Raw genomic sequence first — 72,089 nt, forward strand, 5'->3', positions numbered from 1 at the left:
ACAAGACTCAGAGTTCTTGAGGTACGAGTGATGCGTTCCTTGTTCTCAGTCAGAAATTCTGAGGAAATGGTGTTTGTGCACCTGTTTTTATAGTGGACAGTTTCGCTCCAAAACAGGCGGGGCTCATAAACCATAGCCAATATTAGAATATTGGCATTATTATAGAGAGGTTTCAACTAGGTCATATAAGAAGGTATTCCCCATATGCGTTGCTATGCATATCTCGTTCCCTTTGTCTCAGGGAACTGAGGTTACGTACATAACTGAGACGATTTCAATATCAGACAATGTATACACAGCAGTTAGTTTCAGTCCTCGAATCTGACTGGACGAGAGACGTTCCATAAGTCCTGATGGCCTTACACCATCAGCACTCCGACACTTCACTGTGTGTATCACTCCACTTGTGTTTGTGCCAATCTAAACTAAAGTGTAAGAGCAGTAATTGTGATATTACATATTTTAGCCAGCAGGTGGAGGCAAAAGACCATTTTTGTGTGTAAAATGAGCCAGTTGGTGATGTGAAGTGAGTCAGTGTAAGTCAGTGTTTACATACAACAGCACTCCGTGATCACTGGTATTACTACTACACTACTAAAGCTAGTAAATAGCTTTAAACGGCTTTAAATGAACAACTTCAGCATTAAGGCTCATCACAGCTGAGAGACACAACAGACTGATTAATTACACAAACTCAAGGTGCTTACCTCTTACCGGACTTTCCACATTGGAGAGGACGAAATGGAGGAGGAGATTGTGGTTTCTATAGGGAATGACTTTTGCGCATCGGCTTCCGCGGAATAGGGAGGAATACCCCCGCTTGGATAGCTATTTTTCCACTGAGAAAATAGTATGAATTTGACCAAAATGACATTATCTTCAGAAAGCTGACTAACAGACTCAGCATCATCAACAGGTGATCGCACACGCTCCATCTCTCTCTCTCTCTCTCTACACACACACACACACACACACTCTCACACTCACTCACTCACTCACACACACACACACACTTACATCCTTGTTTCTCCATTAACTTGTTAGAAACAGCCTAAGCCTTGATACAATTTCTAAAGTGACATTTTTTAATTACTAACGGAGGCTTGGACACATCATTTGTTTTGAACCAGCAATGGCAGATTCTGATCCATCACATAAGAAAGTAGTTTCATGCACAAATGTGTTTTTTATGACTTACTCAGTTTATCCTAATTTTTTTAAATGTACTTGTTCATTGAACAATGAATTTAAGCAATATCTCACTCACAATCGTGCTATATGGCCCTAAATCAGCACTGCTGTAATTACTTGCAGCCGAATCACAGCAGTGCTGATGTAGGGCCATATCTCACTCTTGCTCGTGTGGTATCGCTATATATATATATATATATATATATATATATATATATATATATATATATATATATATATATATATACACTACCGTTCAAAAGTTTAGGGTCACTTACTCATTCTTTATTTTCTTTTTCTTTTTTTTTCACATTCTAGAATAATAGTAAAGTCATCACAACTATGGAATAATAGAAATGGAAATATGGGAATTATGTTGTGACTAAGAAAATCCAAAATAAATCTAAACTATGTTATATTTTAGCATCTTCAAAGTGGCCACACTTTGCCTAGATTTTGCAGAAATGTACTCTTGACATTTTCTCAACCAACTTCTTGAGGTATCACCCTGGGATGCTTTTAAACAGTATTGAAGGAGTTCCCATCTATATGCTGGGCACTTAGTGGCTGCTTTTCTTAATTATTTGGTCCAAGTCATCCATTTCAAATCCATTCATCCATTTCAAAAATTTTTTTTAATAAAATGTTAGTTTTGTAATTAAATTAATATGTTGCCACAATTATATTTGTGTCTACAAAACTAATTTCAAACATTTAAGCTTATGCCTTCAGATCAAAAGGTTTTTAAGATCATGAGAAACATTTCAGGCAAGTGACCCCAAACTTTTGACCGGTAGTGTGTGTGTGTGTGTATATATATATATATATATATATATATATATATATATATAAAGATCTTTAAACAAATTGCTATATAGACAGTGCTAATACGTCTTAATTGCTCTGTCCTTTGACTCATGACATGCATACATGATACATAATCATAGCTAATTGCTTGTGAATAAAGCACATAATGGCTGTGTTTCATTATCCAAGGCAGCACATTGGTACAGCTATTAGTATTATTCACAAAATCAGAGGATGTAATCCTATGTTTGTCTGTATTATCATAAATTCACATTTTATAACCTCAACAGTACAAGTATGTTTTTCATCATCTCTCTTCTCGGAATTAAATGACATAGTGGTTCATTCTGAAACTCTGAGGCAGTGATGTTCTACATGTGGAGCATGAGAGAGGAACTGCTGATAAAGAGATGCAAGCTGTCTGCTGTGATGTAGATAAACTGTTATCGATGGCAAGGAGGTGACATAGATAATTCTGGATTGTGTTTTTGCACGTGCCCGTTTATGCTTGGTGAGCGTGAGGCTGTTCCTTACATTTCTCAGCCTCAATGTCATTTAACTTCAGTAGCAGGGAGGTTCGGCTTCAGGCACTGACTTCAACAAGACGTTTACCATCTTAACATTTATTTTTTAATGACCGAAAGAAGCCGCTGATAACCAGTATAAATATCTAGTATATACATAGCCAGTGGAATAAAGTTTATAATTTATAATACATTTACCAGATAGCCAAACAGCAAGCCAAATTGTATATTGTAACCAGGAAGGAAAACTAATGAAATTTTTTGCAGAACGTAACCGAAAACCAGAACAAAATGATTTTCAATTGTTCTGGAGTGAAAACTTTATTTTTAAATGCTGGTAACTGGTTATAACCGGTTAATTGTGTTCCGATATTTTTTTAATGAAACTAAAGGCCAAAGGTTTATCAAAGTACATTTTTGGACCTTTTTTAACAATTATGTATAGTTACTACCTATATATGCATGTCTAATCCAGATACAAGGAAAACATTATTAGATGTAAAAAGTAGTTTTCTCAGATGTTTCCAAGTCTTCACTGAATTACTGTTAGCATTAATACAGATTTGATGCTGCCGGGTTTTGACTCAGAAGCAGATCTGTAAATAAAATTATATTTAACTGTTAATTAACTTCTTGTTATGATTTCTATGCTGATAAATCCACCACACAGGGGGAAAAAAAGTGTCCGGGCATCCATCTTACAGCCCGGCCATGCCCTCCTCCTTGTCACATGCTTATTTTCGCTTATTTTGGTGAGGCAAGTGGCATATTTTGGGTTTGTTTTTCCAGACCAGGTTGCTTGTTTCTCTTGCGAGATCTGGCAACATTGGAATTGGTATTTCACCCACCACTTAGCGCAGAGTACTGTCATTTTAAAAGAACATTATTAACCATTCTTTTATTTTGTTCTAACCTTTTGGAAAGGAGGTTTCAGAACTTCTGAACCAGAATGAAAAAATACAGTTTTTGCTTAGAACGAACTGAAATGACAAACATTTCGTTTTTAGTCCCTGATTGTACGTTGCGTTCATTTGTTTTTCGTTTTAAAAGTAAAAAAAATAAATAAATAAATAAATCAATTATGCTTGAATTTTGGTTTTTCATTTCAAATGAAATAGGCGAAAAAATTTAAAAAAAATTAATAAATAGAAATTAGCTAATTTCTCGTGTTTATTGCTCATGGATATAAAATGAATATACAGCTTGAATATTTGAATTGCACATGTGGGTGGGTCTGAAATGTGATTGGTCAACCTACACTGTCATCTGTCCTGCCTCAATCAAACCCATCAGAATAAGAGTTCAACACAATACAGCTCTACTGATGGATTAATCTAATTTTTAATTCAGAATATTAACATTCTTCTAAACGTTAGACAGTTGCATATTTTTTACAACTCTGCTGTCGCTTGTTAAGCAACCAGACAATGGATTTATCCAGCAATTTTGCAATTTACGCGGCAATAACTCATTAAGATGCCGTAGCTGTGAACAACCAGTGGCAGATTCCAAAAATTATGCTCCTGAAAATAAGTGTATTATTATATCGAATGGCAGAAAAAAAAAAAAAAACCTTGCAGAGGGAGATTCAAACTCTGTCATCAATAACATCTGATCAGCACAATACTATAGCACATTATCAATTTGAGCTACTAGAAGAACTTAAAACATGGCAGCCTCTTCGTATTAACAAAGTAGCCCAACAAGTAGCCAAAATTACCCATTGTCAAACCGTTTACTACACAGTCATTTTTAACATTTGATGACATAGTTTGTCATGTTGACATGCATTATGTTAATGTAACCATTTGTACCAGACTGCAGACCATTCAAACTATATTTGTGCAAACTTCAAAAGGAAATGTCAGTGACAGTTTACAACCCCATCAAAAAGGTCTTGCTCAAATAAAGGCAATCAAAAACACCTTGTCATGGTCAGCTATTTTATGGAATAGTTTTGTGTGACATGTAATTTACCACAATCCCCCTGCTGCCTCTTAGCACTGAAAACTATGCAATAGGCAATGTGATAATCTGCTGAAACCATTTTAGTCAAGCTCCTTTACAACAGAACTTTTTTTTTTCTTTTTTTTTTCTGGTTGAACCAACTGAACACACATACAAAAAAGACTGCACACAGATGTGACCCATTTCACTCTGAATGAAGAAGCCTGATTTAAAAACAAAGAAACCAACACCAAGGTGTTTTTGATTGCCTTTATTTAAGCAAGACCTTTTTGATGGGGTTGTAAACTGTCACATTTACATTTACATTTACATTTATTCATTTGGTAGACGCTTTTATCCAAAGCGACTTACAAAAGAGGAAAACATAAGCGAATCATCTTAAGGAGACAGTGGTATGAAAAGTGCCATATTACAAAGTTTCACTAGCATCAGAATAGTATTCAAAACAGAATAAAGTGCAACAGGAATTTTTATTTTATTTTTATTTTTTAATGACTGGTTAAGTGCTCATGGAAAAGATGTGTTTTTAGTCGTTTTTTGAAGACAGAGAGTGAGTCAGCTTCACGGGTGGAGTTGGGAAGGTCGTTCCACCAACGTGGTATGATGAAGCTGAAAGTCCGGGAAAGTGTTTTGGTGCCTCTGTGTTAGTACAACAACGCGACGTTCCTTAGCCGACCGCAGGCTTCTAGTGGGCGCGTAGCTCTGCATAAATTATTTTAGGTATGCTGGAGCAGACCCAATGACTGTTCTGTATGCCAGCATCAGAGCCTTGAATTTGATACGTACATCAACCGGCAGCCAGTGGAGAGAGACAAGGAGTGGTGTAACATGCGCTCTCTTTCATGAAAGACCAGACGTGCTGCTGCATTCTGGATCATTTGCAGGGGTCTAATTGTACATGCAGGGAGGCCTGCGATGAGAGCGTTACAGTAGTCCAGTCTAGTTATGACAAGTGACTGGACAAGCAGTTGTGTGGCATGTTCAGAAAGGAAGGGTCTTCCTGATATTGTAGAGTGTAAATCTACATGATCTTGCTGTCTTTGAGATGTGGTCTGAAATTTAGTCTATTGTCGATGGCTACCCCTAGATTCTAACTGATTTGGAAGGCGTTACTGTAGTTGCACCCAGCTGCACGGTGATGTTGTGTTCAACAGCAGGGTTGGCTGGAAAGACAAGGAGTTCAGTCTTGGCTGGGTTGCGTTGCAGGTGGTGCTCCTTCATCCAGGCCGAGATGTCTGCCAGGCAGGCAGAAATTCGAACAGTCACTGTGGTGTCATTGGGCTGAGAGATAGGAGTTAAACCAGTCAAGCACAGTTCCTGTGATGCCCAGCGAGGAGAGGGTAGAGAGTAAGATCTGATGGTTGACTGTGTCAAAGGCTGCAGAAAGGTCCAGCAGAATCAGGACGGATGATCTGGATACAGCTTTCGCCCATCTCAGTGACTCAGTGACAGACAGCAGGGCAGTCTCAGTGGAGTGTCCACTTTTGAAACCTGACTGATTGTCATCCAGCAGCTTGTTCTTATTAGTAAAAAATGTGGCGAAGACATCTGCTTTCAGTGATGTGTCAGGTGGTGGAGGGGGAGGGCAATGTTGAATGTTCTAAACAAGCTGCGAGTGTCTGTGGTGCTGTTGATCTTGTTCTGGTAATAGGAGGTTTTTGCAGTGGTGGCTCAGCGGTTAAGGCTCTGGGTTACTGATCAGAAGGTCGGGGGTTCAAGCCCCAGCACCGCCAAGATGCCACTGTTGGGCCCTTGAGCAAGGCCCTTGACCCTATCTGCTCCAGGGGTGCTGTATCATGGCTGACCCTGCACTCTGACCCCAGCTTAGTTGGGATATGTGAAAAAAAAGAATTTCACTGTATATGTGCAAATGTATGTGTGATAAATAAATATAATTATTATTATAATTATAAATTATTATGATATTTACCTAGATCTGCTGGATCTTTAGATTTCCACCATCTCCTCTTAGCTGCCCTGAGGTCAGTCTGATGTTCACGAAGGACATCAAACAGCCAGGGGCTGGGTGGTGTAGCACGTGCTGGCCTAGAGGAGATAGGACAGATGTTGTCTAGACAGGTGGAGACTGTTTTACTGTAGATGGGAGAGTCATGTTGAATTGAACAAAGTAGTGATCATAGACATGTAAAGGAGTAACAAGAATATTTGAGTTGGTACAGTTACGTGTAAAAATGAGGTCCAGCTGGTTGCCTGATCTGTGAGTTGCTGTGGTGTGTAGTCTTTCCAAGTCAAATGAGGCCAGGAGAGTATTCAGTTCAGTGGCCTGGGGCTTGTCTTGGTGTATGTTGAAATCACCAAGAACCACAAGTGGCCTACCATCAGGACATCCAACTCCTCAAGAAAGTTTGTCAGCTGACCTGGAGGGCGATAGATGACAACAACATGTATTTTTGTGGGTTGCATCGTAGTAATATCATGGAATTCAAAACTAGTATTGTTACATAGTGAAGAGTGTGGTGAACAATTCCAGTTGTCATGAATGAGCAAACCTGTTCCCCCACCCCTACTGGTGTGTCGAGGGGTGTGAGAGAAGGAGAAGTTGTTGGAGAGAGCAGCAGGTGTTGCTGTATCCTCAGGACGTATCCATGTTTCTGTCAGTGCCAGTCACTAACATCTCTTTTTGAAGTTTGCACAAATTAAGTCTGAATGGTCTGCAGTCTGGTACAAATGGTTACACTATTAGACACATTAACATAATGCATGTCAGCATGACAAAAAATGTCATCAAATTTTAAAAATGACTGTATTAGACTGTTTGACAGTGGGTAATTCTGACCACTTGTTTTTCTGATCTTATGATAATGACCTACATTAATGTCACTATTGAGACCCAAGCCTACTGAGCATGTTTGCACTAATAAACAAACTCAGTATGGCTTTATGAATGTCGGCAGTTTGTTTATTCAGTTACTGATTGGTTAATTATGTTGCATAATATTTGTGTTTCGTCGAGAAAATGGCGTTCATATTTCATACATTAATCGGACAAGACCATAATATTGTGAATGTGAGGCACAGGTTAACATGGACACATTGCTGGATAATGTGCACAATCTCACACCGAACACACACTAATTTGAATACAAAGAGGCTGCTGTGTCTTAACATCATCTAATAGCTCAAATTGATAATGTGCTATAGTATTGCGCTGATCAGATGTTATTAATGACAGAGTTCGAATCTCCTTCCTCTGTGAGTTTTAAAAAATAAAATCTTACGTACTTCTGCCGTTCAATCTAATAACACCACTTATTTTAATCTGTACAATGATGCCAGCAACATTTAGTAAGTTTACACTGAATGGAGAGCAAAATTTTGAGTCAGGAGCATGATTTTCGGACTCAAAGAATCGGTCGTTCACATTTGGTGTAAAACAGAACAAGGTCACCAGTTAACATGAAAACCAGTTGAACCGTAACACTGGTTTTAAAAGGCAGGGTGTAGATTGCTATAAAAATGCTGTGATGCAAATAACCAAACATAACCACAAATTCACACATTTCTATACATTATAAATAACTAGACTTCCATTAGTGAGTTAATAGCCTACTGGTTAATGCTGTTTTTAAAATTTGTGCACTCGCTCGGTTGTTTTCTGCTCACTGAAAAGCAGCTGAAATTGTAAAATATGATAGCTAATGGAATTGCTCCTAACACAATACAGATGTGGCCTTTGAGAATGCTTGCCCCCCCCCCCCCAAAAAAACATGTTGCATCACATGATATTAGGCAGCAAAAAACAGACATGAGGGGTCAGTAATATTTCATTCTTTGAACACAGATTGCTAATGGTTAGTGAGTCCATGCATATACCATCTAAAATAGTCATGTTGTCAGCGGAAAATTGTAGTGAGAACAAAAATCACGAAAAGCTAGCGATATTGATAGTAAGCGATAATAAGCCAAATCAGCAATGGCTACACAACTGTTAGCTATAAGTATACTTTCTCAGAACTGTAATGCAGAGGCATTCAGTTAGTCCATTGTTTGGCTGCTTTATGTGCGAGAGCAGAGTTGTAATAAATATGCAACTGTCTAATGTTTGGAAGAATGTTAATGTTCTGAATTCAAAATGAAATTAATCCATCAGTAGAGCTGTATTGTGTTGAACTCTTTTTCTGATGGGTTTGATTGAGGCAGGACAGATGACAGTGCAGGCTGACCAATCGTGTTTCATACCCACCCACATGTGCAAATCAAATATTCAAGCTGTACATTCATTTTATATCCATGAGCAATAAACATGAGAAATTAGCTAATTTCTTGCTTTTTTATTTTTTAAACAAAACGAATAATCAAAAAACAAGCATTTTTTCCATTTTTTTTCCTATCGCTTTTGAAATGAAAAAACAAAATTCAAAGCATAATTAATTTTTTTGTTTTTTAATTTCGAAACGAAAAGAATGAACGCAATGTACACAGACCCTGATTGTAACTATTTAAATTTTTTTGTAACAACTTGGCACATTAATACAGAATGTTCAGAGGCATGCGTATTAATGCATAAATTGTGTGTTACAGTGATTTTACCATGGGTAAGAAGTGTTTTTAGGCACAACGTGTAGCAGAGTGGCTTATTGCTTTTATAAAATTGCAGCAACAGCAATATGAAGACGGAAGTGTTTAATAAACTGTTACATTTATTATGAATACATTTTTATATAAATAGAACAAAATAAATTTTCCTATCAGTTGGCTTTTTGTGGTTGCCAAGCAATGTAGCAACTTGGTGCATTAACCTCCTGAGACCCAAACGTAAGCTGCTGTGTGAATTTTCCATTTCCTCTTTTGATTTGTAACTAGTAGCACCTAATAAACATGCAAAAAAAATAAATAAAATAAAAATCTTGAGCAAATAATTTTCCTAAAAATGTATGGCAACATAATGTTTCAAGGAATGTAAGCGCAGCATAGTTCTAACGGGACGACTAGCAGCTGTACATCATCGCACTATTAGCTATGTAACTCCTAGCCAATCACATGTAAGCCAGTGCTTTATAAGTCTGCTCAAAATCTATCACATTGCTGTTTCAGTGTGCTAACACGGCAAACTCCACCACCCCACCACCACCACCACCAGTTTAGTGCTGGGGTAGGCTCCTCGCCCCTGCCTCCTATCTCCGGCAGGATATGACGTTTCAGAGTACAACTTCTTTGGACTGCCAGACGGAGACATTACATTTCTGTTTTATATTCATCAAATAATTGTCATCTTTTTTTATTTATTTTTTTTATTTTGTTTTTGGATTTTTTCCCCTTTTTCTTCCAATTTGGAATGCCCAATTTCCAATGTGCTTTTAAGTCCTCGTGGTCACTTAGTGATTCGCCTCAGTCCAGGTGGCGGAGGACAAATCCCAATTGCCTCCACGTCTGAGACCGCCAACCCGCGCATCTTATCACGTGGCTTGTTGAGCGCGTTGCCACGGAGACATAGCGCATGTGGAGGCTTCACGCCATCCACCGCGCTCAACTCACCACGCGCCGAGAACGAACCACATTATAACGACCACGAGGAGGTTACCCCATGTGACTCTACCCTCCCTAGCAATCAGGCCAATTTTGGTTGGCTGGAGTCACTCAGCACGCCCTGGGATTCGAACTAGCGAACTAGTGAACTGGGTAGCTAGTGTATTTTACCACTGAGCTACCTAGGCCCCCAAATAAATGTCATCTTAAATTTCACTCAAGTCTGCGAGTCTTCCTGATAGAAGTGTTATTCATGTTTTTCAGACTTTACAGACATTACATCAGAAATTAGCATAATTAATTCTGATTCAGAGTAATGGCCAGCATCATCCAATCACTGCCAACCATGTTAAAATAAAATTTTGCATGTTTTGTCAAACATGTTGAGTTGCCCAAACATCATCTGCAGCCTGAAACTGAACTTTTGGTCTGATTTTATGAGTGAATGCACCTAGCTGCATAGTGAACTATAAGGAGGCTCCCTTGCTCCCTATTTAGTGAATGACTTAACCTCCAGTGTGCTGTCTGTATGCACTCAGAGCAGTTTGAAATGCACCTTTTTTCATCCTAGCTCTATATAAAGCCTCTGAAAGTAAAATTTTTCAGCTTTTGGATGAACCCATTGATTCTCAATTTGATTATGCACTGGGTTTCTATAATATAGGATTTCTAAGAAAAAAATGCGCTTAAGTATACATTAGTGTACACTGTGTTTAGCAGCCTGGCATTTTGCGATAAATAGCTCAGATTTTTTAAATGGCATATTGGATTAAACTGGAGACTAATCTTTTGACTCAAACAGGTTTCAATGTAAAAACTTAATAAGGTTTCTTACCAGATGTAGTTTTGTTGGCTTTTCTCCCAAAGACAAACTCCGCTGTGGTCGGCTCCATGTTGTTTTGTCACATGACTCTCACATGAAGTTGAGCCCTTTACTAACAGCACAGAGTCTACTGAATGGAGATCAATTGGTTTAAATTAATTTAAATTATGCTTTGCGTATAGCGAAGCCAAAATACAACGTCCATGCATGTGTACAGGGGGTTGCACAAGGTTAATATAAAATGTGCGGTCGAAGGTGTGTGTGTTGTAATTTTACATTGGCTTTAAATGCAACTTATCCATTCAGAATTAAGAGTCAGAATGTGGCAGCGGGGGCGTGGTCAAGCATCTTTCCGGAGAGAGAGAAAGCGGTAAGGGCGCTTACACCTGAGCTAAATTATGTCTAACACCTGTCTCTAATTTCAGTGAGCACGGGGAGAGCGGCATAAATAGAGCGACACAGCACTTAGTGGGGAGAGAGACTGGATACAACAGAACCGAGCCAGAGCAAGGATTTTTTAGTGGTGAAAGTTGATTTGTGAAAGCAGTGTGTGTTAGTGTTTAGTTGAGTGCTTAAAGGTAAACTGTAAAGTGGTGTCACGAAGAGGGAAAAATAAAGCCTCACCGTAAGAAGGAAAACTGCTTCTCGCTTCATCTTTTACACTGGTGCCGAAACCCGGGAATTGAAGTTTGGGTCGAAGATGGATGGAGGTCGTCCCGTAGAGTCCTCCCAGTTGGCGGAGATCCTCCAAGCCCTCGCCAGCCTACATCAGGGCCACCAACAGACGCTGCTTGAGCTCCGACAAGATCAAGACCGCCGGTTTGTCGAGCTCCTGCATGCTCAAGCCGAGGACCCTTTGAGATCACACGACGAGTGGGAGATCTTGATTATGAGGTTAAACGAACCGATAGAGGGGACGCTCGTCAAATATACCACCTCAATCTCCTGAAATTGTGGAGGGAGGCGGTTCCCGTGACGTTGGCCACGGTAGTTCCCGAGAAGGCGGAGCTCGGACCGGAGGTGAGTTCAAAACATAAACAGTTCACCCCAGTCATTTGCGTAGACCACCTCTCACCGAGCCAACTCGCGGAGGTTGCTAGGTTGCAACAGGAGTTTGCGGATGTGTTCTCCCCTCTACCGGGACACACAAACCTCATCCATCACCACATCGAGACCAAGCCGGGGGTGGTGGTACGTAGCCGCCCCTATCGATTACCCGAACACAAAAAGAAAATTGTTCAGGAAGAATTGGATGCGATGCTTGATATGGGGGTAATTGAAGAATCCCACCGTGATTGGTCCAGCCCAGTTGTTCTAGTGCCTAAGAGCAACGGGTCTGTACGGTTCTGTGTGGATTATAGGAAAATCAACGCGGTGTCTAAATTTGATGCATATCCAATGCCTCGCGTTGATGAGTTGCTCGATCGGTTGGGCGCTGCTCGATTTTATTCGACATTGGATTTGACAAAGGGTTATTGGCAGATCCCCTTGACACCAATTTCCTGTGAGAAAACCGCCTTCTCCACACCGTTTGGATTACACCAATTTGTGACACTTCCGTTCGGTTTGTTTGGAGCCCCGGCTACGTTTCAGCGTCTCATGGACCGAATCCTCAGACCGCATTCAACCTATGCCGCTGCCTATTTAGATGACATCATCATTTATAGCAATGATTGGCAGCGGCATATGCAACATCTGAGGGCAGTTCTGAGATCGCTGCGCCGAGCGGGACTCACAGCGAATCCGAAGAAGTGCGCGATTGGATGGGTGGAGGTACGGTATCTGGGGTTCCACTTGGGCCACGGGCAGGTGCGTCCCCAAATTGACAAGACAGCAGCGATTGCGACCTTCCCGAGACCCAAGACCAAAAAGGGGGTGAGACAGTTCCTGGGGCTGGCTGGCTATTATAGAAGGTTCGTACCCAATTATTCGGATGTCACCAGCCCGCTGACTGATCTCACTAAAAAGGGAGCTCCAGATCCGGTCCAGTGGACGGAGCAGTGCCAACAGGCGTTTATGCAAGTTAAAGCTGCACTTTGCGGGGGGCCACTTTTACATTCACCTGACTTCTCTCTCCCTTTTATTTTACAGACAGTTGCTTCAGACAGCGGGCTGGGGGCCGTACTCTCGCAGGTGGTGGAGGGGGGGAGCGCCCGGTGCTGTACATTAGCTGTAAGCTCTCGTTAAGGGAAACTAAGTACAGCACCGTGGAAAAGGAGTGTCTCGCCATCAAGTGGGCGGTCCTCACACTCCGATACTACCTGCTGGGGCGGGCCTTCACCCTCTGCTCGGATCACGCCCCACTCCAGTGGCTCCACCGCATGAAAGATACTAACGCCCGGATCACCCGTTGGTATCTGGCTCTTCAGCCGTTTAAGTTCAAGGTGGTCCACAGACCGGGGGCGCAGATGGCTGTCGCCGACTTCCTTTCCAGGAATGGGGGGGGAGTGGTAGGCAGGCCGGATGCCGCCCCGGCCTGAGTCGGGCGGTGGGGATATGTGGCAGCGGGGGCGTGGTCAAGCATCTCTCCGGAGAGAGAGAAAGCGGTAAGGGCGCTTACACCTGAGCTAAATTATGTCTAACACCTGTCTCTAATTTCAGTGAGCACGGGGAGAGCGGCATAAATAGAGCGACACAGCACTTAGTGGGGAGAGAGACTGGATACAACAGAACCGAGCCAGAGCAAGGATTTTTTAGTGGTGAAAGTTGATTGTGAAAGCAGTGTGTGTTAGTGTTTAGTTGAGTGCTTAAAGGTAAACTGTAAAGTGGTGTCGCGAAGAGGGAAAAATAAAGCCTCACCGTAAGAAGGAAAACTGCTTCTCGCTTCATCTTTTACACAGAACTATGCATTTTATAGAATACATTTGTTAAAACAAACTTGTAGTTTAGCAATTGGTTGCAAATTATGAACTGAACATTTAAACTTCTTCGATATACATTTTATATTATATCTTACAAATTATGTTGGTCTGCATGATAAACACTTTTAATTTATTTATAAGCTTTTTGTTGTTTGAAATGTCTGAAGTTATCCTAGTTCAGACATTTAGATTTCAGCTCTGAATATGCATTGCATTTAATGGACTCCTCACATTGAGCCAGCACAAGTGGAATGTGCTAAATAGGCCTCTGTGACTCCAAGCTGAACCGCTGGTTAAAAAGTCACTTCAGCCAGTCTATGTCAGCTGACAGGAAATGTCATGCTGGAGGAAGCTGATCCAGGATCTGATCTACAGCATTTTTCTATCTCATCCAACCCCCCTCCCTTGCCCCCTCACACACTCCCACAACATCTTAACTGCATGGATTTGCTGCTGAAGTTTGAGCAGTTTGAAATTAAAATATATTGCTCATTCTCAATGTATTGATTCACACATTGCTGTGTCAATATTAACTGCAGCTAGTTTTCCAATAAGAAGTAAAGAACTGCGGGGCGGGCAGAGTCACACACTCTCTCTCTCTCTCTTTCTCGCTCTCATTTTTTTCTGTTTCTCTCTCTCTTGTTTTTTGTCAGTTTCTTTATCTATTAGATCAGAGTAGGGCTGGGCGATATGTCTTAAAAAATATCTCGATATGTTTCAGCCTATTGACAATATTTGATATATATCATTATGTATTTGCTCTAAAATGGCTCAAAAGTGTTTTTTTATATATATATATATATATATATATATATATATATATATATATATATATATATATATATATATATATATCAGAGGAACCATCATTTCATCCAAACAGCATTGTAGCCAAGTAGATAAAATATTTTAAAGACATTAAATACAAATCTAATAATTAGTTTTTCATTAAAAAAACAATAAAGGGAGAATGAACTTCAATCATTTTCATTGATATGCACTTTATATTTATATTTCAAACACAATGATACATAGTAGCTTAATAAAAAGCATTATTTACCTACAAATGTTTTTACTGTGCAAAGCTACTTCACTGACTTATTTTTGAAACCCCAGCTGAACATTGCATAATACTAAATTATTACTGTGGGACACGTCAGGTGATTATTACAATATAATGCTGAATTATCATATTATTCTGATTATTAGATTTGTGTTATATTTAAGTAATACATTTCTGTCCGGTTTACTTTATCGTCACCGGTGGGCTTTTATTTTGACACCAAAAGTGGTGTCGTATTTACTTCAACTTCACAAGGAGCTTTTATTGTGACACAGAAAAGGCAATGTGTATTTGACAGTTTATAATGTTCTGCATTTCCTGAAATGCTATAATCTCATTTTCTGTTATTTTGTATAATAACTTGTAACTGTTACTAATGTTTGGAAATGCGTGAATGCTTGAACCTGCATTACTTTGATTTCACAGTGCACATGAATTGATCTGAGAGTGCCGCCCGTGCACACAGATCAGCGCATCACTGGTTTGTTCTGAATCACATACCATGTTTATCTGTCGTTAAATTGCAGCCTTTTGTGGATTAATAATCACATATTCTTCTTCATAAAATCTTGCCATTATGATGTTAGTTTGTTTAATTGTGCAGCCCTGAAGGATTGTGAAATTAGTCTACTGATGCGCTTTTTATGAAACTTAATGGCCAAATGAAAGCACATTAAAATTATCGTGATATTCCCGATATTGGTTGATTTTACATCATCAGTAAAATTATCTCAATTATATCGTTAATATTCGATATATTGCCCAGCCCTAGATCAGAGTTTAGTTGTCACCTGTTTTGAAACACATTAAACTCCAAAATTGTATCAGCAACTGATGGCTATTTTATTAAAAAAATTTAAGTCACCAACCAATTTTTTTTTTATTAAAATGTGCTAAACTTGGCAAATTAGTTCAGTGTGTGATCATCAAATAAAGGGTTTGCTTATGTGACTATGTTTTTTTAATTATTATTTATTTCTCCTTGTAGAAATTCAAGATTACCTAATTAGGAAATAGGTCAGAGAGAAGATATAAAAAAATGTCTGTGAATCAACCAAACAAACAATTTCCCAAAAGTATGAATATGCATTATATTCTTTTAAGGGCCTTGCTTTTCTGAAAACATCAACCAGCAAGATGAAGTTTATGATGAAGCAGCCTCTCTCTCTTTTTCTATCTCTTACCTCACTGCAGTGGCCCTGTCAGCCTAATCCTATTCCTCCTCTCATTGTCAATACCCATCTAATTCTACTTTAACAACAGTAATTGTCTGGTAGAGTAGAGGCTATAGATTTGCTTTCCTGATGACTCCTTGACTTTTTTTTTTCCATTGGTAATACTAATAGAATTCCAAATCCTCACCACAGTGATCGTGTCATGAGTAGGTCAACAGTTATGTCAAGGTCCTATTGGAAACGACACATCTAACATCTTAATTTAGATTTAGCCATCCACCACCCCCCCCCCCCCCCCCCATGATCTCTACTATCCCTTTCTTGTTCCATCTTTCTTCTTAAACTAGTCATGTATGAGAAATTGCGTGCAGCACTCAAGCTAAGGCATTCATTCCATTATTACAGAATTCATTTAATTCTGTGACATTCAATTCTTGCATGTGAATTATTTGGCCTGCTCCATTATTGGATGCGTTCCTGTCAGCAGTTGAAGGATTATAGATTTGATTTCCATACAGCTGGCACCTTCTGGGAGGGACGGGGTGACTACCGCTCATTTATTTTTATTTATAGACTTTTGAATTGAATTTCTGATCAATGAGGGAGGACGTATTGTGCTCACACACTAAGTTTCAACTGAAACAAAGAGCGGAGAAGAGAACTTAGAGGGAACACAGAATTGATTGTGTCTTCGTGTGGGGCCAGGTTTCGGAGTACGCTGTACCGTCCCAATATAGCAGAGCCACAGCTAGACTCATGAGAGTGCAGTTACCTTGTGAGGACTCTGAAGGGCATTAGGCCGTCTGTTTGGTGCTGAAGGTGTTCACATTGTGTACTGAAAACAACTTCCTCTGGGAAACAGAATAAGTCTGTTTAAACAAATTGCCCAAAAATACCCTTGTCCGATTTGTTCCATGTTATACATATTTAATCTCTGGTCAATCACTTCTAGGTGTCTTAGTTTTTTTGCACAAAGTTTTGAAAAAATGAAAATAAAATTGAAATTAATTCAAATATTAAATTTTTTATGTATAATGTGTGGACTAAAGATTCAAAGGAAGAGGTTAACTCCAATCAAGAAAACTACCCAGATTTTATTTATTTATTTTTTTGCTCAGAGGTTGACTCAAACTCGTGATATTCAAAGGGGTTCTCAGTAGGTCTGCACGATTTTGACAAAAAGTCATATTGGGATTATTTTGAAAAATATTTAAGTGAATACTTTTGACAGAAATTAGGCTGCCTATTAAAAGACTTGGGCTCCTCTTTATGGGTTCACACTTGAGTCCTCTTAAAAACAGCAAAACAAAGAAAAAATGTCTACCTTCTTACCTGTCCACTGTGTAACTTTTTTTGTCCACTTTGTTATTGGGTCTCAGCCCACTTTTCATAATTATATTTTGAAACCCAGTCAACTTAAATTATATCATTGTAATATAATATTAATTATTATTAGTAGTAGTAGTAGCAGTAGTAGTAGTAGTATTATACAATAGTTATATTGTATAGTATATTTCTAAAATAAAGTCTTAACTTGCATGGGGCATTGCTATGCGGTCCAGTTAAACCAAGGAGTTCTAAACCGGCAAGCTTTTATTTTGGCGGAACTTCTGGTTGTAGCACGTTCACAACAGCTGTATTATGTGCTTCTCATTTTAACATCTTCTCCTCCTCTGTTCACAATTACCTGGTGCCATGAGGTGTATTATTTGGATTTTTATATGAACTTATAATATTTTTGGAATTATGGAAAAGTGAAATTAAAGTAAATCTGGAGTGATTTAAATATACTGTGCTCAGGACATGGTAGCAATCCGAACCGAACTCGGATCTGTTATTCTGAGCATGAGATGGAATTGTGGAGCATGCACAGAACCACTCTGAAAACACTGTGAACAGAGTGCGCAGATGCCCAAGGTCGTATCATGATTTCAGTTTTTAATGTCATTATTTTTACAGCCCTAGTTCTCAGTTACAGTACCGTATGTTTCTTTTAAGTATCAGATTTGTGTTAGATGTTTCTTCTAAAATGCTGTTGGAGAAATAAGAATATACACAAAGTATAGAGCTATAAAATGTATGTGTATATGTAACAAGAGCCAGCTGGTACATGATAGCTCTGTAGTATGTGTAAATCTCACTCCCCGTTCGGAGCGGGTCGAGCAGGACCGGTGACAGTGGTGCCGTGACCCAGATGTGAGTGAGGTTAAGGGGGGTGAGTGTAACAGGAGCCAGCTGGTACGTGATAGCTGTGCTGTATGTGTAAATCTCACTCACTTGGCCTCAAGTGGCGCACTGGCCATTGATGCTAGAGGCTGTAGCCTTTAGCCTCCTTGTTAGTGTGCCCGCCTCCCATGCCAGAGACGCCGGTTCGAATCCCGTTCAGAGCAGGTCGAGCAAGAGAAAAATCTGAGATCACATATTTATTGAAATCATAATAAATGACAGACTTTGTTATCTTGGCAAATCTGAGCACAATTTTTTGACATTGTTGAGATCTCTTATGAAACTCTAGAGGAGACAAATGTGAGATTATTGGGATCTTTCTCTCAAGAGAGAAATCTGTGAAGCTGCAGACTAAACAAAAAGTCTCAATTTACTCTCTATTCAATCTCACAATCTCTTGGAAAATCAATTGAGATATTGAAGAGGTCTCATTTGTGATGATTAACTGCAGAAGTTCACATTGATGCATTGTCCTTTGTTAGTTGGCCGATGAAGGCTTTTGTTAGCAAATAATTGAAAGTCTATGTATTCCATTTTAAGAGTGTAGTCCATCATTAGACCAAAGGTGATGTAGGCAGAGATCAGTGAGGTGCATTGCAGTTCAACCAGCAGATCATTTCGCTGAGGTCTATCCTAAGTCCAAGGTTCAGGCAGTGGCATATGAAGTATCCCATGTCTTATGGTTGGAGTTGGCATCAGTTCATCCCCTGAAGTCCATTGTAATAGACTGAAGTGATGTCTGGCTGGCACCGGCTGCATTTAGTCATCATCACTCAGAGACACATAGCAGTGGAGTCCGACACCAAACAGGAACGGAGATGGATCTGGGATATGAATACCGAGGGTAAGACAGGGACACAAATAAAATAATATTAGCATAGATGCCATTCAATTTTTTGCAGAGTTATGGAGCATGATAAATGTTTCTGGTTCAGGCAGACCTAACTAAAGCAGCCTAATTGTGAGTTGATGGATAAATTAGGTGTACGCCTGGCTAAATAGATGAGTCTTTAGTCTTGACTTAAACTGAGTGAGTGTGTCTGCATCCTGAACGGTGTTAGGGAGACTATTCCATAGTTTAGGAGCCAAATAGGAAAATGATCTACCTCCTTTTGTGGATTTTGATATTCTAGGATCTATTAACAGGCCAGAATTTTACGATCTTAATGAACGTGATGGAATATAGCATGGTAGAAGGTCACTTAAGTACTGTGGAGCTAGACCATTCAAAGCTTTTTGCGTAGTTAACACATTTTTAAAATGAATATGAAATTTAACAGGTAGCCAATGTAACAATGATAAAATGGGGCTAATATGATCATATTTCTTGGTTCTAGTCAGCACTCTGGCTGCTGCATTTTGAACCAATTTAAGTTTTTTTATTGAACTTGCAGGACATCCTCCCAGTAATGGATTACAATAATCTAGCCTTGAGGTCATAGTTTTTCGGCATCAGCAACAGAGAGCAGTAGCACCTCAAACTTTCATGTTCACCAGCCATCAGCCAGCTCATATTATGATACATCTACTCCTGCATAGGCCCACCACCTCAACACAAGGCCAAACCAAATCATGTATGATAACAAGGTCAGTAATGAGAACAGGCTCCACAGACTGGGATTAATTTCCCTTTTTACAGTTGTCTTTTATGGTTCCCTGTCTTTTGTTTCATGTGCTCTAGCAGTGCGGAGCTGTTCTAAGTAGGCAGCACTTCATTAGGTCAGCCTGCAGGCGTGAAGGTTCCACTCATTACGGCACCCTGTACCTTCAGAGCCCCTGCACTGATGTAGCTTAATGGGATTGAGTATGGACTTAAGGACCTGATTGAGGCCATTTTCCAATTCCTCAATAATTAATATAGTCAGACATTTTGAAAATATTATTGGTTTTGAGTCAGTGGGCTTAAGGAGGAACTTCTGCTGACCAAGCAATCGCTTTCTCCATCTTTGTCGACTTCTGTCTGTTAGTATGTCCATTTGTCTCTATATCACACACTCAATTTTTTTCACCTTTCTCCTAGCTTACCAGCTTTGGGAAGAAGAGAGGGGGAAGAACATATACTCAAACAGGGTGAAAAGGTAAATTAGGTTGTCATGCTAATTTAGCGTCAGGTGACTGTGTAATTGAATGCATAAGGGAGGCAGTGGAGGCAGGCTGAACTTGACCCAGCTAAAATGAGCTGACCTTGAACTTCCCTCCCCCTTCCGCTACTCCTCGCAGACCCACTTGCACCAGCGACTGCCTATTTGCACTCCCGCTGCCCTCAAGATCCACGAGCTAGAGGTCAGCAAATTAAGCCAATAAACCTCTCTGCCTCTCTTCGGCTGTAGACATCACTTACATAAAAAAGGGATGCAAATTTTGACTCTTATCTAAAGGTAAATGCAGCATGAATTTATGAGAGATTGCTTTAAACGTTATGGTCCCACTTTATACTAGGTGTCTTTAACTACCAGTGGCGATATCTCAGGGCCAGCAAAGCCTTCTCTGCTGGCGTAACATGCCTAATAAATAAATATTTTTTCATCCTTTCATTCTCATTGACCTTTTTGTCTATGTATTTTCAATCGCTTTCCACTCCTAATTCATCTACAAACAAATAGCCAAAAACTAAAAGTTTATCCAATCAGAATTTATTCCTCGATGCTTACAAGCAAAGTGTGACAACTGTTTCACTGTTTCAAGCCATGCTCCTTAGCCGAAGCAGTGCGTGAGTCCGAGCTCCACCCCATCAGGCCTTCAGAATTTCCTCAGAATCCCTCAACACTGCAGTGAATATGCATCTAAAGTCAGACTGTCAGATTCATCAGCCAATCAGATTGATTTATTTGTTCTTGGTGGGTGTGATCTTTAGGATATGTCCCAGTCCAGGCCTTCTAGCTGGCCTTGAGTGACTCAATCACACTTTAAGTGATGTACGTAATTTGAAAGCGAGGAGCGTGAGATCTTGCTGACGAGTCGGCTGTGATCACTGCCTCATCACCATTGAGACAGAGATCCTTATGGAATTAAAAACCTGAGATATTCTGCATGATCGTGCGATTGATTAATTAAACAGGAAAGGAGGGCTGATTTTCACTTCAAGCAAATTGGTAAGTGCTTTTTGCATTGTTATAGCAACATCAGGAGTTTTCTAAGTGTAAATTAGGCTGCTTGAGCATTCAATGTTGGATCAAGTTTTGAAAAGTAACCAGGTACCCCGACAAAACAATTTATTGCAAGCAAAATTTAAATTGCAAGTATTATTAGAGAGCTTTTTCTTGGTGTTAGACCTCTTTGGTTCTGGCTTTCGTGCGTGGACATGTTTTTAAAATGTCAATTGGTATTATTAGGTGCTGCAACGTAATGGATGATAGGCATATGGTGTATTATTCATTGTGAAAGTGTGTTTCCTTAATGACATGAATCATACTGAAGGCCTAGACTTAAAATGCACAGGCCACGGCTGTTAACTACAGTGTACTTGCATTAAAAAAAATAAGCATTTGATGTAATGCACTTATTGTGTATACATATGTGTTTGCGAAAGATTTGAATTTGCTGCTACCAATGTTAGGGGATGGGTATTGTTAGGTTTAGGGATAGGTTTAGGGTTAGGCTACAGCTATAATTACTAGGGATGGGTGATACCACTTAATTTCTTATCGATTCCCATACCAAGTACTATCAAGGCCATTATTGCTGTTATCGATACCAATACCGGTACCTCTAATGTTTTAAAAAAACATTTATAGGCCTAAACTGAAAATGATTAAACTTCTATTTTTGTTTATCATTTATTAACAGCAATTACAGAACACTATCAATGTTTTAGCTACTTTTAATTTAAATAAACTTGTGTTTTTCAGCATTTCTGTGTGTTTTGATGAGCGGAAGGAGAGCTAGATTCAATCCTATGCTACTGTTTGCTAATATAATTTTTTTCCACTTCAAAGCTTATGATATGCATTCATTTTCATGGTATATAAATAAAATCACTATTTAAAAAAAAAAAGAAAAAAAATACATCAAATGAAATCGATTTTTTTTTTTTTTTTATGAGGATTGGATAAACAAATTAATGGTAATTTAGGATCGATCCACCCATCTCTAGTAATTACATTCTGGCGCTTTAAATGTAAGTACAAAGTAACAAGTTTTTACCCAATAAGTATATCGAATCAAATTCTTTAACTTTTTTAAATAGTACATAGTAGTTAAAGACACAAAGTAGGTCTTATTTTACGGTAAACAGTATGTTACGTATAACTTTTGAGTGTGTTGTTTCACTGCGGTTTTTTTTTTCATGTCATTTTCAGTGACATTGTTCATGAATTGTCCATGCTTGTGTACTGTGTTTTGCACATGGCATACAAACAGTTTTTTGATCGAAGTGGAATGAAAATCTTTTTTCTAAAGCTCTTGTCTTGTTTGCTTTAGTGCTTGCGCTGGAACAGATCCCTCCCGCCGCTTCTCGGAATGTCTTTTAAATAATTCACAACACAATCACACCTGTTTTCCCCCGATCAAAAGATGGATATCACAGGTCATCCATTCTTCCCGATAAAGGTGACCTCTCTTTTCTCCTTTCAAAAGACAGCTGTGATCGCTCCTTAGTTCAGCTTTCCTAAAGGACCTTTGCTCTTAGGAAAAGTCAACTTTTACCTTGTGTACTCTCTCATTATGTTTTGCATCCAGGCCTGGTGACCTTCTCCTAACTGTGCGGGAGATTTATTGCTTTAAACACAGCTTCTAAGCATGGGGAAACAGTGTACTGCTCATGTCATTAGGAGAAAGAGAAGAGGAGGAGTGTGTGCAAGGTGTGTGTGGGGGTGTTGAGGTATAGGATTTAATCAGAGACACAATGAGGGGATGGAAAGAAGGAGAGAACATCTAAGGGATAAGGGCACAATGAGATGCCAGAGATTGAAAGTAGCATAGAGTTTTCTGGCATGTGGGCTTACGTGGGAGTGAGCGTGTATGTGTGTGACACGGAAACAGAGCGCACAGAATTCATTAGCATGGGGGAAAGGCAAGAGAGGAGGATTTGAAGGACAGCCGTGATCTGTCTGTCCGTGTGTGAACTTTATGAAAGTGATGTCAATTAAAAGCTCCCTTTAAGACAGCAATGTCCATAGGAGTGGGAATCTGCAAAGACTTGGCAATATCGATATCAGGGCCATGAGACAATAAGTGTGTTTTTCTTCAAAACTGTGATATATAAGTGCCCCACATGGTCTTCTGCTATCAGAGCCCATCTGCCTCATGGTTGTGCATTTTAAGATGCTGTTCTGCTCAGTACAATTGTACAGAGTGGTTATCTGAGTTACTGTAGCATTTCTGTCAGCTCAAACCAGACTGGCCATTCTCCGTTGACCTCTCTTATCAACCAGGTGTTCTCATCCGCAGAACTGCTGCTCACTGGATGTTTTTTTGTTTTTGGCACCATTCTAAGTAAACTCTAGAGACTGTTTGCATGAAAATCCCAGGAGATCAGCAGTTAGAAAAATACTCAAACCAGCCCGTCTGCCATCAACAATCATGCCACGGTCCAAATCACTGAGATCACATTTTTCCTCATTCTGATGGTTGATGTGAACATTAACTGAAGCTCCTGACCCATATCTGTGTGATTTTATGCAATGCACTGCTGCCACATGATTGGCTATTTAGATAATCGCATGAACAAGTAGGTGTACGAGTGTTCTTTATAAAAAGTGCTTAGTGATATATTTCAATTTGATTTACTCACTTTGTTTCTCATTCATATTCAATGTTTTTTTTTTTTTTTGCGCAATGAGTACTTAGTTGCAGTTTACTTCATCATAGAGCCATCAAAATAACATGGAGCATAGGCATGTCAGTGTCACTAAAAAAACATAAGGAAATAGTGAACATTTGTTCCAGTGCCTTTATCATAGCATCAAAACCCTTGCAAACTATGTTGCTGAACAGCAGAAATCCGAAAGTGATAGACTTCTAAAGTGATAAAAATCTAGTTTTTCTCCCAAAAATCTTGAACGTGAAAACTGAACTACAAATATTGATTATTAGGATATTGATATCATATTGTGAGGTAAAATATCACAGTACTTTGAAATATTGATGATTTCCCCCCACCTCTAATTAATTGTGTATTTCATGATACATTTTGGTCTTAATATTAGATTTTTGCCAAACAGGTCTTATCCAATAATTCTAAAAGACTCCATTCTAATAATTCTAAAACAAACATTATAATAATAATAATAATAATAATAATAATAATTCCTTACATTTATATAGCGCTTTTCTAGGCACTCAAAGCGCTTTACATAGTATAGGGGGACTCTCCTCAACCACCACCAGTGTGCAGCATCCACCTGGATGATGCGATGGCAGCCACAGTGCGCTGGTACGCTCACCACACACTAGATATTGGTGGAGAGGAGAGAGTAGAGTGATACAGCCAATTAATGGATGGGGATTATTAGGAGGCCATGACTGAGAAGGGCCTATGGGGGAAATGTATGCCTGTATAATGCCTAAGCATCTTTAGATAATCATCACATTCAGTGAGGGAGTCATGCCCTATAGTGAATGTGCTCATTTCCAAATGGGAATCAATGGGAATATTAAGTAAGATTCATTGCTTTTTCTTCAGTTTTAGCCATATGTCACAGCTACTGTAGACATTTCAGTCCAAACATGGCAATATGGATTGTGCTGTTTTAGAGATGATGGTTCCTAAGAGTGGTTCGGTGCTTGTAATAAAAGGCAGTCCATTTCTACCCCTCACTGGCGGCTTTGTTCAGCTGCGGCACAGTTTGGAGATGGATGGAGCCATGTGGGTAAAGCCGCTTCACTTTCCCACTGCTGGTGCCTGCCTGTCACACCAACTCTCACTAGGCCAATTAATTATGATGGCCTACTTATGATGTTTAATTGTGATGATTTATAGAGTAAATAAATATATTTGCGAGGACAACATCTGCTCTGTCGGGATGAAAAGGTCTTAATTTCTGCTTCTGTTATTTTTGTTTCATTGTTTATTACAAAGAAAAACAGGACATAAAATAAACAAATAAAATAAAATTAAGCATGCTCATTAGGTGCTGCAAAGGGAGGGAGGTAGAAATTTGAAATAAATTATTTTAAGGTTTACAGATTAGTGGCTAGAGATGTCATCTGCAATGAAACTTTGCTGGTGTCATCAGTTGCAGAATGGAAGGTGAAACCATATAGCGATAAATTTGACTACACTGTGTGAATTGTAAATGAACTATAAATGTTGTTTTGTAATAATATAACCTAAACATTTTACTTTATGTGGAAATATGTAAATTTACTGGCTTTATTGAAGTCAAATATATCGTTTAAATATCACTGAATCAACCTGATGATATTGTGTTACACCAATGAAAGTATTTTTTAAGCATCAGATCATGAAATATACAAGGTCCTGACTTAGGTCTAAGCAACTGCACTTATTCGCTTTTTACACTAAATGGCTGCCTTAACTGCTTCATTAATGCTTTATATTCAGTGCAGGTCTAGTTATCCAGCCCACAAAAGGACTCATCTCATGTTAAGGTTGCAATGGTGCCATTGTTTCCTGAAGAAGTTACTTTCACATTTAGCTGTTCATCACATATCTTCAATTAAATAATTAATTTAGAGCTTCAGCTAAACGAAAATATATCTGTTTTGGGTTGAATTGTTAGTCTTGGCAATGCTTGTGTCTCTATTTTAAAAAATGCGAGTCCTTGTGTGTGCGTGTATGTTCAGAGGTTCACACATGCATGAAGCGAGCAGCCCCCTGGTTAGCGGGACTGGCCGGGACAAGGGCTTGACCCTTTCTCTGACCCCTCATCATTTCCGCCGGCAGGTGACGCTGGCAATTACAGCCCCGACTACTGGCCACATCCGGCTGCTTCTGTAGGGCCTGTGATGAATTGCAAATGGCTGGCACCCAGCGCACAACTCCAAACTCAAATAAATCTTCAGCGTGTAATAATGACAGGAGCAGGGAGAAGACTGGCAGCTATAACAAGGCAGCTAGTGTCACCCACTTACACCAGGCTTTCAAGATCCATCATTACCTGCCAGGCCCCATGCTAAGGTGAGCCGGACATGCAGGCCCAAAAGAACGATGTGTTGTTTGCAGTGGAACATCCAGCCAGTCCCATCTGGCATGCTGCAAATGGAATTTCCCCCCCCTCTTCTTACCCCCTTCTCAGACCAGTCTGACTGCAGCTGTCTGTCATGTACATCGTATCGGACATCGAATCTCAGCGAGACTGGACCAGGCTTTGTACACCAATGGTTCTTAGCTTACGTGCACAATGATGATGATCATGGATGATAGTTGTGACCTCTTGATTACAATGGATTGCTTTTTTTATATATTTATTTTTGGCAATTTTATTGCTACTTTTATTTAGAGAGAGAGGATAGGAAATGTTGGGAAGAAGACTGAGAACAAGCCCACATGAGCGACACAATCATGTGCAGAGCAGTGTCAGAGCATGTGCGCTAACCAATAGGCCATGACTCTGAAAATGGATAGCTTTTTTAAAACAAATTTCTTAAAATATGTAGTTTGTTTTCTTTTTTTTATTTCTTTGTGACCAGACAAAATCAACCTTCCATTTGCAGTATTTGTTTTTAATTAATCTCTCACACAATGAGCATTAACTGATCACAAATGCCTTGAGTCAATACTTCTTTTGAGTAATAAACCCTCTCAGAGATCAAGCAGCTTGCTGCACCATTCATGTGTGTGGCTCATCAGTGACCTGTGAGTCCTGGACCCAGACCCTGAGAATCCACTCTCCTCTTTGTATTGTGTGCGGTGATAAATCTTTAGCTCCCTGAGTGGTGTTGGACTGATGCAGATGGGTGTGTGGGGTGAGAGGGTGATGAAGCAGGACCTAACCATGGCCCTTCTCTTTTCCTGCCCTGCACTGACTCTCTCTGGACTCTGATTGCTGTATAAACAGAGGTGTCAGGAGCTGCAGATATCACGAAGTGAAATTTAGGCAATTTGTTTCCACCCAGTCAAAGACTGTTCTCTGGCCTATTTTTGGAGGCCCCTTTGGTGGCCTTACCATATTTCCACATAATTTATGGTGGCACTGTAACATATGGACATTTTATCACTGTCCGGACCCACACTCCCTCTTGAATGTTATGTTCTCAGCATTGCTGTTGCTGCTGCTGCTGCTGCTCTCTCTCTCTCTCTCTCTCTCTCTCTCTCTCTCTCTCTCTCTCTCTCCCTTTTCTTCTTTTCCCACACACAGAACTTCACACTCCCTCAATTGTTTTTCTTGCTGTTTTGAACTTTTTAGTCTTTCACAGTTCATTTTAGTCTTTTTCTAAAAATTATTTTTGTTGGTGTAACCTGATTTTAGTTTGAAACTTTTTTTTATATACAGTTGTGCTCAAAAGTTTGCATACCCTGGCAGAAATTGTGAAATTTTGGCATTGATTTTGAAAATATGACTGATCATGCTTTCAGTCAGTCTTTTATTTAAGGATAGTGATCATATGAAGCCATTTATTATCACATAGTTGTTTGGCTCCTTTTTCAGTATCATAATGATAACAGAAATCACCCAAATGGCCCTGATCAAAAGTTCACATACCTTTGAATGTTTGGCCTTGTTACAGACACACAAGGTGACACACACAGGTTTAAATGCAATTTAAGGTTAATTTCCCACACCTGTGGCATTTTAAATTGCAATTAGTGTCTGTGTATAAATAGACAATGAGTTTGTTAGCTCTCACGTGGATGCACTGAGCAGGCTAGATACTGAGCCATGGGGAGCAAAAAATAACTGTCAAAAGACCTGCGTAACAAGGTAATGGAACTTTATAAAGATGGAAAAGGATATAAAAAGATATCCAAAGCCTTGAAAATGCCAGTCAGTACTGTTCAGTCACTTATTAAGAAGTGGAAAATTCAGGGATCTCTTGATACCAAGCCAAGGTAAGGTAGACCAAGAAAGATTTCAGCCACAACTGCCAGAAGAATTGTTTGGGATACAAAGAAAAACCCACAGGTAACCTCAGGAGAAATACAGGCTGCTCTGGAAAAAGACGGTGTGGTTGTTTCAAGGAGCACAATACGATGATACTTGAACAAAAATGAGCTGCATGGTCGAGTTGCCAGAAAGAAGCCTTTACTGCGCCAATGCCACAAAAAAGCCCAGTTACAATATGCCCGACAACACCTTGACACGCCTCACAGCTTCTGGCACACAGTAATTTGGAGTGACGAGACCAAAATAGAGCTTTATGGTCACAACCATAAGCGTTATGTTTGGAGAGGGGTCAACAAGGCATATAGTGAAAAGAATAACATCCCCTCTGTGAAGCATGGTGGTGGCTCACTGATGTTTTGGGGTGTGTGAGCTCTAAAGGCATGGGGAATCTTGTGAAAATGTATGGCAAGATGAATGCAGCATGTTATCAGAAAATACTGGCAGAAAATTTGCATTCTTCTGCACGAAAGCTGTGCATGGTACGCTCTTGGAATTTCCAGCACGACAATGACCCTAAGCACAAGGCCAAGTTGACCCTCTAGTGGATACAGCAGAAAAAGGTGACGGTTCTGGAGTGGCCATCACAGTCTCCTGACCTTAATATCATCGAGCCACTCTGGGGAGATCTCAAACGTGCGGTTCATGCAAGACAACCAAAGACTTTGCATGACCTGGAGGCATTTTGCCAAGACGAATGGGCAGCTATACCACCTGCAAGAATTTGGGGCCTCATAGACAACTATCACAAAAGACTGCACACTGTCATTGATGCTAAAGGGGGCAATACACAGTATTAAGAACTAAGGGTATGCAGACTTTTGAACAGGGGTCATTTCATTTTTTCTTTGTTGCCATGTTTTGTTTTATGATTGTGCCATTCTGTTATAATCTACAGTTAAATATGAATCCCATAAGAAATAAAAGAAATGTGTTTTGCCTGCTCACTCATGTTTTCTTTAAAAATGGTACATATATTACCAATTTTCCAAGGGTATGCAAAATTTTGAGCACAACTGTATATAGTGCCCTTTTAAAGATGTTTTTTTTTTTTTTTTTTTTTTTTTAAGTGCTTTACGAAAGACATCTATATAAACATAAATGTTCACATTCTGTACACACTGTACATCCCCTATTATGTCCCGTATGACAGAGTTTACTGTATTTGAAGCATATTTTCTTAGATTGTGGTGGTTTTAATTCAGAATGGTTAAAAACATTTTCAAAAGTGTCAGACGAATAAAACAAACTCAGACAAGATTTAGTTTTAGAGATTTTATTAAAAATAGATTTTAAAAACCTTATGTAAGTTTTTAAATCACTATATCTTTTTATTACATTTTTAACCTGGCTTTCACCATGAAAATGGTAGCTGGCCTGGCATTTAATCACAAAGAAATAAACATACTTGTGACCTAATGTAGTCAGTTTGATTCAGTAATATAAAATATTTTTTTTATTTGAATATAACATAATATATTTTCTGTTACTAAATTGAACAATTTTAGGTTTCATTTTCACAGATGAAGGTCCCTAGCAGTAAAATACATAAAGTATAGAATGTTTTTCACCTGCTACTGAGTTAAGATGCTCTGCTAATTAAGCAGTGCCCAGCGCATGTTAGATCCATCACTGTAGTGTCGACTGATAATTTGCTGGCATTTACATGGTTGATGCTTCTTAAAGCTCTGACAATGGCATGTGAGAGGAGTGATGAATGTCTGACTGGACACTTACCATTTCTAGGACTGCATGTTCTGTGTATGTTGAAAAGATGTAAAGTTTTACCAGTTCACTGCTGTGACACATTTACTGTTTCCTGCCTAGAAGCTTCTTGGGTTTTTATTATTAAAACTTAATTGGACTGACTGTATCTGATTGTTCATAGTTATTCCATGAAGAACTCTTGCATCACTGAAATGCAAGCAAACTGAATGTATTAAAAATTAATAATAGTTGCTATATAGATATTGTTTTTAGTCAGTATTTCTACCTGCATTTATTTAATGACGAAACCTTAATTAACAAAATATAATTAATTTAAATAATTTAACAAAATATTTAGCAAATTTTTGTATGTTAACTTATATTTGTACAAGATTCCTAAAATAAATACAACCTGATTTTCATTGAATAACACAATGAAATTGAAAAAATAGAATATAGCTATCACACAACTTTAATTAATAAAAAATGCTGGATTGTTGTGTTGTGTTTAAATTGCCGTGCAGCTGGACAAATGATTTATTTGGTGTATTTCAGTATCTTCAAGCATATTTTTCAGTCCCAAATTGCACTTATTAGACACATGCTGCTGTTTCTCAGGACTCTTTGAAAGAAATTCACAGATGCTAACCGGCAGTCTGGCTGCGTTTAGTTAATGGAGGAGACACGTTACTGATGTCTCCCTCTCTGACACGTTGGAGCCGTAACCTTCACAGACAGGATAGCAGTGTGTTGCTGAATCACACTCTCTACATTTATGAACATCAGCATCAAAGCTATGGCTTTCAGACGAAACTGGAAATTCCCTGTCCTCAGACACACACTGACATGGATGTCTGTTTTTGTCACATGACTGCGTTCATATGAGGTCATGACATTATCACCTCATCACTTGGTTTTAAAATTATATTTTTATAAATCTACTGCTAAATAAATTGCTTTATTATCAGAGTTTTGATGAGAATTTTTTATTTAAAACAATTCTGCTTCTTTTTAGCTACATAACACTGAAAGTTTGCTGAATATTAATAATGAATCAGAAGGAATTTTAATAATGAATCTGAAACCATTTTGACAAAATAGAATTCATTTTATAAAATATAATAAAATAAATGCAAAACAGTAGTATAATTACATTAGAGTAGTACAAAACAATAAAAGAAGCAGGAGACATTGTAGAACAAGCAATATTTAATTTTGTATAGCTTTTTTTATTCAACTAATGACATGCAACCTGTTCACATGAAAACATGTTTTTACAACAAAAATAACTTAACTTTTTTTTTTCCTTCAAAATAATTAGTTTTTTCAAAACTCCTTGTTACAGTATATAGGCATCTTATAGGCAAATACATACTGAATATGCATATATAGGCAAATTATATAGGCTCACAGTAGATTTAAAGAACTTAAAATTCTACCTAATTTTATTAGGATTATCTTTTGCTTTATTTGATTTAAGTTAACAAATGCTCATAAAACCACAAAATTTAAATAAGGAAATGTAAAATATTCCTAATGATTATTTCCATGGTCGATTTGTGAGATGCTTTGCTTTTTTGTTATTGAGGAATGGCTTACTCTGACATTGAGATGATTAAAATTTTTAAAGTCCTTGGTGGGAATGAACTCAGTCCCCATTAAAACACAGAAAGTGGTACATATTTGTTGTGCCTCACAAAAATGGAGAGAGTCAAAAGCGAGCCTCTGATAAATGTTCCCACTGCGCCGTACTATTGATTATTTCTCCAAAAAAGCTCCCCCAAGGACCCACTCTCTGTTTATACAGCCATTCGTTCACATCAATATATCTATCCTGTATTTTGATGCCACCGCTCATGAGGGTGGCTCTTATGAAATCACAGTGACCACATCACTTGTGCTGTCTCATGAAAGTCTAAATTTATATAACTTCAAACAGTAACAGCATTTGTACAGAACTAGCAATTCGTAATAGAGGGTTTAAAAAGGTTGTTTTGGCTTTTTTTGGTATATGGTGGGAAGGCATAGAAATGTAGATGTGGTAACGTGTGTGTGGGTGTAATAGTGTGTGACGGCCAGGGTCAACATTGTGGGTGGATGTTAGATGTTGTTTTGGACCCCCCACCCAATAATATGTGTATGAGAAAGAGAAAATGAAAATAAAAAGAAGAGAGGGAGAGAGAGTGAAAGTGAGTGTGTGTGTGTGTGTTTTGCATTGCAGGGCTGCTGCACTGTGACTCATGTTGCCCTCAGTTAGCCAGCAGAGGCCACTCACAGCATATCATACAGCTGACAGTCAGACGATGCACACGAATCTGACTGCATTCACCAGTACAGACACACTCCCAGAATCAGATGTGCACATTCACTTCACATACAGATTCATTAACATGCTTTACAAATTAACACAAAGTATTCCCTTAAAAGAACACTGCGTTAGTTATGCATGCATATATTGAAAATTAAACTCTTTCTATGAAAAACAGTTTTGTATTAGCATTTTATTGTCTGTTAATAAAATAAAATTTCTACATGATGATGTGCGATCTGATAATCATGAGCCCTTTAATAATAATGTAATTTTTCTGTATTACATATTTAGAATGACATTATTCATATTTTATAATCTCTTAAGTATGTCTTTGTTTGAGCTTTCTAGGCAGATCTGATGCAGAAAATCATCAGTCAGTTGCTTGTAAAAGCTGGTAAAAGATTTATCCATGAAAAAAATATTAATAAAAAATAATATTAGCTGGAGTCTGGACAATCGATCGGATGATGAATAATGCGAGACATGTGGATTACAGGGGAGAGCCGAAAGGCAGAAAATACAGTTGTCATTTTGCTTAAGCGCACCATGTTACACTGCCATCACAGGGATCTAAAATTACCTAAGAATGTCATCTTATAGATTTATCACACTCACAGTTATGGCTTCTTTTTTTTTTTTTTTTTTATTTATGCCCTAATATAGTCCTGTGAATTTTTTTAATAATTCATGAGTCTGTAATGTTTTTTTCAGTTTATATATGCCTAATCAAAATGGAAATATTTTTAATGATTTAAAAAAGCATGCAATATTGCTGTTTTAATGTTAAGAAATTATGTTAATTGTTATTTCACCCAGAAATGAAAAGTTTTTAACATTTATATTGTTGCAAACCTGTATTACTTTCCTTCTTCTGTGGAACACTAGGAGAAATGTTGAGGAATGTTAATGCTGCTTTTTCCCTGACACATTCAAGTCTTGACTTGACAAGTTGACTTGACTTGACACATTGAAAGTGAATTAGTCCCTGTTAACATTGTCTATCATCTCCTTTTGTGTCCTATTAATAAAAGAAACTAATACAGGTTTGAAACAACATGAAGTTGAGTAGATGTTGTCAGAATTTTCATTACAACTATCCTTTGCAAGCTAGTTTCCTTCTTTGACAGTTATAAGATAACTACCAACATTTAGTTGTATTAACAATATATATATATATATATATATATATATATATATTTTTTTTTTTTTTTTTTTTTTTGAAGAGTCGATGGCAACCTGATCAAAGTCTTATTCTTTAAAAACTCAGAACAGTTCTGGTGTAAGATGCACAGTGCTGGTCTCGTCTCCCTGTGCAACTTAGCGGCTCATCCTGTCATACAGAAGCATGTGGTATGCCATTGATCCACCAGAGAAATTAAAAAAGGGAAGTGTTTCTGTCAGCCTAAGCCCAGGATTCACAACCCAATCCACCATGGAGGACTAATGAAATCATCCTAATCCTACCACGTCCCCTCACACTTCTAATGCACATTCATTCACTATTCTGTCTTTACCAGGGAAAAGGGAAGCCAAATCAATATGATCCACAGCTTTGAAACCGTGAGGATATAAAGAGAGAGAGGAAATAAAGCCTTAGAAATGAAGACATATGTGCTGGTTTCGTACATTTCGTCTCATTCTGCATGCTTTATTCAATTGGCTGTAAGTAAAGGAAATATCACACTGATGAAGGCATAGAATACATCTAATCACTCTTTCAGTATGCGCCTTGTCTTTTTCTCACTCTCTCTCTCTTGAGGAAATTCCAGCCTCCAGAATGAATCTTTTCCTGTAATCGGTCCCAGAGGCTGTGTCATAATTCTGTATACAGTAACACGGTAATGACATTCCAATAATCATACGCATCATAAACCCAGCCTTTTGGGTCCGCAGAGTGAGGACATTTAGATGCATGGTGTCATGACCTGTAATGTTACAATGATGTGACTGGCCATAATCCCACCATGAATGTGGGTTTTACTCACTTTTTATAAAAGTTTCCCCCCTATTTCAGTAATACCTGCAACATTTGAGATTATTTAGGGAAATATGTTTTATGTTTATTAAAACAAAATCTAATTAATGCACACCATCAACACACTCACACTAAAGGGGGTCGCACACTGGATGCATCTGGCAGACGACACGGCGCGTTATAAAATTCTGTTCATTGAACTCATTGAACTGTTTTCAATGAAGGTACACACACCACCGCCACTACTCGGCATCTGTCGCGGCGCCCAGCTATGACTCCGGAGGCTGCTCAAATTTCTGCTGTGCCACGGAGCGTAACTCGCATATTTTCCATTAAATTCAACCCAAATCATTATCAAAGGACATAGATTATTTACTTTAGCGTATTTCATTCTTTTACAAGGGAAAAACCTTGGTAAATTTTGTGTGTACTGTCTGCAACCTGAACCGCAACGACGTGTCCCGTGTTTGATACCTGTGCCGTGTCCTAGCTGTGGTGTGACGCGGCGTGGCGCTTCTCGTCCAGTGTAGAATTTATTAACTTGGTCACCGTAAATCTAAACATTATTTATCCTTTAGTTATGTGTGTATTGTATATAGTTAGTAGCTTTTATCACAGCTTGCCAAGCACACACACTCAAAAAATTTATTTTTGCAGGTTGTACAGTTTACTTAATTAAAATGAACTAAAGTAACACAATTCTAGAACATTTTGCCTCAACTTGATTTCATTGCGTTCCATCCAATTAAATTTGTAAAATTTAAGTTTACTTAATCCATTTGAGTTGAGACTACATGAATACTTAATGAAACTGGGTAGGGGATTTCCATTTCCAGCATGCTTTGAATGGGGCTGGATGGGGTGAATAAAAATTTAAATGAAGTGTTATTTTTATGCATGTTTGAGCAAGATGAGAAAATGAGGAGATTTGTTCATGTTTAATGTTTTATATATATATATATATATATATATATATATATATATATATATATATATATATATATATATATATATATATATATATATGTTGGTATTTAAAAATATTTTCTGTTAGGCTAGAGTTTTGGGGGTTAACATTGAGGTGAAGATTAGCATTTGTGCTTAACTTGAGGTTGGACTTTCACTTTCTGATTCTTGATTCAAGTATTGCTTAGCTCCAAAAGCAGTTGCTATCAAATTGACAACCTTTCCACTGTCCTTACACTTACTCACCTGGCATGTACTATTAATTTATCAAATAATTTAAAATAAACATTATTAAATTGAGTTTGACGAACCTAACAAAGTTGAGTTAAAACAACTCAGTTAAATTTACCTAATTTAACTAAATTATGTTGGCTCAATGAAATTATTTAACTTAAATGTAACTAAATTAAACTAAAACCTAACAAAGTTGAGTTAAAACTACTGAAGTACATTGAATTGACATAATTTAACTATATTATATTGGCACAATGAAAATGTATTAATTTGAATTAACAAAATTAAATTGTGTGTAAAAAAACTTTCTCAAATTCAATTAAGTAAGGGTAATGGCTTCATTTTTTGAACGCACATACTTCCACTTCTCAAAAGACTAATTTCTTAAACCCACAGGTAGTAAACAACCAATTTTATTTACAAGAAAAGCCTCAGCTTCCGTCAACCTCATGTTTTTTCTTCTAGCAGTGTGAGGGAGAGAGCCCAGCGCAGAGTCGTATTGTGATATTTGTGCCAAGATAAGTCTATAAATAAGATTAATACAGCGTAGAGGAGGTTGTCGGCAGGCCAGGCTAAAGGAAATAAGTTGGCTGTGAACAGAGAATACTGTAAACTGAATGAATCAGTGGGGTCCAGGGCCAGATAATGTGATCATGAGTCCATGTAACTCACCATGACAATGGGCGCAGGCTTCTCTGCCTCCATGCCTCACTGTTGAGAATGGATTACAGAGCTCCAGTGGCACGCTGTAGACCTATTTTCAACCTGCCACTGAGATAGCAGCCAGATTAAAGTCCACACATACGCAAACACACACATATAGCCAGCCAGAACATAACCAGACATTCACAGTTACATGGACATGAGTCTATACACTCCACAGACACACTTATGGACATACAAGCATGAGTAAAAGTGGTTGTACAGATGTATAGCTGTCTGTTAAAACCCACAGATTTGTGCTGAGTCATACATTGTCAAGCATATGTTTGTAGAACATATTCTGGGGTGCAAGAGTCCACTAGAGAGAATGGTTCTATTTAAAAAAAAAAAAAAAAAATTAATTAGTGACTAAGGAATAGTGGATTTGAAGAAAAAATAAATGATGATAAAAAATAATAAAGCAAAATAAAGTATGTAAAATGAAGAAATATGTAAGATTCTGCACTTATCACTTTGGTGAATAATCAAAAAGGCAATTTCTGTAAAAATGGACCATGTTAACTCCTTTATACAAGTCAGATTTCTTTGCTTTCATCAAAGCACACAAGTTGCTCTTTGTAAAATTCTCAAATCATGCTGCGATAACATGGATCATCAGGTTTTAAACAACTTTAAACAATCTTTGGAGTCCATGCTTGAATATACTGGGAACATACCAAATACTAGGACATTCAGAAACATTTTACTGAAATTGTTAAAGAAATATTTTGGTTAAGCCCTAAGTTAAGCTCAATCAAGCAAAAATCAAGGTTACAGTGAGGCACTTACAATGGAAGTGAATGGAATTTTAAATCATAATTTTTACAGTCGTTTTAGAGTTTCGATGATGTTGACATTACATCGTCATGGCAACAAAGTTGTAAAATTGGCTATAAGTTCACACAGAAAAGGTTAGTAAGTGATTTTACCACACTAAAATCATGTTAACACACACATTGTTTATGTCTTGTGGCTATACTTTTGAAACAGTGAGTATTTTAACATTTACTGATTGGCCCCATTCACTTCCATTGTAAGTGCTTTACTGCAACCCAGAGGGGCAAATCAAAATGTATTTTTGTGGTAATCAATATTATGCCACAAATGTTGTCAGTTGAGTTTAATGTGTATTGAATATTCCTTTAAGCTGATAATATGATTTGTAATCATTTTTTAATATTTTAATATTTTTAATACTATGAAAGTGAATGGGGACTGTCCATAAACATTACACACTGTTTTAAAAGTGTAGCAACAAGACAGAAATATTATAGATGTTAACATGATTTTAGTGTGATAAAATAAGGTATTTAACAGCATTATGTCATTTGCCATACTACGTATGTCGTCATGACAACAAAGTTGTTATAAAGGATATAACTTTACACAGATAAGATTAGTATGTTATTTTATCAAACAAAAATCATCTTAACACATATAATGTGTATATCCTGTGGCTATACTTTTGAAAGAGAAAAGTGCTTTATTGTAACTGTGATTTTTGCTTAAAAAAAAAAAAAAAAAGGATGAGTCTAAATAATTTTCTTCTGGTAATTTACATTAGCATGAATGCTGCCAATTGAGCTTAACTTGTACTGAACCTGGAACGTTCCTTTAAATTATAAAGTGCAAAATAGAAGCATTTTCACTAAACTGTATATCTTACAGTAATATAACGCAAGCATGCTCATTATCAGAATACAGTATGCAAATCAATTCAGAGGACACGCTTACATGCCTTTGCTTCGATAATCTGCAGGCCACAGGCAAATACACTCACTACACAATGTGAGAAACACTCACACACAATCCCAGAGACTGCATCTGACAAGTTTTCATTGGCCTGTTGTATGGATTGGTATATTCACAGAAGTAATCCTTATTACTCACAGTCCTCAGGGACCCATTTATATTGATTTCTCTACCTCCCTCATTTTTTCTCACTTTTTAATGCTTATTCCATGAATCATTTGGCTTTCCACACTCTCACATGCATATTACACACATTCCAATTCTCTCTCGTTCTCACACACGAATGCGCACAGAGAGCGAACCTCATACGCTCTTTATCTCTGCATCAAGTTGCCTCCTGGTGCTTGCCAGTGATTTCAATAAGTTGTGGGTTTAACTGCGTTATTTAAACCACTAAGAGCTGAATGACACATAAAAACAACAACAAATGACTATATAGTCGGTCTCTGCTGCAATTAGGTTAAAGTATGATTAAATACGAATGTGGTCTGGTTGATGGTGTGTAATTTTGGCCTGGCAGGAGGTTGTGGGAGGCCAAGATGATAAGAGTTTGTGTGCATGTGCGTGTTTGTGCTGTCTGCCGGTGGAGCACTTCATTACTGGTGTGTGTACACTTGGCACGTGGTGGGAGGGAGATAGCCTCCCTGAGGAAGAGCGCACTGCATCTTCCCCCTGCTGACAGCCCCGCATACATCACCACCCTCCTTCCAGTCAGATGCACTTCTCCCTCCACACTCTCCTTTTATTATCCATTTATTCCCCTTGCTCTTTCTGTCTCTTTCCCTCTCTGACCTCTCTCTATGTTACACCCCCTTTTAGTCACCCATTTGATTTTTGTTTTGTTTTGGTTCGACTCTGTTGCATGTCTGTGAATGTCTCATTATTATCGCTGAGTACAATGTCATTACTGTTCACAACTTACCCTTACTGCTTTTCTTCGTTATTAAGACTGGTGCCTCTAAAAAATTGTCCATGTTGACACACCGTAATTAGGGGCCATTCACAAAGGACATAATCTAACGTTCCATCTGCGCTAGTTTTTAACTGTTTGTCTATACAAACAAATGTATCAGGAAGTCTTTGGTTGCTGTTTTTACAATGCCATGTCAAGTTAAAAGTAGTTCAACTTTTAAAAAACGGATCTTGAGACACCTGAATTCTGTTTCATTCTATTATGCTGCATCTAGCTGTTATTTGGAATGTGTCCTGTGTGAATGGCCCATAAATACAGACTAAAATCCATGACCTGTACACCTGTTTTTAATCTCTCATCTCATCTCCTCTCCGTATATTATAAGATAAGATAATTTGAAGGTGGACGCTGCCCAAAACATTTGAATTTTAGGTTGAATCAGAGCCTGTGTTTTCATTTCATCTTTTCTTTTTTTCTCTTTTTTTGCTTAATGTGTTGCACCATCAAGGCAATCAATACCATCATGGCAAATATTGATATCAGATATTTCCCAGACTATGAAGCAGTATCCCATTGAATGCATAGATTACCATGCTTTGTTTTTTTTTTTTCCTGCTGCCTTTTTCTAAGCAGTAGCAGCAGGCATGTAATCACACCAGAGAGGAACTTAATGACATGAAAGAGAATTGATTTTCCAGAAAGAGATTCAACTTTGATAAGGTATTAATACAAGAGAGAAAATGCTGTGAATCTTCATTATGTTACTTTGATATGCACCGGCACCATCATTAACAGAGAAAACGAATGAAAAATGAATCTTGAAAATAGATTCTCACTTTTGAGAGGGAGATAGAATTAGGTGTCTAGTTAAAAGAGTCAGCAATATGGTGGTTTGTAAGTTATAATAACATGATTTCCTTGAAGATAATGCTGAAATTAGATAAAGGTGAAGATACAGTGAAAGCTTTGGCTCAGTTTTTACCATTCTGGTAAGGCAGATCAAACAATAAGAAATCTAAGGAGAGATGGAATGGTGTGAAAGCTTGAAATTAAATTTGCTGACTTGACTATTCATTTTGAAGAGTATTACTATAGATTTTTCGGATCATGGAAGAATGGCTGTACTGCTGGAATGTTTTTTTTTTCATTCACTTCTTTCTTTCTGTCTTTCTTTTTTTCTTTCTTTCTTTCCAGTAACATTAAACAGTAGGGCTGGGCGATATGGCCAAAAATATTATCAAGATATTCTTTTTCATATTGTTCTATATAGATATTTATCACGATATGCATTCACATTTGCACATTGCACTTTTGTTTCTTTCTTTTCTTTTTTTTTTTTTTTTTTTTTCAAGTTGGCAAAAGAAAAGAAGAAAGAAAAATCATAAACAGTCAAAATAGTCTATTCAAAACTACATTGGGGGCTCAGAGACTGGGGGATCTGAGGGATCTTCTACCAAAAATGTTTAATATTTTATAGAGTTTCTCAATCAAGTGCAGTTGGATGTGAATGTTAAAAGATCATCTGTTCATTTTGAAGCATAATGACAGCATTTCATTTTTACATTCAAAATATATTTATATTTCATTACATTCAGATAGCAAGTATGGGGGCATAGATGCCCTTGTGACTGAGGAATGATACTGTATGGGGGTTCAGGGGTATCCCCTGAGAGAAAATTTAAAAAATCCAAAAGTATGAATGGACCATTTTTATATTTTCATTAAAGTGAGAAAGACTAGGCTACAGACTAATAATTTTACTGACTTTCCTTGTCATCTATGCCAGAGATGATGACATCTGATTAATTTCACAAAATTAGAGCAGAAATCAATTTGTTTATTATTAAAGGCTCGTACCATGCTGATTAATAAAGCTAAATTTGAAGGAAAAAAACTTTATGGTCTAAAGGTGCTGTGGAACCACGTTAACTTATGCGGCGCCTCATGTCTACTCACTTGTGGAGAAAAGAGGCAACGCCTGCAGAGCGGGACAGGGCATAAATTAAGCATGTTCGGTGCTAGAGAAAAATATTAAAGAATACAGCACAGAAAGATCAGATCTGGTGTACACAGCACTGTTGTTTTGTCGCACTGCTCACTAGAGACGATGAGAGGGCGCAACTGTCATCATGATGTCTTGTCCGGATGGAATCAATCCGAGGTCCGTACCCAGACCATGGTGACTGGCATAGCCTAATCGTTAGCAAGGCAGCTAACATAAGCAACTTCATACAGTCTGAGAAAACTGAACTGTTTGCGTTTTTAGAAACACACACCTGATTGTCTAGATGTAGAACACAGGCTAAATATAGAAAATTACTGAAAAGCTTATCATCGATATTGTGTTTTTAATTGCAATAAATATTGAGATCGTTTTATATCCAACCCTAGTATAGAGCTATAACTTAATTTGAATAGCATAGCTCAGACAATTTGGTCTTGGATAAATTCTATGATGAATCTTTGAGTTGAAAGCTCTGACTTTTGCAGGTCCTGTTATCTTGCCAAATCGGAGCACAGTGACTGAGCACAGAGGCGAGAGGAGGAGGATATATGTCCAGGCTTTTAATAAAAACGTAGAGAAATAAACAAAGAACTCCAAAACAAGACCACAAAACAATCCATTACATCCATGGGAGGTTAACAGCTGACAAAGACAGAGGGAACACAAGGGCAATATATACACAAGAACTAACAAGGATAACAAGACACAGCTGGGATCAATCAAGGGGAACACAGAGAACAGAGACACAACAAAAAGCAAAACCAATCTTCAAACTAAAAGTCTTTATCCTTCTAGTGACCTCTAGTGGCCGCTAGGGAGAAAGTCCCAAGTGTTACAGAGCCCCCCCCCCCATCTATGGCGCAGCTCCTGGCGCTTCATAACACATAAAAAAAATAGTTCATAAGAAGCGGAGCCGCAGGAGGCGGAGCCACCGGAGGTGGAGCTACAGGAGGCAAGGGCTCAGAGGGCGGAGCCGCAGGAGGCGGAGGCTCCGGAGATGGAGCCACAGAAAGCAAGGGTTCAGGGGGCAGAGCCGCAGAAGGTGGAGGCTCCAGAGATGGAGTCACAGGAGGCAAGGGTTCAGGTGGATGAGCTGCAGGAGGCAGAAGCTCAGGGTGCAGAGCCTTAGGAGGTGGAGACTCAAGGGGTGGAGCCGCAGGAGGCAGATCAGCAGACTGGATGGCGGTTTCTGTACAGGGGTAAGCAGACTGGACAACGACCGCTGGACAGGGATCATACTGGAAGTAGGTGGCCGCTGGACACTGAACAGACTGGTAGCTTGTGTCTGACAGGTGCTGACCACTGGATTGAGTAACAGACTGGTCGATGGCTGCTGGGGACTGGACAGGCTCAAAAGTCACCGGGGGCTTGATGGACTCATTGAGTGCCTTAGGGAACTGGACAGGCTCAATGAGTGCAGGGAACTGGACAGGCTCGTAGACAGCCTCAGGGAACTGGACAGGCTCGTGGACAGCCTCAGGTAACCGGACAGGCTAGGGGAACCGGACAGGCTTGGGGAACTAGACAGACTCGTCGACAGTCTCAGGGAACAGGACAGGCTCGTTGACAGCCTCAGGGAACTGGAAAGGCTCAGGGAACTGGACAGATTCAGGGAACTCGTCAGGCTCGTTGACAGTCTCGGGGAACTGGACAGGCTCGTCGACAGCCTCGGGGAACTGGACAGGCAAGGGGAACTGTACAGCCTCGGGGAACTCGACAGGCTCGGGGAACTGGACAGGCTTGGGAAACTGGACAGGCTCGGGGATCTCGACTGCCTCGGGGAACTGGACAGGCTCGTCGACAGCCTCGGGGAACTGGACAGGCTCGTCAACAGCCTCGGGGAACTGGACAGGCTCGTCGACAGCCTTGGGGAACTGGACAGGCTTGTCAACAGTATTGGGGAACTGAACAGGCTCATCAATGGTCACTGTGGTCGGGAGTGCTGGCAGCAACTGGGAAAAGGCCTCCGTGGATGGAAACACTGGCAGCAACTAGGGAATGGCCTCCATGGTCGAGAGCGCTGGCAGTGACTGGAGAGCAGGAGCCCTTATCCTCCTCCTCTTCCAGATGGTCAGGAGCACTGTTGTGGGAACGGCCTCCGTGGCCAAGGATGTTGGCACTGGGATGGCTGAGGCTTCAGGTGCTGGCTCTGGGACGGTCGAGGCTGCAGGCGCTGGCTCTGGGATGGACGAGGCTTCAAGTGCTGGCTCTAGGATGGACGAGGCTCAGGAACTGGCCCGTTGACCGTAGCAGGCATGGGCACTGGCCCATTGACCATGGCAGGTGTGAGCACTGGCTCGTTGACCGTGGCAAATGTGGGCACTGGCTCGTTGACCGTGTGCAGCTGTGGGCACTGGCAGCGGCACGGGATTACTACCATACCCCTCTGGGCTCCACTCTGAGTCTGTCTTCAGGAATCTGCGGCCTTAGGGCAAATGCCTCAAATGTCCAAGCACTTGAGATAACAAAAATAAAGTAGAATCTTGACATATACTGTAATGCAACCATGTTTTATTTGCTAGCATTTTTTTTATTTTGAGGGACTCAGCTGATGATATAAATTGATTGCAATTTGATGACAATTTATTATTGTGTTATTTGATATGATAACTTTTTATGGCATATTAGAATATGTCTTTGCTCTATTTTACTCTAGATCAGGGTTTGTCAACGTTTTCTAAATCAGGGACCCCGCACCCAGACAGCCAACCCCGAGTCTCCATAATATAAAAATGCTATATTGTATATTTGTAGCATAACTTCAATTAATAACATTAACAAACCATCACCATCAGTTTTTAAAGAAAGCTTTATGGCACATTAACCACATTTACAAACAATTTTATATAGGTTATTTTATATATATATATATATATATATATATATATATATATATACAGGTGCATCTCAATAAATTAGAATGTCGTGGAAAAGTTCATTTATTTCAGTAATTCAACTCAAATTGTGAAACTCGTGTATTAAATAAATTCAATGCACACAGACTGAAGCAGTTTAAGTCTTTGGTTCTTTTAATTGTGATGATTTCGGCTCACATTTAACAAAAACCCACCAATTCACTATCTCAAAAAATTAGAATATGGTGACATGCCAATCAGCTAATCAACTCAAAACACCTGCAAAGGTTTCCTGAGCCTTCAAAATGGTCTCTCAGTTTAGTTCACTAGGCTACACAATCATGGGGAAGACTGCTGATCTGACAGTTGTCCAGAAGACAATCACTGACACCCTTCACAAGGAGGGTAAGCCACAAACATTCATTGCCAAAGAAGCTGGCTGTTCACAGAGTGCTGTATCCAAACATGTTAACAGAAAGTTGAGTGGAAGGAAAAAATGTGGAAGAAAAAGATGCACAACCAACCAAGAGAACCGCAGCCTTATGATTGTCAAGCAAAATCGATTCAAGAATTTGGGTGAACTTCACAAGGAATGGACTGAGGCTGGGGTCAAGGCATCAAGAGCCACCATACACAGACATGTCAAGGAATTTGGCTACAGTTGTCGTATTCCTCTTGTTAAGCCACTCCTGAACCACAGACAACGTCAGAGGCGTCTTACCTGGGCTAAGGAGAAGAAGAACTGGACTGTTGCCCAGTGTTCCAAAGTCCTCTTTTCAGATGAGAGCAAGTTTCGTATTTCATTTGGAAACCAAGGTCCTAGAGTCTGGAGGAAGGGTGGAGAAGCTCATAGCCCAAGTTGCTTGAAGTCCAGTGTTAAGTTTCCACAGTCTGTGATGATTTGGGGTGCAATGTCATCTGCTGGTGTTGGTCCATTGTGTTTTTTGAAAACCAAAGTCACTGCACCCGTTTACCAAGAAATTTTGGAGCACTTCATGCTACCTTCTGCTGACCAGCTTTTTAAAGATGCTGATTTCATTTTCCAGCAGGATTTGGCACCTGCCCACACTGCCAAAAGCACCAAAAGTTGGTTAAATGACCATGGTGTTGGTGTGCTTGACTGGCCAGCAAACTCACCAGACCTGAACCCCATAGAGAATCTATGGGGTATTGTCAAGAGGAAAATGAGAAACAAGAGACCAAAAAATGCAGATGAGCTGAAGGCCACTGTCAAAGAAACCTGGGCTTCCATACCGCCTCAGCAGTGCCACAAACTGATCACCTCCATGCCACGCCGAATTGAGGCAGTAATTAAAGCAAAAGGAGCCCCTACCAAGTATTGAGTACATATACAGTAAATGAACATACTTTCCAGAAGGCCAACAATTCACTAAAAATGTTTTTTTTATTGGTCTTATGATGTATTCTAATTTTTTGAGATAGTGAATTGGTGGGTTTTTGTTAAATGTGAGCCAAAATCATCACAATTAAAAGAACCAAAGACTTAAACTACTTCAGTCTGTGTGCATTGAATTTATTTAATACATGAGTTTCACAATTTGAGTTGAATTACTGAAATAAATGAACTTTTCCACGTCATTCTAATTTATTGAGATGCACCTGTATCTACAGTATATACAGTATCTATCTATTTATATATTAAAGTATTATTGTGATTCATAGCATTATAGAAATTGATATTTCTATATATCATGCCTAAACAATGACCTCCAGGGCTCAAGGTCCCTCCGTTGAAATACTTGCCTCTAGATAACGCTATCTGCTACATGAATTAAGCATGTTTTAGTTGTGTGTGTGCATGGTTGGCCATCTGAAGTGGTGCTCATTAAAAACTGCCAGCAGGTAAAACCTATTTCCTTTTCTTCTGCTCTTCTGCCTCTCATCCCTCTCTCCCTTCATCTTTCTGCTGGGCTCTTAAGCATCATAGTCTGTTCTGTTTTTCTGTGTAGAGTTTGTCACCCTTGCTGATCCTGTCCTGGCTCTCTAGTGTTTGAACTGTATTGTGTGACTGTCAATCAAGAAATATACTATCCTCAATGAAAGCAGCACTGGGGCAAAATGCTGATGATACTCTGATGTGCTGCACTTTGTCCAGGAAATAACCGGCTTTGGGGTGCAATTAGAGGCACTTCAAATAAGGTACAGTGACCAATTAAAAAGTCTTTATTTAATTCATTCATTCAAACCAAAAAGACTCATTTAAAAATAAATAAATAATAAAAAAAAAACATCTGCTTAATTCAAGTGGATTGTTTGCAGCATGCAGAAATTGTTTTCACTCATCTTTGTGATTCTACAAAACAGCATTTGGGGTTTAAAATGTAATTTGTTTTGTAAAATGTAACAATTGAAACACTATTCTCAAAAAATAAAAAACTTAATGAATTTATTCAAGTCTTGTTATACCAACCTTAATTAATTTTGTCAATTCTACTTGATAAAAATGTGTTAAAGTCTTAATTTTAATTATGTTGAGGCAACTTACTTGATACCACTTCCGTTTTTTTTTTGTCAAACAATTGTTGTTGTAAGTGTAACAAGCTGTGAGCTCATAGACTCAATATAGGACATCTTTTTAGATCAAGTTTTCCAACAGGCATGTGGGGTCCTTAACATCCAACACACAAATCACAATGACTGTGACACTCAACAATCATATTTTGGAAATTGATGCACTCACATGACACAAAACCAAAAGAGACAACAAACACAACACCACCATTACAAATACTGCAGTAAAAAGCAAATATTAAGGAATTAATTCACAGTTTTTACTCATGCTCGGAATCTGACATCACATGTACATCTGGTTATGGCCAACAAAAAAAATATTTAAGTTGTCCCAATGCAAATGGATTAAGTGAACATCCATTTTACAAATTTCAGTTGATTGCACACAATACAATTCAAGAATTGTGTTGCATTGGATCATTTTAAGTAAAAAAGCATTTTTAAGTGTAGACAAATACATACAAATCATTTAACTTTTAAACAACATCTGTCTATAAAAAACTTTAAAGTTTGTACTTAACTATGACCGAGTTTGACACAATGCACAAAACCAATTAGCTAGTCTCAAATCTGTGTTAAGTGGCAACTTTCTCCGGCCCCTTGACTTATGTTCATATAAAGGTAAGACAGGTGCTGGTCATTGAGGGATTGTTTAATTTACAACTCTGAGGCCTTTCCTGATGTTCATCTGTGGATACAAATGACTGTCTTTTATCACTGTGGCCCAACATAACAAATTAGCCAGCTGTTATTTGTCTTCAAGAGCAACTTGATATCATATTACAATCACTGCTTTATCACCTGTTAATGAAGGAAGTTTCATTTGTTGGCCTGTGATGACAGACAGTTTGATAAGAATGTCTGTCATTTGGGGACTGATCTGTTTGGGGTTGAATAAAGGCAATTTGCTCTGCCACATGATTATGTAGTTATTTTAATTGTTTATTTACAAATGATAATAAATACAAAGGATTTTCAGCAAATTATAACCTGCAAGTGTGGTGATGGTGAACCTGCAAGCGCTCCCTTCAGAGGAGGAAGACCCAGCCTTGTCATTGCTGTGTCCAGTTCGCGCCCTGCGGATCTATCTGGACCGCACGCAGAGCTTTAGATGCTCGGAGCAGCTCTTTGTCTGTTGCAGAAGGGGAAAGCTGTCTTCAAGCAGAGGCTAGCCCATTGGATTGTGGATGCCATTTCTCTTGCATACCAATCTCAGGACTTGCCGTGCCCCTTGGGAGTCTGGGCACACTCCACTAGAGTTGTTGCGTCCCCCTTCCCTGGCAAGGGGGACCTCTCAAGCAGACATATGCAGAGCTGCGGGTTGGGCTACACCCAATACCTTTGCGAGGTTTTATAACCTATGCGTAGACTCGGTTTCGCCCCGAGTGTTACGCGGCAACAGCAGTTAGACCGGGCAGCCAGTTGGGTGTACCGCTTGCATTGTGCCTTTCCCCTTTTTCAAAGGTGATAATGTGCGCCTTTTTGTCCTCAACAGTTCCCCGTATCCGGTGAACCCCGGACGCTTCTTTAATTCTTAAGCACTGTTCGGTGACGAACTCGGCGGAGGAGTAACGACACCAGGCCCAGTACTCGTGGTGTGCCCCTTTTCAGGTGAGCCTGTGTGCTCGGGCTCAGTGCTCCATGCGTGGTGATTCCCCCTTGGTAATCCCATATGATGAGTTTCCACTGTTCAGTTTCCCCTTAAGTGAACCCTGTGTTTCCCCTCGCCAGAGCTTTCTCTGCCTCGGCCACTGTGGCTGCGTACCCTCTCTGTAGATAGGGTCCTCCGGTGGTTTCATTCCATATGTGAGCTTCCCTGTTGGTAAGTCCATGTGAGGTATTCTCCACATGTTAACCTCCCTCTGGTAGGATGTGGTCTCCGTTGTGCTCTCCTTCCTGGAGAGGGAAGAGCACTTCCCAGTGCTATTCTAGAAAGTGTTCGGTGGGAAATTGCTTAACAGCAAATCAGGAAAGGCACCGCCGGTAGCCTACTTGGGTAAGTGCCTCCTCCCCCTTTAACGGGACTAGGGAGACGCCTTACCTAACTCGCTGGAAGGTCACGATGTGGTTGAGTGCTCGTTGCGAGGCATGCAGCAGCTTGCCCGTGTCCACTCTTCCGTACTTCGTGACACGGTTCAGCGCCTGCGGCGTTTCCTATAGGAACCCCTAGTGTCACTTCATCGACACAATGTCGAGTGAGTGACAGACAGGGAACATCTTGGTTACTGATGTAACCTCTGTTCCCTGATGGAGGGAATGAGATGTTATGTCCCTCCTGCCGCGGCGCTGGACTGGCCGCTGACATGGCCGGGACTCTCTATCGGCTCCTCAGCATAAATCTGAATGAGTGGTGCACGCCATCTCCTTTTATACCCCTGTGTCCGGGGGTGGAGAGTGGCATGCAAATTCCACTCGCCAATTCTCATTGGCCTCTTCTATTTTAAGCAAAGGTGATTGGGGCTCTCAAGATCGAACCCCTAGTGTCACTACATCGACACAACGTCTCGTTCCCTCCATCAGGGAACAGAGGTTATATCAGTAACCAAGACGTTTTTATATATAACCTTTGAATTAAGATAAACAAATATACTGGTATCAGTTTTCAAAACACCATTCTTTTAACATTAATTGCCTATTAATTGCCTATGCCTTTGCAATATTTAGCCTGTATTTATGAAGCTGTTACTGTATACAGTAAATTCTGTGCACTTATGTTATAGTGTGGACAGTATTAAGACAGAACCGAATTTACTTTAGTTGTATAAAATCTGTGGTTTATCATTTATCATTATTATTCTGTTATTGGTATTTTAAATGAGTGTTTTTAGCGTCTTTTCCTATACTGGACAATACATTTAAGAAGGCTTGGGATCGATGCCTTTTTCTTGCATCTGTAATTGGAAGATTTCCCCAATGATTATCGATACACGTACACTACCGGTCAAAAGTTTTGAAACACTTACTCATTCTTTATTATATATTTTTTTTTTTTTTCACATTTTAGAATAATAGTAAAGTCATCAAAACTATGGAATAACATAAATGGAACTATGGGAATTATGTTGTGACTAAACAAAATCCAAAATAAATCAAAACTGTGTTATATTTTAGCATCTTCAAAGTACTCACCCTTTGCCTAGAATTTGCAGACATGTACTCTTGACATTTTCTCAACCAACTTCTTGAGGTATCACCCTGGGATGCTTTTTAAACAGTTTTGAAGGAGTTCCCATCTATGTTGGGCACTCATTGGCTGCTTTTCTTTATTATTTGGTCCAAGTCATCAATTTCAAAAACTTTTTTTTTTTTTTTAATTAAATTTTAGTTTTATAATGAAATAAATTAATATGTTGGCACAATTATATTTTTGTCTACAAAACTAATTTCAAACATTTAAGCATACACCTTCATATCAAAAGATTTTTAAGATAATGAGAAACATTTCAGTCAAGTGTTTCAAAACTTTTGACCGGTAGTGTATATAAAAAAAATGTCTGATATAAGTAGGGCTACCCATTGCACAATAGTCTTTGTGTTTTCAAACATATTTCTCTACACAACTTTGGTAAAGTGTGAGCAGCAGGGTAAATTAAAGAGGGTCACGCACCAGATGCATCTGGTGGACGACATGGCACATTCTAAAATTCTATATAATTATTTTCTATGGAGGTACATACACAGCACTGTCTCGCTGTCTCTGGAGGCTGCTCAAAAATCTGCAGTGCCATGGAGTGTAACTCGCATAGTTTTCCATAAAATTCAACCCAAATAATTATCAAAGGACATAGATTATTTACTCTAGCCATTAATGGATGATATACTGTGTATATACATCTTCCATATAGCCTACACAATGCATTTTCAGTTACAGGTACATCTATTTGTGGTTTGACCGCTTGAAAAAAACCTCTTCAAAGATACAATCAGATAAATTGCATAATTTCAAATCATTCAGTTTTCACAGTTAAACCAGTTTCATACACTAACCTGCAAATTCAAATTCATGCAATTTAATTCTTGAAGAAGTAGAAAAACCATCGTAACTGTGTGTATGCGTCATGTGAAAGGAGCTCTAAAATACCGGTGCTATGTTGTGATACCTGTGCCTTGTGAGCTGCTTCAGTAAATGTTATATCACCCACTTCTGGTCTCCCAACGCTATTACGCCAGACATTCAACAGAAGCCCAACTGAGTGAATTGGAAAGCACGCAAATTAGGCTTCTAATTTAAATGTCAGCAAATGTAAATATATCGATGCCTCAAAAATATATAAATAAAATAACATGCCAATCAATAATCGATATATCAATATTTAATGACATGCCTACATTTAAGGGAAATGTGTTCTATACAGTCAGATTTTGTTCAGTCCATAGGAATAAGTGTTCACTATACATCATGTGTAACAATAAAAGGTATAAGTAATCAGATATATAATCTTCCATATCGGAATCGGTAAAAGATCCAAATGATCCATAACTGTCAGGCTAATACTTAAATATAATTATAGTACTTGAGCTTGTTGTAATTTTTTGGGTGATGATGACTGGTGGCTGTTGCGAGCTAATGGATCTTTGTTCATGACATTTGTTGTATTACATTCAACAAGAGCTTGAGTAACACAATTGTGGATTTGATGCTTTCTTTGTGGTGCCAGTCGCAGCCTAATCAATCCGAGTCACAATAAGCTTTATTGCCAAGTATTCTTACACACACAAGGAATTTGTCTTGGTGACAGAAGCTTCCAGTCACAGTGCACTGAGAAAAACAGCAACAACACACTGATAAGAAAAAAATAAAATAATAAGAGTTGAATTATATATTCATAGAAATACACAATAACACAAAAAATAAATATTGTATGGACAAATATGCTATATATACAGATATACAGCTTAATGCACTCAGCTCAGACAACAGGCAAAAGAAAGAAACTTTGCTCTTTAAGTCAGAGTGTGTCTGCAGGGCAGGCCTTCTTCCACCAGCCACACTGATGACTAGACAAGTGTCACACCACGACACATCACACTCCTGACACAGACTGCTCACTGTCACATGACAGCTTTTTCACACACTCCATCATTGTGTTGTTTTCTTTGTGTGTAGCAGTGTGTCACTAAACAACACACCTGTTTTTGTTTCGGCAGTGTTTGCGTAGCAACGATGAACATACAGACTTTTATTGCTGCTTGCTTTCCAATCGCTTTAACAGTTCAGCTGGTTTTATTTTCTATTTGTCCTCTCAAGCTGGGGCCAAGACTTACTTCTTGCAGATGTAATCTTCAATAATTTCCCCTCATGCTGATCTGGCCATGGGTTATCTTCTTGGCCTTTTTCTTTTCTTCTAAATGATCTGCTTTCTGTCTTCCTTTGCAAGTTTTTATATCTGGCCCTGGGAAGCAATGCTGTGTCCATCTTGGCAATGGTGAAAATTGCAGGGAAAAAGCACCTCAAGAAGACGTATGTAATATCGCATGTGACGGGCTTTTTGTGGCCACTTAGCTTGCTAGTGCGACCGCCCGATTCTCCTCTCTCCTCTTGTTCCTCTGTGCTGTGCACTTGCAGTTTTCCCTGTGGGGTGGTGATAGCTTGTGACAGTGGGTGCTGCTGGCTTTGGCGGTGCATGATTGCACCAGGCTGGCATGTAAAGAGAGAGAGAGAGGGAAAGAGAGAAAGGGTTCTCAGCCCCACTTATGTTGTGACACTGCCAGGGACCCCCGCACTGGCACTACAGCTGATGCTCTGTCCAGCCCCATCCCCATCTCCTTGATGCTGAGCAGACCTGCCAAATGCCAGGAACCATAGTCACATCTGCCCGTTCCGGGCGGCCTGGTGGCGGCAGGCCGCCTTCGGGCTGGTGCAGGCCGGGGGCCGCGCACTAGCCACTGCTGTTGATCCACTGATTGAAAAGAGAGAGAGAATCAGAGAAAGAGAGACAAAGAGAGAGAGTACCTGGTGTCTACTCTTCACTTTTGATCCCTGTTGACACATATAGCTGTCACCACTGCATCAGACGCCAAGCTCTTGGGCTATGCAGTCTTGCCTTGGACTTTTTTTTCAGTAGAAGATATCTCATGTGAGGGATCTCTGCCATGTAGGCTACAGCTCCTCTAGCTTGCAGGACGAGGTTAACAAACTGGAATAAATGCAGAGAGAAAAGGCTACTAGGAGCCAGATGTGTTTGCGTGTCAGTGTGCACCGGATACAGATTTTGATAAACTCAGTTCATCCAGTGACCACGAATCATCATTCCACATCATTGTTGGAGCCATGGCCTAGTGGTTAACACACATGCTCTTGTCACAGTGGACCCAAAAAGGATTTGGACACTTAAACCACGCATGAAAATGAATGGCATTGTATTAGATAACAAAGTGCAATTTATTTGGATAGTACAATCATATATTTCAAGCAAAACATTTAATGAAAAAAAAAAAAAAAAAAAAAAAAAAAAAAACAAACAAACAATAGAAATACTTTTCAAAATTAAATAAATATTTGGACACTTTCTTGTTGTCAAACTTATTGGAACATGTCCAGAGTCAACAAAAATTACCATGGGAAAGCGGGTTTAAAGTAATTGCAAAAATGGCTAAGATAAAGAAAGTTAGTTCTACTTAGTTTGTTGTCTAACGCAGTGACATTAATCTATTTTCAAGTGTGTCTTAAAGGAACATTCCGGGTCTAATGCAAGTTAAGCTCAATCAACAGCATTTGTGGCATAATGTTGATTACCACAAATAAAATTTTTTGGCTGGTGTGTCCTTTTCTTTAAAAAAAGCACAATTTGAGGTAACAGTGAGGCATTTACAATGGAAGTGAATGGGGCCATTTTTAAAGGTTTAAAGGCAGAAACATGAAGCTTAGAATTTGATAAAAGAAATTATATTCATTCTTTTGTTAAAACTCATGTATTATTTGAGCTGTCAAGTTCTTTAAATTTTAATTTTTACAGTCATTTTAGGGTTTTAGGGTTTGTTAACATTTCATCGTTATGGCAACAAGCCAGTTGTAAAATTGGCTTTAACTTTTACACAGAAAATGTTATTAAGTGATTTTATCACACTAAAATCATGTTAAAAGGCACATTATTTATGTCTTGTGGCTATACTTTTGAAAAAATGAGTATTTTAATGTTTACCATTCACTTCCATTGTAAGTGCCTCACTGGAATCCTGATTTTTGCTTTTTATTAAAGAAATGGAGGGACGAGTCGAAATAATGTTTTTTGTGGTAATCAGTGTTACAGTATGCCACAAATGCTGTCGATTGAGCTTAACTTGTATTGAACCCGGAATATTTTTTTAAGTGTCCAAATATTTTTAGGGGAGCTCCCATGATGGAAATATGGAAATTTGAAAATTTTGATTTCCAGGCATGAAAGTAATGGAAACTGATGCAATCTTACATAGTCCTGGAAATTTCTTCCATAAATATACACTTTTCTACTATGCTGACCAAAATAAATAAATAAATATTGACTAGAAATTGCTATCTGTGAGTGCTGAGTGCTGACAACATTTTTTTAAATAAATAAATAAATATATATATATTTTTTTTATAAACGCTTATCCAGTAATTATGACTGAATGGAAAAGTCATGGAAAAATCTTTGAAATTCATAAGTTAAAGGTGTAAGAACCCTGTGAGCTATAGTGCTCACGTGGGAGATGCAGGTTTGAACCTGATTCCATTCCCCTGCTCTCTATCACCATAATTTCATGTGTTTCATTGGTTAAAATGGCGAAAGCCAAAAAGCCTTCTATTTAATCATAGCATCTTTTACGTACTCCACTTAATATACTATTTTAAACAGAATTTATTTAGCTGGCTTCTCCCCTACCCAAAATAGGTATAGGATGAGTTTTGTCACCTTACCCCTAGGGTTGCCTTCCTTTTCTTGCTTTAAAAGAATTGCGCAAGCTGCACCTATGCACTGAATGCAGAGGAACTGAACTCGTGCCCTGCTCCTTCCCTAACATGAAGGGCTGCATATTCTGCTTAATGGAACTAGAATTACATGTTTTCACCTAGGGAGCGCAAGAATAGAGGGAGAGGGGATAGGTGAGAGAGAAAGAGAGAGAGGGAGGTCAGACTGTTTAGGTTTTCACACTTGTACTGGGTTTTATGATAAATATATTGAGGTGTGCTGTGACTCTCCATTAGGACATTAGAGTCAGAGCGCACAGAGGTGATTAAAGCCTTCACCGTTTGTGTGTGTGTGTTTATGTGTGTATGTGTGTGTGTGTGTGTGTGTGTGTGTGTGTGTGTGTGTGTGTGTGTGTGAAAGGATCAGGTGTGTGGCTTAGTTTGTTTGTAATGGTGCAGTGTCTGTAGATTCATATAGTCAATTTGAGCTCTATAGGCAAAATAGGAAAAAGAGAACATTAGAAACTGACAGAATGAATTGGGGCTGTCAATTTTATGAAATTTGGCTTGAAAATTATGTGTCCAAAAATTATTGCGATAATGTCTATTAATTGTCTGTTTTAGGGTTTTCGTGATTATGATGATTTCTTGTTTGTTTTAGGGCTTTCACATAAGACATAAGACACTTTATTGTCATTGTATACAATACAACAAAATTTTGTGTGGCAACCCTCAGAAAGCAATAGTAGATATTACACATATATATATATATATATATATATATATATATATATATATATATATATATGTGCTATTTTAACTATGCGGAACAGGTCTTTGCGGTTTTCCCCAGTGTTGCTGGCACAGTGGTACAGTGGGTGAGGATGCTCTCTATGGTGCTCCGGTAAAAGTTCACCAGGAGCTGTGTGGGTAGTCTGGCCTGCTTGAGTTTTCTCAGGAAGAATAGCCTTTGTTGTGCTTTCTTCACCAGGTGGGAGGTGTTGATGGACCATGTGAGATCTTTTGTTAAGTAGACTCCAAGGAACTTGATGTCGTTGACACTCTCCACCTCCTCTCCGTTTATGTGCAGAGGGGGATAGGTGGTCTTCCTGGATTTTCTAAAGTCTACGATGATCTCTTTGGTTTTTGTGGTGTTCAGGGCCAGGTTGTTGTCTGTACATAACTCAACAAGATTTTGGACCTCCTCCCCGTAAGCTGTTTCCTTATTTCCTAATATGAGGCCCACATCATGGTTACTTGCATAACCTCCGTTCCCTGATGGAGGGAACGAGACATTATGTCGATGTAGTGACACTAGGGCTCACTCTTGGGAGCCCGGGACACCTCTGGTCTTTGATAAAAGGCCAATGAAAATTGGCGAGTGGTATTTGCATGCCACTCCCCTGAACATACAGGTATAAAAGGAGCTGGTATGCAACCACTCATTCAGGTTTTATGCTGAGGAGCCGAGACAAGGTCCGGCCATTTCAGCGGGTAGTTCAGCGTTGTGGCAGGAGGGACACAATGTCTCGTTCCCTCCATCAGGGAACGGAGGTTACGCAAGTAACCATGACGTTCCCCATCTGTCACTCACTCAATGTTGTGTCGATGTAGTGACACTAGGGGTCCCTATACGAAAAGCCACAACTGGCTGAACTGTGTTACGTGAACTGGCGGTGTGTGGTGGGCAGACCACTGTGTGCCTCGTAGCCAGCACACCAGGTTGACACATAACCTCCCCCAACATAGTTATGAGTGTTGAACGGCCCTTTGGGGACAAGTCGACTACCCAAACGATAGAGACAGGCTAACCCAGGCCTCTTTTCCCCTTCTCTTTTTCCACTCCCTAAAAAAGAAGGGGGATTATCCGACTGGGCCGCCAGGTCTAGTCTGGGGGTTTCCCTCCCAAGGGGAGGACACCGCGGAGACCACACCTCGCCCAAAGAGAGGGGGGGATATTTAAGTGGAAAAATATGTCACATGGTCTTTCCAACCATGTGGAGAGTCTTCAAGGTAGATCCTACCCAACGGGGGAGGAGTTACTACAAACATGGAGACCGGGGCAGAGGGGCTCTGCCCAAGGAAGATGCAGTTTGCCAACAGAGAAACGAATTAGCGGAAGATAAATATCGCATGGGGTTAGACTTACAGGGAACCGCCACATGCGGAGCACCTACCCCAGAACAGGATTCTTAGTTAGCACGTGTACTGGGCCGGCAGCGAGTCTCTCCAAAAACTTTACTGCCACAGGGCTCGGAGGAAGTCAACCAGGGAACAAAGATTGTGAACACTACTGGGAATTAATGGCGCACGTCTTCAGCTCAAAAGGAGGTGGAAGGCGCTATGTGCAAATGATACACCCGGCCGGCTATCCCGGGCTTATCCGCTTGTATTGCATGCCACTACCTGGGACGAAACCGGTTCCACCCGGAGGTTGTAGAACCTTGCAAAGGTGTTGGGTGTTGCCCAGCCTGCTGCTCTGCAAATGTCTGTTAGAGAGGCACCCCTGGCCAGGGCCCAGGAGGCCGCTACACCCCTGGTAGAATGGGCTCGTAGCCATTTGGTGAGCCAGTAGGTGATCCTCTGCTTGGAGACAGTGCTTCCTTTCCGCTGTGCACCAAAGCAGACAAAGAGCTGCTCATAGATCCTAAAGCTCTGCGTGTGATCCAAATAGATGCGTAAAGCTCGCACTGGACACAGCAACGACAGGGCTGGGTCTGCCTCCTCCTGGGGCTGCGCTTGCCGGTTCACCACCTGGTCCCTAAAAGAGGTCGTGGGAACCTTGGGCATATAGCCTGGTCGGGGTCTCAGGATCACGTGAGAGTAGCCCGGACTGAACTCCAGGCACGTTTTGCTGACAGAGAACGCTTGCAGGTTTCCTACCCTCTTGATGGAAGTGAGCGCAGTCAGGAGGGCAGTCTTCAAGGAGATTGCCTTAAGCTCAGCTGACTGCAAATGCTCAAAGGGGGGCTCTTTGTAGACCCTGAAGAACTACAGAGAGGTCCCATGAGGGAACAAGGCGCGGTCTGGAGGGATTCAGCCTCCTGGCGCCTCTTAGGAACCTGATGATCAGGTCGTGCTTCCCTAAGGACTTACTGTCGACTGCATTGTGGTGTGCTGCTATGGCGGCAACGTACACCTTCAAGGTGGAAGGGGACAGCCTCCCTTCCAACCTCTCCTGCAGGAAGGAAAGCACTGATCCGAGTGCACACCTCTGGGGGTCTTCCCATCAGGAAGAACACCACTTAGCAAACAGACGCCACTTAAAGGCATACAGGTGCTTCATAGAGGGTGCCCTAGCCTGAGTGATCGTGTCTACCACCGCAGGTGCCAGACATGGAGATTCCAGAGGTCTGGTCGTGGGTGCCAGATGGCTGTCGCGAGGAGCGTGAGGTCAGAGAACCACATCTGGGTGGGCCAGTAGGGTGCTACCAGGATGACCTGCTCCTCGTCCTCCCTGACCTTGCACAGGGTCTGTGCAAGTAGGCTCACTGGGTTGAGCCAAAGGTGGCGCTCCTGGACCACTAATGTGGACATCGTCCACCCAAGAGACCGCGCCGTGACCTCCGTCGCTCGGAGAGCGAGGTCGGTCGCCAAGCGCAGTTCCTGCATCAATCCCAGGGCGGAACTACCCTCGTGCAGTTCCTTTAGCGCCTTGGCGGACTTGCAGGAGAGCCATGGCATGCAGGGCAGAGGCGGCTTGTCCAGCGGCACCGTAGGCCTTGGCCGTCAGAGACGACGTAAACCTACAGGCCTTGGACAGGGGCTTTGGGCACCCGCGCCAGGTGGCGGTGCTCTGAGGGTATAGGTGCACCGCGAGCGCCTTTATCCACCGGGGGATTGCCGAATAGCCCTTGGCCGCCCCACCATCGAGGGTAGTGAGGGCGGGGAAGCTGAAAATATCGGGACTGGGCAGTAAAAAAGTGCCTCCCACGACCTTGTCAGCTCTTCATGCACTTCCGGAAAGAAAGGAACGGGGCGGGGCGTGGCTTTGAGCAGCGCCACGAGCCCAGGAACCAATCATCGAGCCGCGAGGGTTCAGGGAAGAGCGGAGGGTTCCACTCTAGCCGACACTCGCGGCTGCACGGGAAAGCATGTCATCATCTCCGCGTCAGCCTGTGACTGGGTAATCGTCCCCGAAGGGAGGAGCCCAGCTGAAGCTTCCGCATCCGACTGGACGATGCTGCGCTCGAGAGCTCATCACTTTCGCGGGCTCCTAATAAGAGGTCGAACTCGCCATGAGACGAGCCAGCAGACTCATCCGGAAGCCTGATCAGGGCAGACGAGCGTGCTGGGGAATGGGAGGTCCGCTGGGGGATACCCAGCGGAGGCGGTCCCATTGGGGTCCCCAAATCGCCCCCAGTGCTAGCCGCGCTGGCCTCATACCCGTGGGTAAAAGGACCTAGGCGGGGAGCATCTGGGGTGGCTTGCTTTCTTACGAAGGCGAGCCGCGACCGCATCGTTGCCATGGACATGCCCTCACAATGAGTACATGACCATCCACGAACGCTGTCTCCGCGTGAGCAGTGCCCAGACATGAAAGACAGTGATCGTGACCATCAGAAGGTGAGAGATAACGAGCGCAACCAGGAATAACACACAATCAGAAAGGCATCTTTAAAAAGACGCGTCCTTAAAAAGACGTTCCGTTTGTGCCGCTCTTTTAGAGAGATTTACTCTTTTAGAGAAATATACTCTTATTTCTGCCGAAGTGTCCAGGGGCATTCTCTGCAGTGCACCAGTGCAGAGGAGGGAAAAGCCGCTGAAATGCGCCATCAGATCCAGCAGAGGTGAATGAACAGTCGTGGGAATTCAGCTCAGTGAGCATGACCGTTCGGCTCCGAAGAGAAAATCTGAATGAGTGGTTGCATACCAGCTCCTTTTATACCCGTATGTCCGGGGGAGTGGCATGCAAATACCACTCACCAATTTTCATTGGCCTTTTATCAAAGACCAGAGGTGTCTCGGGCTCCAAAGAGTGACCCCTAGTGTCACTACATCGACACAACGTCGAGTGAGTGACAGATAGGGAACTTTATTATAGTGTTGGAGTGGTGGTTTCACGATTATGACGATTAATTTTGTGTGCTTTACCTTCATTTATTCATGTTTAACATGGAATCATTTAATAAAAAAGGGATATATGATTTCCTTTAAGGCTTTAAAAAGTTGAAAAAAATATTGCACAGTGGTAGAATGACACGAAATATAATATTATAAATAATATAAAAACTTTAAATATGTCTCTCTTTTTGTTTAACTTTATCAGTGATTTTGAATGACTTTAACTCAACACTGTTTTTGGAACCCAGCCAACATGAATAGCTATTAAATATAATATAATATAATATAATATAATATAATATAATATAATATAATATAATATAATAGCTGTCCTACATGTAATATAAAAATATTTCTGTCCTAAATTTTTCACATTCACACATTATTTTAAGGCTCTCCAATTAAACCCAGGCCAGAGCCCTTATTTCACATGAAGGAAGACAAAGACATGAAGAAATAGATTAAGCGGGCATCTCCTACTCTGTGTCACTCTGTGTATGAACTAGGTCAGAATGATTAATCGAAATAAAATAAAAATCGCAATATGAGGTAGTGCGATTATCAAACCATAAGGGCTGTGATTTAATTAAATAAATAAATAGTCTGCATGCGCTGGTCACAGCGTTTACTGTATGTGCACATCGCTGTTCTCTAGTGTGTACACATACTCAAATCATGCGTGAGGCTAATGAGCTGAGCGCGTTATATTTACAGCACTCTAGATTTACTAATTGCAGATTTGCATAATTCCAAAAATGCTTGGCCTATGAAGGTTACTATCCAAGTCTAAAATAACCTCATATCACTGCGTTTTTGTGGACAAAAGAGTGAATGAGAGCATTTTACTGCATCACAAGGCCATTGCCAACAGAAAACAGAAATGTGTTCCCTCAGTGTTCCACCAAAATAAATGCTTAAGGGTTTAACCAGACCACATAGCAATGCGGCTTACAAGTTAAGAAATGATTACATAAAAATTATACTGTTTCATAACAATATCATCAATAATAATAATATAACAACAAAACAATAATAATAATAATTATTATTGTTGTTGTTGTTGTTGTTGCTGCTGCTAATATTATACAAAAATACATTTACATAAAAATGACCATAATAATAACTTATTATAATTTCCTAAAAATAATGATAAAAAGTGGGCTAAAACGCTATACAGATACAATGTGAAGGGGACATTAATCTGTTTTTTGTTTTTTTCCTCTTCATGTTTCACTGTATTTTTTATTATTATTTTTTTTTTTTATTTAGTCTGGTTCTTTTTAAGAGGGCTCAAGTGTGAACACCCTTTCTTAAACAGTATTTCTATTGGCAGTAGAGCATGTTTGCTCATGACTTAATTTTGGTCAAAAGCAAACACTTACTAGTTTTTTTTAATATATATATATAATTGTAATTAGATTTTTGGCTCAAATCGTTTCGACCTACTGTAGTATTAATCCACAATGACCAAAAACATTTGCTGGAGTGCTTTGTATTCACTATGAAAATACACGCTTACATTTTTGTGGGAGTTTGCCGCGAACCTCCGCAGACATCACAACACTTCAAAAGCGGTTAATCTTTATGCTTCAGGAGCTGCCCTAAATGCGGTCCACTGTGTGGCTCAGTGAGACAGTCGGAGCTCATTTGGAGTGCAATCATAATGCAATAGCATAAAAAAATTATTCTATATTCACTCAAAATTCCTTTATTTGGAGAGTAAAATATGATTGGAATTTTGGAGTGCACAATATTCGCGGTTTGATCAAATAATCATGATTAGATGATTGTTTAATAATCGCGACAGGCCTAGTCATAACACATTCTTGTTGCTGCTCAATCCTGTGATATTGTTACTGTTGTGCTGTTTGTTTGAAAGCTGCATCAAAAATTTTAATAGAATGTGTTTTTGACATGTCTTTCATTGAAGATATAGCTATGCCATCTACACTCACTGAGCACTTTAATAGGAACACCTGTACACCTACTTGTTAATGCCATTATCTAAACTGCCAATCGTGTGTTAGCAGTGCAATGCATAAAATCATGCAGATACGGGTCAGGAGCTTCAGTTAATATTCACATCAACCATCAGAATGGGGAAAAATGTGATCTTAGTTATTTAGACTGTGGCATGATTGTTGTTGCCAGATGGGCTGGTTTGAGTATTTCTGTAACTCCTGGGATTTTCACACAGAACAGTCTCTAGAGTTTACTCAGAATTGTGCCAAAAACAAAAAACATCCAGTGAGCTGCAGTTCTGCGAATGGAAACACCTTGTTGATGAGAGAGGTTGACGGAGAATGATCAGACTGTTTTGAGCTGACAGAAAATTTACGGTAACTCAGATAACCACTCTGTACAATTGTAGTGAGCAGAATAGCATCTCAGACTGCACAACATGTCGAACCTTGAGGCGGATGGGCTACAACAGCAGAAGACCATGTCAGGCACTTTATTATGTCCATAGTGTTCCTAATGAAGTGCTCAGTGAGTGTATTTTTAAGAAATTGCCCTGAATATCTACTGATAAATGTGTCTTGTAGATAGTAGGCCTTTTTTACAATAGTGAAGATAAGTCAAGATTTTAAGAGTTAAACACATCCTCTATTTATTCATCCATGTTACAATCAGGGTTTGAGCGCAGAGCATTTTTTCTTTTTTTTGTCAGCCATCAAAATTGTGTTTTGATAAACATTTGATTTGTGACTTAGATTTGCCTCTCTGTCAACACCGACTGTCATGGTGCAGTTTTGGATTAATGTGTTGTTTTGTTGCTCGTTTACTGCCTGTTATTTTTATTTTTGTTTTTGCCTTACAATAGGAGCACCCTTTACAAGGCAGACAAGCTTTTACTGTTATGTCTGCAGGGGCAAAACTAAAATGAGCTTTGAGGAGTTCTTCAATCTCACCTGTATAAGATTGTGTGTGTGTGTGTGTGTGTGTGCCACAACAGGTAAATTTATACCACTTGTCTCCCATCCAGCATCTGAACCAGGCCCTTTACCACATGAAGCCCCTGACAGCCTGATAGTTTTGGAGTTTCTATTAGGCATATTGCATGGTTGATGGCCTCCAAAGATTGGTTACATTTTGTTCTGACGGCATTAGCGCTCTTCATATGGCCCATCAGTGCCTGACGGCTTGCTGTGGTGATCTATGATTCTCCCATCACACTCGTATAAATCAAACACTAAAAGCATTTTCCCCTCCATATTCTCCCCCGTCAAATTTATAATGTTGTAAAAAAGAAAAGAAAAATTACTTGTTGACGAGTCCCTCACTCCTCCCTTTTCTTCCCTGCCTAGCTACATTGCAATAAAGTATGTACTTCCAAATTATACTGTTCCTCCTCTCGCCAGTGTAGTAATTATCTATATTTTTAGGGCTTAAAATCTTAAGGGTGTGTTGAATTCTTTGTAAACACTCATACAAAGTCTGGTCTGACCCTGAGGTGTTGGAAAGCATCCTAATTACCGACGCCACACCGCTTGACCACAAACAATTCGACATACAGCCCAGCGCGATTTATGTGTCACTAAATGCAAATCATGGAGGCACTCAAGTGTAACACCTTTCAAATCCTATTGCCACTCTGTTCTACCCTCTCATCTGGGCTCGGTGTTTAAGACGAGAGCTCCAGTCTTGGTTGACTTGTTTGTTATTAATGGCAGTCTCAAAATTAGCAGTCTTCCCCATAATTCATAATTCATAAGTCTTCCCTCTAAAATAAATGTAGCTGTTGTTTATAAACATGCCCCTTTTCATACAAAATATTGATACTGAATGCTCAGTTTTAACATGGGGACAACTTAGTGCATGTGTTTTAAACTAAGGGATTGTTGTTTGAATCTCAGTTTACCTTTAGTTATTATGAGTTGATAGCTGTAGTTGGATTGACAATTGTTGGGTTAATGGATTTCACCTTCAAGATATTCTATACTTATAACCTAAGCACTAAGTAGAGTGTGTATGCATCAGCACAGAGTGGATGTGATGCTGTAATGCTTGAGTTAAATATGCAGTTGCTTAAACTAATGTTAAAGGCAGTGTATTATTGTTGACAATGGGTCTAGCACCACATTTGCCTGCCTGATCCACCAGCAATCCTGGGTATTTTTGTGGATTTTCAAACGAATGTTCTCTCTTTCTGAAAATCCAATCCAGTCCTTGCTTGAGGAACAAATTATATGCAAATCCATGCCATGAAATGATTTGGCTCCTGTGAATGGAGTAATTAGTCTGACTGAACAAATATAGTAGTGCCCCTTCTAGGGCTGTCACGTTTATGAAATTTGGCTGACGATTAATTGTCAAACAAATAAGTGTGATTAAGGTGTTTAATTATCTGTTTTAGGGCTTTGACAATTAATTGTCTCTTTTAGGGCTTTTACGATTAATTGTCATAAATTGTCATATTTTTTAAGGTGCACGTGTGCTTCATACACCTTAAGAAGTCATCTTTACATATTTTACTTCAAATATATTAAACAAATAATAAAACAGGGATATATGGTTTCCTTTTAAGGCTTTAAAAACTTATAAATGACATGACAAATTATGTTTAAATATCAAAACATTAAAATATGTCTCTTTTTGGTCAACTTTATTTGTGGTCAATTTTACATTTACACTGTTTTTTGAACTATATATATATATATATATATATATATATATATATATATATATATATATATATATATATGTATGTATGTGTGTGTGTGTGTGTGTGTGTGTGTGTGTGTGTGTGTATATACAGTGCATCCGGAAAGTATTCACAGCGCTTAACTTTTTCCACATTTTGTTATGTTACAGCCTTATTCCAAAATGGATTAAATTCATTATTTTCCTCAAAATTCTACAAACAATACCCCATAATGACAACGTGAAATAAGTTTGTTTGAAATCTTTGCAAATTTATTAAAAATAAAAACCGAAAAAATCACATGTACATAAGTATTCACAGCCTTTGCCATGACATTCAAAATTGAGCTCAGGTGCATCCTGTTTCCACTGATCATCCTTGAGATGTTTCTACAACTTGATTGGAGTCCACCTGTGGTAAATTCAGTTGATTGGACATGATTTGGAAAGGCACACACCTGTCTATATAAGGTTCCACAGTTAACAGTGCATGTCAGAGCACAAACCAAGCCATGAAGTCCAAGGAATTGTCTGTAGACCTCTGAGACAGGATTGTATCGAGGCACAGATCTGGGGAAGGGTACAGAAAAATTTCTGCAGCATTGAATGTCCCAATGAGCACAGTGGCCTCCATCGTCTGTAAATGGAAGAAGTTTGGAACCACCAGGACTCTTCCTAGAGCTGGCCGCCTGGCCAAACTGAGTGATCGGGGGAGAAGGGCCTTAGTCAGGGAGGTGACCAAGAACTCGATGGTCACTCTGACAGAGCTCCAGCGTTTCTCTGTGGAGAGAGGAGAACCTTCCAGAAGAACAACCATCTCTGCAGCACTCCACCAATCAGGCCTGTATGGTAGAGTGGCCAGACGGAAGCCACTCCTCAGTAAAAGGCACATGACAGCCTGCCTGGAGTTTGCCAAAAGGCACCTGAAGGACTCCCAGACCATGAGAAACAAAGATTGAACTCTTTGGCCTGAATGGCAAGTGTCATGTCTGGAGGAAACCAGGCACCGCTCATCACCTGGCCAATACCATCCCTACAGTGAAGCATGGTGGTGGCAGCATCATGCTGTGGGGATGTTTTTCAGTGGCAGGAACTGGGAGACTAGTCAGGATCGAGGGAAAGATGAATGCAGCAATGTACAGAGACATCCTTGATGAAAACCTGCTCCAGAGCGCTCTGGACCTCATACTGGGGCGAAGGTTCATCTTCCAACAGGACAACGACCCTAAGCACACAGCCAGGATAACAAAGGAGTGGCTACGGGACAACTCCGTGAATGTCCTTGAGTGGCCCAGCCAGAGCCCAGACTTGAACCCGATTGAACATCTCTGGAGAGATCTGAAAATGGCTGTGCACCGAAGCTCCCCATCCAACCTGATGGAGCTTGAGAGGCCCTGCAAAGAAGAATGGGAGAAACTGCCCAAAAATAGGTGTGCCAAGCTTGTAGCATCATACTCAAAAATATTTGAGGCTATAATTGGTGCCAAAGGTGCTTCAACAAAGTATTGAGCAAAGGCTGTGAATACTTATGTATGTGATTTTTATTTTATTTTTATTTTTAATAAATTTACAAAGGTTTCAAACAAACTACTTTCACGTTGTCATTATGGGGTATTGTTTGTAGAATTTTGAGGAAAATAATGAATTTAATCCATTTTGGAATAAGGCTGTAACATAACAAAATGTGGAAAAAGTGAAGCGCTGTGAATACTTTCCAGATGCACTGTATATATATATATATATTTTACAGGTGAATCTGGTTTTGTTTATCTATTGATATTATAGCATACAGTGTAGGAAACAAGATGATGATAGTAGACTGTTAGACATTACCACATGTGTAGGTGGCCCTGTGACCCTTGCCCATCTCTGATTGCTGCCCAGCTGGTGGAGATACAGGAGCATTTTTATACCTGGCTCAAATGGTACACCCTTAGCTTTGGACATACAGAGAGCACTAAGATCAGTTTGGACCCCATGAGTTCTGGCCATTGCCTACGGAGATTGACCAGACAAGGACATTCTTTGCCTACCAGCACTAGGGTATGTTCTAGCATGCTGTGTTATCTTCACCAATCACCCCGGGTACAAAGCTTTATCAAAAGGGGTCTTGACTGGTTGGCCTGACCCATCTTTTGAGCTTGGGGGCAGTTACAGGATGGCTGCTGAGAGGCTAAAGAGCTGATTAACTTCCTCTGCAGGCAGGAAGTGCCCTGCAAAACAAGGAAAAGACACAACAGGAAGCCAGTGAAAAGTTTTGCCCTGAAGGAATCCAAGGAGATAAAAGAAGCATTTAAGATGCAGACAGATTGCAGGAACTCTAACCCCCTCGGACAAATTGGAAATGTGATGTTAATAAAAATAAAATAATAATAATAAAAATAAATGTTTTGGCTGGTCTTCCATTTTAATGCTTTTGTCAGGTGGCACCTTGAATAATAAGTAATTTTGTTGTGGTAGCTCTGATTCATTTTGAGTTTCAATCTTTGTGCGGTCATAAAATGACTCAAATCCTTCTCCCCAATGATACTCAATGAACAAACAAAATTATCTGTTGCATTCTCATCCTTATTAACCTGTCATTCCTCTGTCACTCCTCCATCACATTAGGGCAGTGTTGGACGAGATAAGTCAGGATCCTCTGGCAGACCCAAAACACTAAATAGCTTAACCGTATGATACAAGTGTGTCACAAGTTCAGGGCCCCCAAAATCATCACCACCATAAGCTTAGGCATTTAGCCAAACTTTAAACTGCCTGATTTTGATGGTTGTTTTGCAGTTGATAATGTTTATTCCAAATCCTTTAATACATTCAATTTGACATGTGTTATACAGTAGTTTGATTAAATGTCTTTAAACTCTTCACATATGTAAGATATTTCTAGCTCAATAATATAACACATATTTAATTCATTATTTCTTATAATACTTTTTAAAAATAATACATTTTTAAAGGTAAAGTATTTTTTTATGTTAAAATACTTTGCAGAGACAACAGTATGTAAGCCATTCAAAGGTTCGTAATAGTGCCACTGTGGCCAATGGAAAATGGAGGTAGTGTTTTAGGAAACCTGTTTGAAAACACTGTGATGGACTGGCCACTTGTATAGGGTGTTTCCCTGCCTTCAGCCCGAGACAGCTGGGATAGGCTCCAGCACTACCCCCGACCTTACATAGGACAAGTGCTATAGAAGATGGATTGATGTTTGAAAACATAATTATTTTTGAAGTTCCATTTGGTGTTTGGTGAAATTTAACACTAAATGAAAAAAGGGAATAAAATTGTTCCACTTCATTTTGTAATGCTTATACATTAAGCCTCTCATCTTTGCCATAAAATTGAACCTAAATACTCGTACAACCTAATCTGAATTCAAAACATGATCACAGTCTGTACTAACGAGCCATTAGATGAATTAAAGGAATTATAGTGATTTAGCTCTAATTTGTGATTATCCCTTGACTGTCCGTTCACTCTCCACTCCTTTTGCCAACCTGTTTTTACTTGCTAGTTTTATAACATGTGACCTCAAGTTCCAGACAAAATTTGTGTCCTGATACATGATACAAAGATCCTATGATCCAAGCCTTTGTATAATCGATATATAATGCCATGTGCTAAATTAACACACACAGTATTTATATCATTGTTTGTACATTGTAATGATCAATGCAGAAATACTGTAGACATACAAACGATAACATTCCTCTTTAAAGATGCGCACACATTCCTAGCTGAAACTGAAATGGTGACTTAGCTTCAGCAACTCAGCTTTAAATATTGAGAGGAGCCAGGCACCAGATGTCAGGCTTCTAAAGTCAGTCTTGCAATATGGCACCCAGCACACAGGTGTGCGGGGGAGAATCACGGCCTCATCTCCCATTATTTACCGCTATTAATCACAGTGTCACTCACAGAGCATGATCAAGAAAAAAACAGGCTTTAATTAGCTATGCTGAAACCATTACAATGTCCAGTTATGTCATCTGTTTTATTGCTTTTACCACACTCCCCCATTTAAGTATTTGTTTTGTGGTCAACGCGCCCCATCATCTGTTCTTCCTCAACACCGTTCATAGCAAATAAGAGTTCAGCCATTTTGCCGATTGCTTTTGCAGATAGATTCTAAACATTTTAATGAAGAACATTAATATTTCTTAGAAAAAATTCTGACTACTGCATGTTTATTACAATCTCATCAAGCAATGGACACCTGGATACAATAACCAATGAACTTGCCAACTCACTTTTGTCACCACTGGATGGGGTGGCAGTGCTTTTTTATTTTTAAAAGGAAAATTATGAATTGGGATGCTGTGCACGGACCTAACTGTAACTAAATATACGTTGTTATCTGGCCATTGTTGTTGTTGTTGTTGTTGTTATTATTATTAATGATAATTAAATCAAGCCAATAATTGCAGGGGAAACATAAGGGGAAATATAAATGTTCATTGGATGTGAATAAGCCTTGCAGGACAAGGACAAAAAAGGACATAGGATTTTTTGAGGGAAGGATCTCAGCCCGTATTGTCCGTGTATTATTATTTATTTTATCCTCTCTTTCGATTTTTTTTTTCATTCGTAGTTACAACTTTTGCTTTCCAGTCTTTATTAGGCAAGTGCCAAGTTCATTGTCGGGGTACAAGTCGTGCGCAGTTCTTCACTTATCCGAGGCCCGCTCGCCATTCCATTGAATTTATTAAATAAAATGCAACTAAACGCTCCCTGTTCCTGATTTACTTTTGCTGACATGCAGTTGCATTTTGCTTGATTTATTTTAATATATATATATATATATATATATATATATATATATATATATATATATATATATATATATAATTAGACCTAATTATCTGAACCTGGAAACAGCCCCCTCATGCTGAAAGCATGAATCCCTAGTGTAATTAATTTATTGATCATCTCAGTGATTGATCTTCTGTCTTATTAAACTTTTTTTTATCAAAAAGGTAAATGTAATAGGCCTACACCATAAGTGTATTAAAAGTGTTGCCTGTTAAACTAACCTGGTCTTAGAGAACCATATTGCTGGTAGGCTACATCAAGCCAAAAATCCAAGGCACTCACATGGTGTATAGGCATAATATTAATAAGGCTGGCTATTATAATGGGATAATAATATTAAAAACCATAATCAAATTGTGGCTAGAAGAGCCAAAAATGATTTGACTTAATTCCCATTAAGTTTTAAACACATTCGCTGTCCATAACTAATATTTTATTGCGTAATGGTTGGACGCTTATAGTGAAGGTAACATCTGGTCTGTATGCAGATCATATAGTCCAGAAGTTAAAGAGAGACAACTGCATAATACAACCCCAATTCTGAAAAAGTTGGGACAGTATAACAAATTATAATAAAAACAAAAAGGAGTGATTTGTAAATTATATTCACCCTTTACTATATTGAAAGCACTACAACTAAACAATATATGATGTTTTACATTGTAAATTTCATTGTTTTTAATGTACAGTTATTTCAAATCAGATAATTGCAACATGCTCAAAAAGTTGAGACAGGGGCAATTTAAGACTAATAAAAATTTGATGAGTTAAAATAACAAGGCAATGTGAAACAGGAGATGTTAAACAGGTGAGGCAATCGTGTCATAGTATATAAGGAGCCTCCAAAAACAGCCTAGTCCTTCAAGAGCAAGGACCATTTGATACTTGTCAATTTGCCAACAGATGCTTCAGCAAATAATCCAGCACTTTGAGAACAATGTTCCCCAAAAACATATTGGAAGGATTTTGGCCATTTCACCCTCTACAGTGCACAATATAGTTAAAAGATTCAAGGAATATTGTCAAATTTCGGTGCGTAAAGGGCAAGAAGAAAACCACTTCTGCATGCGCGTGATCTCTGATCCCTCAGACATCACTGTCTTAAAAAAAATAATTCATCTGTAATGGATATCATGAACATGTCCAGAAGCGCTGCCAACTTCTCTGGGCTCGGTCTCATCTTAGATGAAAAGTAGAACAGTGGAACCGTGTGTTTTTGGTCCGATGAGTCCACATTTCAATTAGTTTTTGAAAAGCACAGCCATCGTGTTCTCCAGGCCAAGGAGGAAAAGGACCATCCAAGCTGTTATCAGCATCAGGTCCAAAAGCCAGTGTCTGTATGGGCCAGGGGTGTGTCAGTGCCCATGGGATGGGTAACTCACACATCTGAGAGGGTAACATTAATGCAGACAGATATGTAAAATTTTTGGAGCAGCATATACTGCCATCCAGTACGTCTTTTCCAGGGACGTCCTGGAGTTTTCAGCAGGACAACTTCAAACCACATACTAGCCGAATAAGCAGAGAGTGCGGGTGCTAGATTGGCCTGCCTGCTGTCTTGACCATCTCCAATTGAGAATGTGTGGTGCATTATGAAGCGCACAATACAGCAATGAAGACCCCGTACAAGTGTGCATCTGAAGACCTGCAAAATGGATGAATGGGGGAAAATTCCACTTTTTAAATTTAACAAACTTGTGTCTCGCACCTGAAACCGCATCGTGAGCACTGCATTGACTGTAAAAAAAAAAAAAGCTGTCCTCAATGTGATAAACTTGTTATGATTTAGTGCTCACCATGTCCCGTGTGAAAAGGCTTTTATTTTATTTTTATAAAGAAATGGAATGAGGAAGGACAGATGACATTGCAGGTTTAACCAATCAGTAGAAATTGGCGTGTCACGTCCATCCACTTGTGCAAATCAAATAAGACTGTACGCTTGAATGAAAAAATGAGAAATCGAGCTGAATTCCTGTTTTTTTAGATCTTATATGAAAAGAAAAAATTAAAAATAAAAGTGTTTTCTCAATTTTGATCATTTCTTTCTAGATGAAAAACGAGTAAACAGTCGGTTTATTGGTTATTCCTTTTTGAAGACAAAAATAAGAAAACTAATTATCCGAAGGTACACGGACCGGTGACCCTCACTGTCTGGGGTCAGTGCACACAGCCTTAATTCTAACTAATTACTGGCAGATGAAACACTAAAAAATGAAAGTCTAGAGGACACTAATGGTTTCAATTTGTAGTTTTGATAACTGGCATGATATGATCAGCAAAAATCAGTATTGATTTGAGAATTTATAAGCATTCAACAAAATGAAACAAATTGTGATATACAAACAGTAAAAAGAGAATACAGTTATACTAAAACTGGACATAACTATCTGCTAGTATCCAGTAACCTATTATGATTAGACTGAAAACGAATAGAGCACTGGCACCAGACAATGGCGACAATGTGATATTTTAAAAATGTTCTTACAGCAACAATAACGCATGCATAGAATGTTAGAAGGACAACTGTAAGAATTAGCCTGGGGAGGTTTGGCATTCTGGCGTAACTTGAACTTTTAACAACTCATTTATTTTACTGATTTGCTGTAACTGATATGCAACTAACAACTGGACCATGAAAAGTCCTGCTGGTCCCCAGCATAGTCAAGCCTCATTGACTCCACACACTTGACATATAGAATAGCAGATTTCCCTCGTCTCTCACCCCAATCTGGGCTTCCACTCAAAAGCATTTCACATCAGTGTTACACCTTAACACAGATTTCTGTGCATTCAGCTAATTAGTATTAGCATCACATAAACATTCAGTATTTGTTAATAAAGGAATGCTGTGACTTTGGCCTGCTGTTTGCATGGGAAAGCAGCCAAATTATTTGCAACAAAGCTGTAATTATAAAGAACTGAGTAGAATCTAAACCCATAGCCCATAATGGGCGCTCTTGGCGAGGTCAAAAACAGTCTGTGACTTAACATCAAATAAGTCAGTTCGTATGCATATGCATGCTGCATAATGTTGTCAAGTGAGCAGATATATTTTTTAGATTTGTAATAATGAGAACCTGATAGCTTAAAGGGATGGATCACCCAAAAATGAAAATTCTTTCATCATTTAATCATCATATGCATGACATCCCAGATGTGTTTGACTTTATTTCTTCTGATGAACACAAACAAATATTTTTAGAAGAATATTTCAGCTCTGTAGGTCCATACAATGCAAGTGAATTGGTACCAAAAATATTAAGCTCTAAAAAGCACATAAATGCAATGTAAAAGTAATCAACAATACACCAGTGGTTAAATCTATATTTTCAGAAGCGATATGATATGTGTGTGTGAGAAAATTTTTAAATCCATTTTTAGTCTACATTCTTCTCCCTGCCCAGTAGGTGGCGATATGCATGAAGAATGTGAAATTCCAAAAACAAAAGAAGAAGAATATGAAAATGAAAGTTGAGATTGATAGTATAAAAGGACTTCAATATTGATCTGTTTCTCACTAACATATTTCATATCCCTTCAAAAGACATGGATTTAACCACTGGAGTATTAATGGATTATTTTACATTGCCTTTATGTGCTTTTGGAGCTTAAAAATGT

The sequence above is a fragment of the Myxocyprinus asiaticus genome, chromosome 17, assembly GCF_019703515.2.
Source record: "Myxocyprinus asiaticus isolate MX2 ecotype Aquarium Trade chromosome 17, UBuf_Myxa_2, whole genome shotgun sequence".
In the NCBI taxonomy this organism is placed as follows: Eukaryota; Metazoa; Chordata; class Actinopteri; order Cypriniformes; family Catostomidae; genus Myxocyprinus; species Myxocyprinus asiaticus.